This window comes from Brachypodium distachyon, chromosome 5 (genome assembly GCF_000005505.3).
Source record: "Brachypodium distachyon strain Bd21 chromosome 5, Brachypodium_distachyon_v3.0, whole genome shotgun sequence".
Taxonomy (NCBI): Eukaryota; Viridiplantae; Streptophyta; class Magnoliopsida; order Poales; family Poaceae; genus Brachypodium; species Brachypodium distachyon.
Window position 1 is genome coordinate 23,220,313 of NC_016135.3, and position 66,643 is coordinate 23,286,955.

At 45.2% G+C, this 66,643-nt stretch overlaps 10 protein-coding genes, 1 long non-coding RNA gene and 1 other non-coding gene across 13 annotated transcripts; 4 read left to right on the top strand and 8 right to left on the bottom strand.

Annotated features, from left to right (window-relative positions):
- Positions 1-5,589: 5,589 nt before the first annotated feature.
- LOC100834580 lies at positions 5,590-7,503 on the bottom strand. Its single transcript, XM_003581546.2, has 3 exons — positions 6,768-7,503; positions 5,784-6,578; positions 5,590-5,697 (listed from the first exon to the last, which is right to left on the bottom strand). The coding sequence occupies exons 1-3, from the start codon at positions 7,386-7,388 to the stop codon at positions 5,590-5,592; spliced, it is 1,524 nt and encodes a 507-aa protein (XP_003581594.1). The 5' UTR covers positions 7,389-7,503.
- Positions 7,504-12,635: 5,132 nt separating this feature from the next.
- On the bottom strand, positions 12,636-13,454 carry LOC100834884 (60S ribosomal protein L7-1-like). The gene is made up of 3 exons (XM_024456079.1): positions 13,425-13,454; positions 12,878-13,020; positions 12,636-12,777 (listed from the first exon to the last, which is right to left on the bottom strand). The coding sequence occupies exons 1-3, from the start codon at positions 13,452-13,454 to the stop codon at positions 12,636-12,638; spliced, it is 315 nt and encodes a 104-aa protein (XP_024311847.1).
- A 2,707-nt stretch (positions 13,455-16,161) lies between these two features.
- Positions 16,162-16,683, bottom strand: LOC100835191. The gene is made up of 2 exons (XR_002960973.1): positions 16,543-16,683; positions 16,162-16,443 (listed from the first exon to the last, which is right to left on the bottom strand). It is a non-coding gene; the product is annotated as an uncharacterized LOC100835191 (long non-coding RNA).
- LOC104585414 lies at positions 16,650-24,474 on the top strand. Its single transcript, XM_010242046.3, has 2 exons — positions 16,650-20,232; positions 24,133-24,474. The coding sequence occupies exon 1, from the start codon at positions 17,264-17,266 to the stop codon at positions 18,395-18,397; it is 1,134 nt and encodes a 377-aa protein (XP_010240348.2). The 5' UTR covers positions 16,650-17,263; the 3' UTR covers positions 18,398-20,232; positions 24,133-24,474.
- A 144-nt stretch (positions 24,475-24,618) lies between these two features.
- On the bottom strand, positions 24,619-25,639 carry LOC112268552. The gene has a single exon (XM_024455790.1). It carries the CDS (start codon positions 25,285-25,287, stop codon positions 24,643-24,645), a length of 645 nt encoding a protein of 214 aa, XP_024311558.1. The 5' UTR covers positions 25,288-25,639; the 3' UTR covers positions 24,619-24,642.
- A 1,425-nt stretch (positions 25,640-27,064) lies between these two features.
- LOC100835503 (vacuolar cation/proton exchanger 1b) lies at positions 27,065-31,549 on the bottom strand. Its single transcript, XM_003581548.4, has 11 exons — positions 30,956-31,549; positions 29,389-29,456; positions 29,260-29,288; positions 28,981-29,177; positions 28,672-28,893; positions 28,443-28,574; positions 28,203-28,319; positions 28,065-28,118; positions 27,863-27,979; positions 27,593-27,683; positions 27,065-27,495 (listed from the first exon to the last, which is right to left on the bottom strand). The coding sequence occupies exons 1-11, from the start codon at positions 31,232-31,234 to the stop codon at positions 27,455-27,457; spliced, it is 1,347 nt and encodes a 448-aa protein (XP_003581596.1). The 5' UTR covers positions 31,235-31,549; the 3' UTR covers positions 27,065-27,454.
- Positions 31,550-34,436: 2,887 nt separating this feature from the next.
- LOC100835812 (oligopeptide transporter 4) lies at positions 34,437-37,382 on the top strand. The gene is made up of 7 exons (XM_003581549.4): positions 34,437-34,678; positions 34,773-35,030; positions 35,156-35,253; positions 35,344-35,907; positions 36,022-36,274; positions 36,377-36,559; positions 36,688-37,382. The coding sequence occupies exons 1-7, from the start codon at positions 34,442-34,444 to the stop codon at positions 37,303-37,305; spliced, it is 2,211 nt and encodes a 736-aa protein (XP_003581597.1). The 5' UTR covers positions 34,437-34,441; the 3' UTR covers positions 37,306-37,382.
- Positions 37,383-38,273: 891 nt separating this feature from the next.
- On the bottom strand, positions 38,274-38,433 carry LOC112269620. Its single transcript, XR_002961514.1, has one exon. It is a non-coding gene; the product is annotated as a U1 spliceosomal RNA (small nuclear RNA).
- A 590-nt stretch (positions 38,434-39,023) lies between these two features.
- LOC104585415 (UV-B-induced protein At3g17800, chloroplastic) lies at positions 39,024-42,173 on the bottom strand. The gene is made up of 3 exons (XM_010242047.3): positions 41,864-42,173; positions 40,367-40,644; positions 39,024-40,153 (listed from the first exon to the last, which is right to left on the bottom strand). Exons 1-3 carry the CDS (start codon positions 41,960-41,962, stop codon positions 39,355-39,357), a joined length of 1,176 nt encoding a protein of 391 aa, XP_010240349.1. The 5' UTR covers positions 41,963-42,173; the 3' UTR covers positions 39,024-39,354.
- A 274-nt stretch (positions 42,174-42,447) lies between these two features.
- Positions 42,448-45,466, bottom strand: LOC100841395 (protein AE7). Its single transcript, XM_003580424.4, has 6 exons — positions 45,181-45,466; positions 44,065-44,230; positions 43,841-43,946; positions 43,644-43,743; positions 43,040-43,085; positions 42,448-42,947 (listed from the first exon to the last, which is right to left on the bottom strand). The coding sequence occupies exons 2-6, from the start codon at positions 44,186-44,188 to the stop codon at positions 42,847-42,849; spliced, it is 477 nt and encodes a 158-aa protein (XP_003580472.1). The 5' UTR covers positions 44,189-44,230; positions 45,181-45,466; the 3' UTR covers positions 42,448-42,846.
- A 116-nt stretch (positions 45,467-45,582) lies between these two features.
- On the top strand, positions 45,583-49,202 carry LOC100833650 (26S proteasome non-ATPase regulatory subunit 13 homolog B). Its single transcript, XM_010242048.2, has 6 exons — positions 45,583-45,842; positions 46,907-47,353; positions 47,435-47,515; positions 48,283-48,479; positions 48,593-48,692; positions 48,794-49,202. The coding sequence occupies exons 1-6, from the start codon at positions 45,690-45,692 to the stop codon at positions 48,977-48,979; spliced, it is 1,164 nt and encodes a 387-aa protein (XP_010240350.1). The 5' UTR covers positions 45,583-45,689; the 3' UTR covers positions 48,980-49,202.
- A 387-nt stretch (positions 49,203-49,589) lies between these two features.
- Positions 49,590-55,154, top strand: LOC100826934 (HBS1-like protein). Of its 2 annotated transcripts, none has more exons than XM_010242050.3 (11): positions 49,590-49,860; positions 50,206-50,429; positions 51,237-51,386; positions 51,501-51,641; positions 52,238-52,572; positions 52,693-52,803; positions 52,968-53,467; positions 53,683-53,851; positions 54,148-54,387; positions 54,467-54,598; positions 54,729-55,154. In XM_010242050.3, the coding sequence occupies exons 2-11, from the start codon at positions 50,300-50,302 to the stop codon at positions 54,861-54,863; spliced, it is 2,043 nt and encodes a 680-aa protein (XP_010240352.1). In that variant the 5' UTR covers positions 49,590-49,860; positions 50,206-50,299; the 3' UTR covers positions 54,864-55,154. The 2 variants fall into 2 exon arrangements, with proteins under 2 accessions (XP_010240352.1, XP_010240351.1); XM_010242049.3 differs by having other exon boundaries at positions 49,591-49,860; positions 50,296-50,429.
- Positions 55,155-66,643: the final 11,489 nt, after the last annotated feature.

Here is a 66,643-nt window from a genome sequence, read left to right on the forward strand (position 1 = left end):
GCATGCCCCGTGCCGAAGTGATCCGGCAACGGGCTTACGTTTTCGAGGCTCCGGCAGCCTTCTGCTCACAACCAAATATGGAAAGAGACTTCTGTGCACCTAGAGCAGAAGACAGAAGTGAAAGGAACATGCAAATAAAACAAGGCAACTAAACATTCAGGAAACGTCACTTATCTTTATTCACAGTAACTAGTGGTTTACACACGGGGGCTGCCCGGCTACACTAGTTCGAGAGGTATGCATCGACGGCATCACCTGAGGGTCGGCTCCGCCGCTTCACGGGTAGAACTTGCGCAAGTGGTCAATATTCCAGCTATTTGGCACCGGCAAGCCGTCTTTGGTTTCCAGCCGTCATTTCACAGTGATTGAGATTCCCTCCCACGTTTACTAACATAGCATGACTAAGCAAAACTAATCACGATGGCTATTGGTGGAGGATTCATGACAAAGGTAACCCTAGAGCTAGTAGGTCAATCATAACTAGCATAAGTACCAGTAATAATCCTATCAATGGCAAAGGAACAAAATAGTAGAAATCATTTTTATCGTATAATCAGAATTGGTCGGAGTTATGTTTCATTTTTGCTAATCAATGATGCTGCAACAAAATAGTCATATGCCCTAAAAATATGAGGTTTCTTGTGGAATGAAATTAAATTGGAGTATTAAAAATATCATTTGGTAGTATACACAACTGAATCTTTATTTTATGAAAAAAGTATTAGTAAGATTATATTATGTTGTATAAATCCATATTATTAATTAGTGGCATTTGGTAAATGAGGATTATTTTTACCTCAATCAACTTCCAGAAAATTCTATGAAATTAACTCAATCGAACAAAACAATCGAAGGATCCACTTAAGAAATAACTAAATAAATACTATATACCCCTTGTGGATATCCTTGAACTGAATATACGAAGAACATGTGCTAATAACAAAAAATGAAGAACCACAATGAAGAGTTGTATTCTACTTTGTGATAAAGAAGCAGCCCACCAGCTCTGTTACCGGCTGCTCAGGGGATGGACCCAAACCTGGAGCAATTGGTCACTGCTTGATGTTGTGTAAGCTCTGTAGCCTGCTTTGTGTTCCCCTAGGTTATCAAATGCATCCTTCTAGGCGATTCGTGGTGGTTGTGGGGTAGGAATGTACAATCCCAATGAGTTGTTCTTCCGTGGCTAGTTGCGCAGGCCCGTCGATGAGGGTGCGCGAGGTGCACGACTGCTCAGGGCCTCCAAAATCGTAGGGCCTCTAAATCTATCGGTAGTTGTTATGGTATTAATCGGGAAAAGTGGAAACAACGCCTAATCACGCACGGCGGTTGCTCAAGTCCCGCCTCCGTCGCCTCGACTTTGACTACCCTACATCGACGCCACGCCTCCCCGGCTGGCCAAGGCGATTGCCCAGTCTGCCCCCTGCAGTTCATCTCATAATCTCGCTGATCAGGCCCGTAGTTGATTCACTTGATTGGTGCGTGCATTCAGTCCATGCCCATCTTCCCTAATCCATCAGCCCTCGCCAGTTGGCTTGCTGCATCGTCTAGGCGTCGCTTATCTCCTGGGACGAAGCCCTCCGTCCGCAACTCAGCAGTTTTTCGCGTCCAAGTCCGGCCATCACGCCTCAACACCCAATCAGGTCTTCAGATTAATAATATAACACTATTCTTCATTGATTCATTAGGTCAATTCAATAGATTTCAATATATAGGACTAATCAATTGATCGGTTTTATAGTTGCAGTCAGCAGTACGCGGCATTGTTAGACCGTAGCTTGTCAAGCTATTGTCTGAGTGTGAGCGTTGTTGTTCTGCGTTTTGTCATAATTTCAGGTCTGGTCCGAGTCCGACCCTCTCTTCTATTTTATTAATAACCTATGGAGTAATTCATTCAGTTTATTGCTCCAACACTGGTATACTACTCTTTCCATTCCATATTAAGTGACTCAAATTTGTCCAAATATGGATGTATCTAAAATAAAAAAACGTCTAAATGCATGTAATATTTCGTCACTTAATATAAAACGGAGAGAGTATATTTCTAGAGGTTGTGTGAAATAAGACATATTGTACTTTTGAAGTTATATAAGTAAATGAAATTGTCCAAATTTTGGGACAAAATTTTCAATCTTGCTCCAGGGCCTCCAAGTCCTGGAGACGGCCCTGTAGTTGCGAGTGCTATAGGTGGTGACCCGATGAGGTTGTGGCGTGGGAATGTATAATCCCAGTGAGTTGTTTTTCAGTTTCTATTTGCGAGTGCTGGAAATCCTTCTTCCCAGCGAGTTGCTACTCGGTTGCTAGGCGCGTGAGCTGGGTCTGCTCATCGGTTGCAGCAACTGGTCTTGCTGGTCCAGATGTTGGTTCCATCAGTCAGTGCTCTTCCTTCTGAGGACGCACCTGTTAGCTGTTGGTGTAAGTTCAGAGTTGTGCTTCGTTTTCAAATGAAATTAGCCATCCTTTCGTGGAAGGGACCTTAATAACGCATCAAAAAGAAGAGCTATTCAAATGGCTGTGCAAGAGCAAAGCTGTAATGTGGTTTGTCTTCAAGAAACAAAAATCTGTCAATTCGACAGAACTTTGGTTGTCGAAACTTTGGGGCAGAGCTTTGGGGACAGCTTCATTTTCTTGCCTGCGGATGGAACAAAAGGGGGGGATTTTGCTGGCCTGTAATCGAGATTTTGAGATCACAACTGATCTGTTGGCAGCAGGGCAGCACTCTATCACTGGCACCTTGAGGGATAGATCAAGTAATGACAAATGGTCGATCACGGGGCTCTACGGACCGCAAGAATATGGTGACAAAATACTTTCATGCAGGAGCTCAGGAAGATTCACACTGTTGTGCAGCAAAGATGGTTGATCCTTGGCGACTTCAATCTGATCCGCCAGGTAAATGAGAAGAGTAGCAACAACATTAATCTGCGTATTGATGGGCCGGTTCAGAAGCACGATTGATGATTTAGAACTGCTCGAAATCCCTTTGCATGGAAGAAGATTTAGGTGGCAGCGAGAAGCAAAATACGGTTCACACTCTTATCGACAGAGTGCTGGTGTCCAGAGACTGGGAAGCCTTCTCCCCCCCAGTATCAGTTGCGGCCGGCCTCCACTGCGGTCTCTGACCATTGTCCTTTAATTCTGAAAAAGATGCAGACTCAGCACTTCAGAGGATTCCGGATGGAGCAGTTCTTGATTGACGTACAGGGGTTCGAGGATATTGTCCAAAATGCTTGGCTTAAGCCTGTCCTTACTCAAGATTGCATCAAAAGGCTCCACGTCAAGATTGCTAGGCCTTGCAGAGCCCAAAAAAAGTGGGGGAAAGAGTTAAAAAGGAAGAATGGATTGATGGCGGCGATTGTGAACTCGGAAGCACGGATACTGCACAAATCGGCCGTATCGGGGGCCGGATACGCCCGGATACTCGGGGATACGTGTCCTGTACGTATCCAGCATTTTCCCAATTAAAAAAAAAGAAAATAAACCAGGGATACCGATTGGACACCTATTGGGACACGGCAGTGCCCTAATGACTAAACGAGCCGCAACTGGGCATTCTATCCCGTCCTGACAGTGCTGCGCGCCGCCACCACCGCTGCTGCGTTGCCTCCGCGAGTTCATCGCCGGCACCGGCCGCCGCCACCTTTGCTGCTGCTGCTGCGCCTGGCTTTCTCCTTTCTGGCTTCCCCTTCTCTGTTCCTTCTTCTCTGTCTACTCTAATTCTTTGAATCTTGCTCCACTTCAAGATTGAATATGAGTTGGAAGCTCAGGCTCTGCTGGTGCTGGTGCTAGCACAGCAGGTAATGGAGTTGGAGGCTTTGTGACCGTGAGATGAATCCATGCTGATTTTGTGCTATAAATCCACGCCTTTATAGCTATAAATTCACTTCAGCACTAATTTATATATATTATTTATATTTATAATATATATATTCAAACGTATCCTCGTATCAGGGTTTTTGGAAAACCGCGGTATCGCGGTATCAGTATCCGTATCCCCGTGTCCGTGCAACCTAGATTGTGAATGAGTTGATTTTTCAATTAGATTTAGCTCAAGAGGAAAGGGAGTTATCAGAAACTGAGAAGGAGCTCAGAAAGCTTCTGAAGGCAAAGCTGCTTTGTTTTGCTGCAACTGATCGAATCAAATGGAGACAAAGATCCCGACTCACTTGGATTAGGGAAGGTGATGCGAATACGAAGCTGTTCCACTTGCGTGCTAACGGCCAGCAGAGAAAGAATCATGTCCCAGTTCTGCAAGGACAGCAAGGGCAAGTCTCGGCCCAGCAATAGAAATCTCAGATTTTGCTCGAACATTTTTTTTGGGTTGCTAGGCTGTAACCCCCAAGAAATATTAGTTTCAATTGGCAAGAATTGGGGATGCGGTCCTTTGATTTGGGGGCTCTCGATGCGCCCTTCACCATGGATGAGTTAGAAAGATCTGTAAGAGAACTCCACTCTGAGAAGGCCCTCGGGAATAATCTAATATACTCAAATTGCTCCGCATGGTACAATACTTGCTCGTGAATCTTCCCCCCAATTGTTTGGGGCTTTTCTAATCGTCAGTCAAACTAAACCGTACGAGCCGTCTGGCCGTAGCAAATCAGGAGCATCGGGCGCTTGGTCCTTGCGCTCCCATCCGTCACCATGGAAGATGTTTCCCGAATCTCCTCCCGAACGCGTGCTCGCGGACCACCGCGCCGAGCAGCCCCTGACACGTTCAGAGAAGCCTCCCGCCTCCGCCGACCATCGGGCGCGGCAGGCCCCGAGGCGGGCGCGGACTCCGGTGAAACGAGATAGTAGTGTACGCAAGGACGCCATGAAGACACCGGGCTGGGGTGGGGGAGGGGGCGAGCGGGGCGGGAGGGGGGGCGGGGGTGGAACCCTAGCGCCGGTGGAGTTGGCGACGATCGTTGGAGTGGAGGACGAGGCGCAGGTTGAGAGAGTGTATCATGTGCAATGCGCCCGTGCGTTTTGAGCCGTCGGATGGGAAAGTAAGGCCAGGATTAGATCATACATACCATTCGTATTTTTTCATTTAGACCCTTAAGTGTGTTGCAAATCAACCCCGCTCTCCACTCCTCTCTACTGTATTTTTTCATTCACACCCCTCACTTATGTTTAAATCCACCCCCAATACAACAAACACTGAAGAACAGAACTGAACTGAACGCGGCGTCAGCAAGCGCGGAGATCAGCATCGCCTTGCAGGCCTCGATCCTGAAGAACGCCCCGGGGAGCCTCCTCGATGCTCTTGTACAGCGCGTCCAGGGAACCCGCCTGGGACTGCTTGCCCAGGAGGCGCACGACGGTGCCGAGCGGCAGCGTGAGGAAGCCGAAGAGCATGTCGACAAGTCCTTAATCACTATGGCGCGTTGCTTGTAAGATTTGCAGTTAGCGGCATCCTGCCTGACATGCTACACGCTAAAATCGTGGTGAAACATTTTTCAGGGAGCTCAAACATAACATTGGTAATAGAATTATAACTTCCAAACTCAAGTTCAAGGAAGGGGAATTAGGATATGGAGTATAGAATAAGGTAAATACTCCTTGATGTTATTCTTCTGCAAGCATAGTTCAGGTGAGCAACAGTGGATGCTAATATAAGCCAGTGCTGTGGTGATGAAGTTTCTTATTCTTGCGAGGCAGTAGCACAGTGCTGAGAGCTTTACGAGTCACTAACGCAGCCTTCAGTAGCTCTATCATCTGTTAAAAAAAATGAGTAACACATAGAGTTAGCGAATCAGAGGCTCGATTTGCGTCGAAATGTATATTTTGGCAGAAATAACAACCTGGGATTTTGTGAGAGTGACTTCTTTCTCCACGAGGTCCTTCCTCTGAATCTTTGCTTCCCTAACAACTTGCAGAGTGCATGCCAAGGACAGAGGGAGAACACGCAGATCATCAGTTACCATAAAATTCTGAAGCCCCTGCTTTACATATCCTTCTACATCGTCACTTTCTTCTCCCTTTGGCGATTTCGGGTTAAACTCACAAAGGTTTGCTGTCTTCGGATCAACGAGGCAATTTAAATATTTCCAGCCATAATTCACATATTGTCGCTCATGGCAACGGGTAAGATTCGCGAAACCACCGATCTTGAAGCACTTGAAGCAGGCATTGATGGATTGCTTATTCGGAGACAATTCTTCAACTTGAAGTATCTTGCTCGCGCTGCAGCCAAAGAAGGGAGCTAGCTTCGGGGACAGCAGCAAGCCCTGGCACTCCGGTATCATGCATCCCTCAGCGCTACCATCTATGCTGCTGTACAGATTGTCGAAACATCCTTTCGACGCGCACTTGCCATATGCTTTCATGATGGATCCAAGTGGTATGCTCAGTAAACCAAACAGAAGATCCACAAAGTCGCCACCGACTTCAGCATACAACACCGAGGAGTTGTTCTTCGTCTGAAGAACCTTTATCTTGACACTGTTTAGCGTCTGTTCAGCATCATTTCCTTGTTCAGGATGCAAGTTCTGGGGGAGCAAATCTATGCCTGCATCATCAGGCTCGATGGCAACATCGAAATAGTGACCAGTTAAAGGGTTCTTGGAGATTAATGATCTCTTGAGCAGGCCAAGTATCTGTCAGATGGATCATAAGTCGAATACAAGAAAAGGTACTCCCTCTATCCAACAAAAGATGTCTCAAGTTTGCCAAAATTTGGATGTATCTAGACATAACTTAGTGTATAGCATTCAAATTTAGTCAAAGTTGAGACATACTTTGTTGAACCGAGGTAGTAACAGAGTTGGGAATTGAGATCGACAAACCTTGTCTGAACTAAGTTCCAGAGTCCTCTGTTCAAGACCTGAGGGATCATCCACTTTAAACTTGTCAAAAAGGGACAGCATGAGAGACGTCGACGCGGGCGCAACCTGGAGATCATCGGTGATGATGAACTCCACATCTCCTCTGACAAAAACTCTGTCCCCAGAACCAGAACCACCACCACCACCACTCTCCGGCCTCTCCCCGGCCATCTTCGCCATGGCTGTGCCGCATTTACAGACAGCGCCAGGAACGGAACTAAACTCGGCGTCAGCAAGCGCGGGGCAGCTCGTGTCACCGCAGACATAGACCACCCTGTGCTTGGTGTCGTCGACCCTGACCTTAAGACTACAGCACTTCTTCGCCGCGCCGTTGATGGGCGCGAGCAGCATCGCCTTGCAGGCGTCGGTCCGGAAGAACGCCGCGGGGAGCTCCTCGACGCTCTTGTAGAGCGCGTCCAGGCAGCCCGCCTGGGACTGCTTGCCCAGGAGGCGCACGACGGTGCCGAGCGGCAGCGTGAGGAAGCCGAAGAGCACGTCGACGAAGTCCTTGCCGGACTCCGCGAAGAGCACCTTGCTCTTGTCCTTGTCCACGAAAACTTTCACGTCGATCGTCGTCGCCATGGTGGGTCGAGAAGGTGGTCAGGCGTAGGGAGGAGACTGCGTGTTGTGGCTCGCGTGCAGAATGTTGTGCTGGGGGTTCTAAATATGTTGTGCAGCCCAAACGGCAAGCGTGGGACCGTGGGAGTCGAGGAGCCTGAAACGGCCGTCTAGCAGTTATATTCGGCTCTTCGTTTTCCAGACGAGTTTCCCTATTGGCCTATTTTACGTAGTGGAGTGATTTCATACGGGAACACCACGTCATAAACTTGCTGCGTGGCTTATTTTTATGACATGGCTACGATATGCATTGGGGTAACCTGCCAGTGGTTTTAAGTTCTGAAAAGTTTCAAAAAAAAAACTCCATAAACTTAAACTAATGTCAAAACTCACATACCTGCAGATTTTCGTTAAGAAATATAATCATTTTTTTTAATATTTTTTTTGAGGAAAAGGACGGTCGTTTCCGTCGTTCGATTAGAAAGAAGGGAAACTGTACAAAAGCGGGCTCCTAGGAGCCCAAGGAGAGGGGAGGGGAGAAAATAAAAGAGAGGAAAAAACCTCGGAGGGAGAAGAGGCTAACTATCTACGGACTCGGGGCTGGCGATCACACACAGGGAGAAGGAGGAGGCGATCCCCACCCACTTCGGAGCATGCCTTGGTACTGCGGTGCCCAGATCGGCGGGGCTCAATTGGCCGGAGTCGGGCTACGGCCCACATGATTTGAGCCACCTGGAGCGCCCCTTCTCCATGGAGGAGATCAAAGAGGCGGTTTTTGATCTCCCAGCCGTGAAGGCCCCCGGCCCCGACGGCTTCATCGGGAAATTCTTTCGTTGCTGCTGGGAGACTATTAAGGAGGATCTCAAGAAGGCGATCGACTTCCTCGCCAGCTTGGGCCATGCTTCTACTCTCGTCAATTCGGCCAACATCATCTTGCTGCCGAAGAAGGGGGATTCCGTCTCCATCCGTGACTACCGTCCGATAAGCCTCATACATAGCCTGGGGAAGATCTTCTCCAAGCTTATGTCCCTCCGGCTTGCGCCGGCCCTCCCGAGTTTGGTCTCTGCGAACCAATCGGCGTTCGTCAAGAAAAGATGCATACACGACAACTTCATTCTGGTGCAGGGCATAATCCGCGACTTGCACCGCAAAAAGGAGCCGGCGTGCTTCCTGAAGCTTGACATATCTAAGGCCTTCGACTCGATTTCGTGGCCTTTCCTCTTGGAGCTGTTGGAGGTCCTGGGTTTTGGCCCAATGTGGAGAAAATGGGTCGGGATGCTTCTCTCCTCAGCCTCCTCCCGGGTTCTCCTGAATGGTGTGCTGGGACCTCAAATTCCCCATGCCCGCGGCCTCCGACAGGGAGACCCTCTGTCGCCAATGCTCTTCATCCTGACGATAGACCCCCTCCACCACATCCTTCGCCGGGCTGCCGAAGAGGGGATCCTCAAGCCCTTTCAGGCGGCGCGGGTCCCGGTGCGGGTCTCTCTCTACGCCGATGACGTCGGAATTTTCTCCAGCCCCCTAGAGGCCGATCTGCGAGCAATCCACCAACTGATCACTCTCTTTGGTGACGCCTCGGGGATGCGCACGAACCTTGAAAAATCTGAGATTTTCACCATTGGATGCGATGACGCTCAGACCGCCGCGGCCCTCTCTGCCTTCCCGGCCAAGAGGGGCGCTTTCCCTTGCACGTATCTGGGGCTTCCACTCTGCCCTACCAGGCTCAAAGGAGCGGCTTTCCAACCGCTGTCGACAAGGTGGGGGCGAGACTTGCTGGGTGGAAGGGACGGCATTTTACCAGGGCGGGCCGGGTGGTTCTTGCCAGAGCCGTCCTCTCGGCTATGGTCACTTACCATCTCACCGCTTTCAAGATCCCGGCGGGCATCCTGCGACAGATCAACAAGCTTATTCGGGTCTTCATTTGGACGCGCTCCCGTCAGCCGAGTCAGGAGCCTTCCTCCCTCCCTCTGGTCAACTAGGCCACCGTTAGTCGCCCACATCAACTGGGGGGGGGGGGCGGGGGCTTAGCATTTTGGACTTGGTTCGGTTCAGTCGGGCCTTGCGACTCCGGTGGCCATGGCTCTCGTGGGCTGACCGCGACAGGCCCTGGCAGGGTCTCCCTTCCCCCTGCGGGCAGGTGGAGATGGACCTTTTCCGGGCCTCGACTCGGATTCTTCTAGGCGCCGAAGAGAAGGCTTTATTTTGGAACGATGCTTGGTTGCCGGATGGCTCCAAGCTCAAACTAAGGTGTCCCAGTCTCTTCGCCTTCGCCTTGAGGAAAAACCGAACGGTGCAGAAAGAACTCACCAACAAAAACTGGGTTCGTGCTCTGCTGCATATCGGCACCACCCAACAGATCGCCGACTTCGTCAGCCTTTGGGAGTGCCTCCAGACGATTCAACTTTCGGACGCGCAATACTCCATCTCTTGGAGATGGACACCTTTGGGCTCCTACTCTACGGCCTCTGCATACCGCATCCAATTCCAGGGTTCCACCCCACCTTTCGCATCGCAGAAGATCTGGAAAGCGAACACGACGCCACAGTGCAAATTCTTTGCCTGGACGGTCACACATGGCAAGATCCTCACAGTGGACAACTTGGCCATACGCGGGTGGCCGCACGGCCCCATCTGCAGCCTCTGCCACATACATGGGGAGACGATCATCCACCTATGCAGGGATTGCAGCTTCACCACAGAGGTTTGGCGTCTCATACAGTCTTGGAGCTCACAGACGATCACAACAACCTCGCCGACCGACAACATTAATGACCATTGGGACGCTATGATTCATGGCCTCCCAAAGAAGGAGAGGAAGGCACTAAGTGGGAGGCTTGTCGCCACTTGGTGGGGGATTTGGAAGGAACGGAACAGATGTGTTTTCCGTTCAACGGCGCTTACTGCCTTAGAGGTGGCCTACCTAGTTTGGGAGGAGGTTCAGGGCCGCGAAGTGGCAAGCTCCCTCGACCCGGAATATAATCATTTTACGAGCCGTGCCAAAAGAAAGAAAGAAATGAGCACCTCAACAAAAGGTTTGGGGTATACCAACTCTATTTCTTAATATTTTGTACATTTGGATTTTTCTAAGACAACTTTGACCAACTTCGTAGAAGAAAATACCAACATATGTAAAATCAAACAAATACAATATAAAAGTACTAGTGGGGTGCCCGTGCGTTGCTACGGATCGACAAACTCACATGCTTCACTGCGTACAACTCATCCTAGACTCCTAATAATTTGGTAAAAACATATAACATGTATCCTTTCCCAAGGAATTCTATTCAAACATTTCAGCATCACTTCTCAAGTTACAGAGTTTGCACTAAAACAGTTACAAATATTTAGGAACGGTATAATATAGCACATGCTAATTAGTAGCAATAAAATTTCAGCTCCAATGCAGAACATTGGCCATACTAAAATGAAAAATATCATCCTAATCTTACGTGCTCCTGACATTTTTGGATTTTCCAGGACATGGCATTTCATTGCCTTTTTAGTTGATCCGACCAAAAGTTAGAACAGAGATAATACCGTACAACACGGGTTGTTTCCTTTTCTCTGTGTGTTACTTTGCTAGGTCCATAATATTATCCTCTCCCATATCTTTCCGGACCAGAGGAATTAATCTCAAGTCGGAAAACTGCTATGTCATAGCAGCAAAAGGAAACACATGTCAGAAGTATTAATTAAAAGCCGTTGAATATTTGTTTCCACTAAAATTACAAGGGAAAGAGAAGTATAACTAAGCACATATACATTTAGTACTACAGTGGAGGGCTATGAATAAAGTCAGATTTGTAACTAACAAGCGGAACCTTAGATTATTATTATTTTTAATCAAAAAGGCTGACTAAAAATGACTCAAAATGGCCTATGTTAAATCAGTACATATACATAGCCGCATAACAGACCAAGTGCAAAACAAAATTTCTTAGCATGACCAATCCACTAAGTAATTCCTATAAGAAGAAACACTATGTAACTTCACTTATTTGTTTAGTCATATAACTACTTCAACACTAATGCTACACTATGTTCATGCAAGTTGCAGTTTGTTTAAGTGCTTAAGATGGTCTCTAAGAAATCAAAGCTAGAGGATATACCTCTAGCTTTTTCCAAGGTAAACTACTCCACGAGGGGAGGTTGGAGGCGGGCAGTTGAGGGTGCAGCGGCTCAACGTCCCTGCAGACGGGGAGCAAGAGGTCCGGGTGTGGACCCTCTCAAAGAGCAGGTTGAGGTACATCGAAACCTTTTTAAGCACTATGATGGTACATCGAAAGTTTTATTTAGCGTTACTCTCCAACAATGTTATATCTCAGGCCCCACAAGTAGTTTTTTGCATTCTAGGCCAAGAATTAATGGAGGATACCTGAAGATTTTTCTTTCCACGGTGTGATATAACTGGTGCATAGAGCCTCCTTGGATCTTCCAAAAATATCATCTTCAGGTATGTATGCCTCCTTCAAATATCATGTTATTTTACATACTTGCATTAGACCAAGACCGAGGACAGCACTCAATGCGAAAACAAAAATTTGCTAAGCTAAGAAAATACCTTGCTTCATGGAAAAGCCTACAGGAGCCAAGTCAAAATTGTCACTTTGCAAAGCCTGGAACCAGAGTAGTGCAGTCAGTTGCAAAAATCACATGGCTTAACCCAAATTGACCTGCAAATTTGATTCTCTATAGCATAGCAAACTTTCTGCATGTAATTCATCAGCAGCAGATGGCATAGATACTGAAAGCGCAAAAACTACAGCTCCATCTTATCCTCTGCATATGCAGACGCGGAGGCCTAAACTTGTCGGCTTGCCTTGCAAATGACTACTCCCATTCAGTAACCAAGTGCTTGGTATTCTACTGTAGCTCATCAACAATTGTCGGTCGTTGATGGTGATTTCTTTTCACTCCACCATCACCATAGAAGGCAAACAACCAGCAGCATCAGGTAAGTATTTCAGATTGAATACATTCATATAGAACTTCCTTTGCACTTCAGCATGTAATTAGCTTGGATCTGATTGTGCAAATCAAATATCTCTGATAACAAATACTTCCTCCGTCCCAAATTAAGTGACTTTTCATTACATGTATCCATACGCTTTTTAGGCATAGATACATCCATATTTGGGCAAACTTGAGTCACTTAATATGGGACAGAGAGAGTAAGAATGAAGACAACATAGTAGTTGCTAGCTACAAACTAACAAATGAAAAAGTATTTATTCGAGCAACACAACAGATAAGAATGTCTTTATTCAGTTATTACCTATATGTCACAAAGGGTACAACAGAAGCAAGCATCTTCAAATTCACCTCGGTGGTCTTGAGGAACACGCCGGTCACCATCTGGGTCAGCCGTAGCCTTGCCAAAATCTTCTTGATGTGCGGGTGCAATTCTTTAGTGCTGCAATCACAAAAAATTTAACAAATCAATCAATGTTAATCCATCACCAAGAGCCAAAGAATAACAAAAGTATCTGAAAAGCTTTCGATTATCTACCGACCCGGAGATGCAGATGGCGAAGAGGAGCTGGGCATCATCGTGGCTCTCAGCGGGACTGAGCTTGCAGGCCTTGAGGCCGGTGCGCATCCGCAGGAAGTCTAGCTCCTTGTCGCGGAACTTCCTGATGAACTCCTCGGGCCACTCCTTGTTTATACAGTGTTCAAAAGTACAGTGGTTAAAAGCTTATAAATATTCAGTGTTGTTGACTTCAGAAAAATTCACACTTATCTTCCACTGAATACCAAACATGTTGTTCTAAACTTTCAACTTCAGTTTGCTGGTCATGAATGATTAAAAGTATTCGTATGGGAAACAACCCAATTTATCTGCCAAACTAACCCAATAAAGAACCCTAACCCTTCACTGCTATAGCATGAGAAAATGACCAAGAAAGCAAGGAATCGGTGGAGGGTTCAGACCTGAACAATCTTGTGGCCCTTCCTCCTCCGCCCCGCTGGCTCCTCAGTTCCCTCATTGTCGAGGGAGGTGGGGTCGTGCACAGGCTAGGCGGCCAGCGGGAGCATCTGGGGCGGGCAAATCTCGCAGACCGCTCCATGTGTGTGGAAACCTATTGCCATATCCCATCGAGGGGTCCTTGAGGGAGTCCTTTCTTGAGATGGGAGGTTGGCGACGCAAGCCCACTCCGCCTGTGCCGGATTTGAAGGGGCGGCGGCGTCATCCGGCGGGACCACATCAGATCTTGGCGGCGGAGGAGGGGATGGCGGAGGCGCGCCGCGAGTGGATGAGAGGCGGCCAGAAGGGCTGGGAGGCGGCGATTTCGTTGGGGGTGGTGGTGAGGGGAGCGAGCGATCAATCGTGCATGAGTATGCAATCGTTTCGGGTGAGGAAGGGTATTCCGCGAATTGAGCGTGCGGTGGCAATCGGTGTAATTTTAATAAAATTGCGGACGGACGGACGGACGGACGTACGTACCAAACTCCAAATTAAATAGTAGTAAAGATATTTGATAATAGTCTTATCGTACTAATTTTATGTTCTGTATATTCTATGTTTTTTTATAAACTTGATCAAAGTTGACAAGTTTTGATTTAGGACAAAGCTAAATATAAAAGAAAGAGAATACCTCGCAATCAGGAGGCTGTGAATTGAGAAATCGGGTGGCCCGGAGAAAACAAGGGGTGAGATGAGAGGTAGTCTTTTCCTCTATAATTTTCTAGCACGAGTAGTGCCGGCTGGCCAATATGGTACGAATATTCTATAATACTTGTTTTAGAAAAAAAATTGTCGACAAATAAGTATTATTTACATATATGCAGTGCACATCTATATGTACTTGTGAATTTGTTTTCAAAATATCCGAAACTTTTCGGACACAATTTTTTTTTAAACCTGAAACTTCGCAACACAATTTTCGTTTTTGCAGGTGAGACCTGGGCTCATAGAAGCCCGGAATGCATTTCGGATTTGCCCATTTCTCGGAGGGAAGCTTAACTGAGGCCCAGAAGAAGTTTAGCTCACGGTCAAATTTATGCAGCCAAAGAATTAGCCCAGTACCTGACAGATTCTTTTTTCAGTTAATTTTACAATGTGCTAGTAGGCCCTAAAGAAAAATGCCAATAGGCTGAATTCACGGAGTGTTAAAAGAAGGCTGGCTCAGCTCTCGTGAAGATTTCTCAAAAAGAAAAGAAAACCTGTGGTTTCGGCAGGGCCGTTTAGGCAGAGCCAGCGATTTGGCAAAGCCTGGGCCCAGCACAAGTTAAACAAAAATTCCATATTTTACCAATCCCAAATAATGGTACATAGTACGAATTTAAGCGGTAACATTTTAACAAAGAAAATTCCACGACAATGCCAATTAAATCATATTAATAGTCATAAATGCAAAATGTGATAACAAAAAACCGCTAGCTAATAATCCACCATCAATTTGCAAATCGACAACAAAAGTCCAAAATTCAATGTCGAGCCGCACATCAACGAGGCCACGAGAGAAAAATCTAGAGAAAAAAAAGGGATTAGTAAATCATAGTATCCAAATATGAAAAATCAATACATTCGAATTGAGAAAATAAAACTTACCCATGAGATGCTAATTACGCCTTGGCAAATGTCCTCTACGAAACCTCATGGTTTGAAACCACTTAACGATAAGGTCATATCTAGTTGTTTGAAAATTTCTCGCTCGTTGTAACATATCATCAAATCATTGAACCACTCATCAGCAAACTTGTTGCGCAACTTAGACTTGATAATCTTTTTTTTGCGGGGATTAGACTTGATAATCTTCATAGCCGAGAAATCCCTTTCAACCGATGCCTAACACCGGCAATAACAAAGCCAACTCAATGAGTTTGTAGACCAATGGAAAAACCAAATGCTTCTCAGTTTCTACCATCTTTATAGCCAAACTTTTAAGATCAATCGATGAAGAGAATGCAACATGCCTTCTCACATGAAGAATGCAAGTGTCAAGTTGATCTCTGAGGTGCTGCCCGGCCTGAGCCGCCCGCCATCTGCCCTCGCCAGAGCCGGGAGCCCGATTTCTGAAGGTATTTATTTCCCTAGCAAAGTGGTGTGGCGATTTTTTATTTGGGAATTGGGGTTTTGGGAGAGGAAACGGCAGCCGAAGCGTGCGGAAACGAACAGACGGAGAAGCGGAGAACTTTTTGTTTTGAGAGTAGAGAAGGGAGACGACGCTGGGGGCAGAATGGCAGATCGATCGATTTCGATCGGCCTCACGCTCGCTCGGGCAGAGTTGGGACGACCAGGCCAAGCCCAAGTTGAACCAGGTCCAGAAAAACAAAGAGAGCAAGAAGGCCCAGTCGGAGGGAGGGAACGTAGAATATATGGAAGGAAATAACGGCCCAGAAAAACAGATCGAGGCTTAGTTCTCAGGGCACCGTCGATCCTGAGACGGCCGATCCATCATTGCCGCTCGTGGGAGCTCCGAGAGCCGGCGCCGGCGAGCCCGGGCAGGCGGGCACGTGCCCTAGGTGCCCTCACGGTGGCTCCGCCCAATTGTGGACTGTGCTTCTTTTACCGTGCAGCCAGGCAGTTTTCCCGCAGTGGCCGGGGATAAGGGAAAAGTACGGCTCAGACGTTGTCCGGCAAATCGGTGACGCAACGTGGTTATCAGATCGTAAATGCTGCTCTCTTCACCCTGGAGGCCTGGAGCAGCAGCTCTCAGCAAACTCATTTGATTGGTAAGCAACGGACTGAGCGGATTCGTCGCTGAATAATGATTCAGCGGTGATAGCTCGCTGCCGCATAGTAAGATCCTTGTGAGTTGTGACTACTTCGTTGATGTATGCACAATCGGAAATATATGGAAGGAACGGTAAAATTCCTTCGGAAATCGATAAGGATAGAGGTTTGGATCTCCGACATGATGATCCATGGCACAAGTCGCACAACAAAATAGAAGTAGTACAGTTGCAAACTGCAAACAGTGACAATGAAGACTGCTAGCAACATCTTCCCATCTTCAGGCTCTTCAGATCAGGGATGGATAACTCGATCTCAGGCAATGGTTCTACTTCTTTGAAGGCAGAAGCACGCTGCTGAGGGCTTTGCGCATCCCAAACGCTGCTGCAACCAGCTTCAGAACTGTAGGAGGAACAGCAAATAAAAACATAAAAAACATTTGTTATGCGATGCTCAGTATCCTCTGAAGAATGCTTGGTTGACCAGAATTGCAAAAGATACCTGGGTTTTGTTGAGCGTGAGTTCTTTTTCCACAAGCTTCTCCTTCGGAATCTTGGATGCACGCAGGAATTCAAGGGTGTTGGTCAACGAGAATGGAACGATGTGGAGTTCGTTGGTCACCATGAAGTTCATGGGGCCACCCTTGACATAGGCTCCATCAGTAGAAGATTTGGGATTCAACTCAGAACAAAAGCGAGATTCAACAAAGAGGCCTCGACAATCTTGTAGTACATTACTGCTGCACCCAAAGAAAGGCGCCAGCTTTGGTGATAGAAGTAAATCTTGTCGTCCCTGTTTTACACTTCCACCTACACTCTCGTAAATACTATCCATACATCCGTTCAGGGTCAATTGACTGAAAGTTTTCAATACGGTTCCAAGTGGGGTGCTAAGGAGCCCAAAGGCAAGATCAACAAAATCTTGCCCAACTTCAGCATACAGTATTGATGAATCATCCTTTCTGGACAAGCATTATCTTGATGGCATGGAACTTGGGATCAGTATCGGTTGCTTGTTTTGTGAACAGATTTTCAGGAATCTTGCACAGATCTGTAGGATTCGGGAAAAGCCTACAAACTGTAATTATACACGAGCTGGAGAAAGATGGCGCCGTCTCCAACCTCGTTAGGGTTTCCTCCCCTCGCTCGTCTCCTCTCGCCATGGCGCTTCCTGGCGAGGCCACGAGATGAGCATGGAGATAGAATTCAGAGGCGCTTCGTAGATGGGAGGCGGGAGCAGATTCCTTCGGTTTTTGCTGAAAGGGACACGGGGCAGAATTCGACTTGTGCTGACCTGGGGAGCCATGGTGGTGGGGGCGATACACCGGGTTCCAGCCTACAGGGCAATACGGATACGTGTTCGCATCCTAGCTGATCCCTGGAGTTCAACCATGGTGGTGAAGCCACGTTGGTTCGGGAGGTTCGTCCGCTGGCCCATCTCGACAGATTCCTTCAGCGTCAATGGTTGTTGCCAGTCGCAATCAGGGAACAGTACAGAGGTGGGTGGAGGGAGAGGGGAAACCCTAGTTCGACGGCGGTGGCGTGTGGGTGGCCACAACTTGGAGCGAGGAGGGGGCTTCCTTACAACGCTCCGCCAATATCCTTTGCTAGGGTTACGATGGCGGGCAGAGCAGGTGGTGGCGGCGATTGGCGGGGAGCTCGGCCTGGTTTTGCTGGCGGTGCCCAAGGATGGGATGGCGGCCAGGTTGCAGGTGGTTGGGACGGGCAAGGATGGCAAGGTCCTCCGCCTCCTTACAACGGCCCGCCGCCGCCGAACATGGCGTGTGGCTATCCTACCTTCAGAGAACAGGTACAGTTTGATGCTTTTGGCCCGATCGGAGAGGATATCTGTGGGATCCGAGAGGGGGATATGGTCAATTTCCTCAGTACCAAGGTGCTTTCCATGGTTTCGATGCTCGTCCGCCTGGATAGGGACCCCAATTTGGTCCTCAGATGGGGGGGGGACTGGTGGATTACAGAACCCTGGGGTTGGCCAGATCGCTCCTGTGGTTACTCAACAACTGGGTGGCAGCTCTGGTTTCCAGGGTGTTGGGATTGGTCAGGGTGGTGCTGATTCGGGTCCGCAGAAGGAAGGTGCTGTTGGATTTCCTCTTGCTAGAGTGAATCAGAATGGTTCTGGTACTGGTTCTGGTCCTGGGTTACCGGCGCCTGTGGGAGGGGGAGGGAATGTAAGACCTTCCATGCATGTCAACCCTCGCATGGTTGGTACTGGTAACAACAAGGAGCAACAACCTTCTGATTCATCAAGTAGTGCGCAGTTGCATGAACTAGGTCAGGGGATGTGTCTGATTCAAATAATTCTGGAACTCAGTTGGGTGGTGTTGAAAGAAGAGTGAATTACCCCAAAAAATCGAAGCAAGAGTTTGCCAATTGGTTTAGATGGATCCTTCGCGGTTGAGTCCAAAAAGAAAAAGAATATTGGCAGAAATTGACAAGGTACCATTTCCATTTCTTCTTCAAAAAAAGAGTTCCTTTTGATGCAAGAATTGCCTTTCCTTGATGAACATAATGCATAAGAGGATCCATAAAGAACCATAAGGTTTTCCGAAAAAATCCAGGGTCCATTATCCCAAAATGTTCCATCTTCCTAGAAAAGTGGATTCGTTCCGATCTGGTAGTGATTCTACTGCTGCTAGTGTGATTATCTGTTACAGATGCAATGGAGAAGGTCATACTCTCAAAGATTGTAAGACTGTGTTATTCTGTACTGTGTGGAAAGGATACCCATATGACCAGCAAGTGTGTGATACCAGCTCAACCAAAACCTACTGCTCAGTTGGTTAGGAGTGCTGCTGATGGCTTGCAAATGTTTGTTGCTACCATACCCAAGAAGGCTGATAAACCAAATGCTAAATCTGTTGTGGCTCTAGTGACTGTGCACTCTGGAATTGTGACAACTGAACAGCTTGTGGCTGCTTTTCAGAGAATGTTTCAGTGTGGATGGGAATGGTCTGCTAGTCAATTTGCTCCTAATAGCTTCTTAGTTAAATTTCCTTCTAGTCAGAAGATTACTGAAATGAATCGATACAATAACTTTGGTCTGTATGGGCTCAGGGCAGAGGTGATTGTATCTCAATGGTCCCCTGAAAATATGGCTCCTCATAAGCTCTCTTCAGTATGGGTAACAGCTGGTGGTGTGCCTGATGATCTTTTGAATTATTTTAGTTTCTGTATTGTTGGATCCCTTGTTGGTACTGTCCAGGCAATTGATATGGAGACCTTCAGAGCAAAGGATGTCATCAGAATCAGGGTGGGGGTCATGGACCACACTAAGGTGCCCAACATGGCTCTTCTGACTGTTGATCCTTACATATACAGAATTAGATTTGAACTGGAACAGGTGATTGAAATTGGTGGCCCTATGAGCGGTGGGATCTTATTTCCAAGAGCTCCTGATTTTGGGGAAGGTGGGGGGATTTTGTGAGCTGCCTAGGGATCCTAAGAGATTCAAAAGTGTGGATGCTGCTATGCAACCGGCTACTTCTGGAGGAAGTGATATGATGCTCTCAAGTCAACCTGAGGCTGAGAATCAGGGGGGAGGGGGTTATCAGGCTACTAATACTAAAAATCAGACTGTGTTTGCTATTGGACCTGTAGGGATTTCTGAGAATGGACTGCATAATGCTGGCACTGGTCAGGCTGCTCCTGTGATAGCTGCTGTTGCTGAACCTGTACCTCAGATGGCAGCTGTGCATGTGGGGGGGGGGGGGGGGGGGGGGGGATCAACGATTACAGAATGGACAAGTAAACAGTGTGAGGTTTGTTAGGGATGCTGAGATGATAGATCAACTGACAGGAGTTGATAATACAGATGTGGGTGAGGAAGAAGATTATGATGAGGAAGAATTTGCTAGAGGATGTGGTCTTAATACTCAACAGATTAAGGATCTGGACAATGTGGATCTGGAAGATGACAATGAGGGGGTTGTATCTATTGCTGAAACTCCTCTGACTGAAGCTCAAAATCCTATTAAGCCTACTTATAGTGCTGTCCTTATGAGTGCTCAAAAGATGGTTCCAATGGCTGGTGGAAAGGAGAATAGGGGGAAAGCTAGGGGTGTGATTGAGGAGAATGAAAGAAGAAGTGAACGCAACATCAGACTGGGGGAGCAAAATGTGGTGGATAGAGCGGTGGACAGGACAAAATACAAGAACTTGGAGACTGCTAAAGGTACTTCCTCTTTTTCTACTATTTTAAATATTTCTAATAGTTCCCTTATTGATATTGCTGCTAGATTAGGAGTAAGCTTAGGTAAATCTGCAGTAGAAGTAGAAGAGTATCTTGGTGTGATAAAAACATTAGAACAAGCTAGGAATGATATGTATTATGCTAGCATTAGAAAAAAGAATGTTGAGACTGTAGATTCCTTTAATGCTGAAAGTTTAAAAGAATTATTAGATTCTTCTGATGAGGGAGATTCTGATTCCATGATTGATCTTATTGATTCTCATATTAGAAATGCTAGTAATAGAAAGAACAAAAAGGTTAGCACTGGGTCTATCGGTGTTAAACCAAAGGTTAGAACTAGAAGACATAAAAATAATTTATGGCTGGACTATTCGGGAATGCTAGAGGTTTAGGGGATCCATCTAGGAAAACTTTCCTTAGGGAATGTATTAATGATTACAATTTAAGCTTTATTGGCATTCAAGAGACAAAAAAGAAGGATTTCTCTTCTGCTTGGCTTGAGTCTATTTCTGGTAGAAAGACATTCCACTGGAGCGGGGTTCCCTCTGTGGGACTGGCTGGTGGGATGCTTGTAGGAGTAGATGATGAGATATTTGAAGTAGGTGAGTGTAATAGAGATAAATTTTATATTCATATGTTAGTAAGGAATAGAGTTTCTGGTTTCAAGTGGAATTTAGTTAATGTATATGATGCTGCTCATGAGAAAGATAAGGAGGAATTTCTAGTGGAACTTTCTGAAGTTTTAGGAATAAATGCTCATCCTTTTGTAGTTGGTGGTGATTTTAATTTAATTAGAAAAATAGATGAGAGAAATAAACAAAAAGCTAGTAATAAATGGTCTTTTTTATTTAATGGTATTATTGAGAATTGGTATCTTAGAGATTTAGAAATGTCTGGTAGAAAGTTCACTTGGTCTAATAATCAGGAGAACCCTTTTTTTGAAAGACTAGATAGAGTACTAGTTAGTCCTGAATGGGAAAGACAATATCCTTTGGTCACTCTGCGTGCTCTTTGAAGAAATATTTCAGATCATGCTGGGCTTTTGCTTGTGTATGAGACTCCTGCACCTAGAAGTATTAAACCTTTTCGTTTTGAGCGTTGCTGGTTTATTAGGAAGGGTTTAGATGAAATAGTGATTAAAGCTTGGAATTCGGTCAGACATGCTGCGGATGAACTAGATTTCTGGCAGGATGTTTTTAAGGAACTTAGAAAAACTTTGAAAGGTTGGCATTTTAATATAGAAGGGCACAATAAGAGACTCAAAAAAGATCTCCAGGAGCAGATTGATGTATTAGACATTGCTAGTGAGACTTTTGGGTTATCTGCTGAGAATAGAAACTTAAAACATAATTTAGAACTTCAACTTCATCAATTAGATAGAGAAGAGGAAATTAAATGGTCCCAAAGGTCTAAAGAACTAGAGTTGTTAGAAGGGGATAGTAACACCTCTTATTTCATGACTAGAGCTAATGGGAGAAGAAGAAAAACTAGAATTTTTTCTTTACAATCTGAGGAGGGGATGGTAGAAGGTGACAAGAATTTGTTAAATCATGCAACTCAGTTCTATAAAAATCTTTTTGGTCCTAATGAGACTATTAATATTTCTCTTAATATCCCTGTACCTAAGGTGCTAAATGATACGGATAGGACTATGTTAAGTGCTGCCTTTTCCTTAGATGAAATTAGAACTGCTGTCTTTCAAATGGAACAAAATAAATCTCCTGGACCTGATGGATTCCCTGTGGAGTTCTTTCAGAAATTCTGGGGCCTGATTAAATATGATTTAGTTAGATTATTCCAAGCTTTTTATGATAGGAAGGTAAATCTTGCTAGAATTAATTATGGGATGATCACCCTTTTGCCCAAGTGCAGGGGGCAGATAGATTGCAACTTTATAGACCCATTTGTCTTTCTAACACTTTATTTAAGTTTTTTACTAAAGTTGCCAACAATAGAACTATGGCTGTAGCAGATAAAGTAGTGGATAGAGTTCAATCTGCTTTTATAAAAGGACGTTTTATTTTAGATGATGTAGTTATTTTACATGAGACTATGCACGAAATTAATAGAAGTAAGAGAACAGCTGTTTTTCTAAAGGTTGATTTTGAGAAGGCATACGATAAAGTAAATTGGACTTTTTTATACCAAATTTTAGGCATGAAGGGCTTCCCTGATAATTACAGAGACTGGGTAATGCACTTTGTTACTAGTGGTAGTGTAGGAATTATTGTAAATGATACACTAGGACCTTTCTTTAGAACTCATAAAGGATTAAGACAAGGAGACCCTTTCTCTCCTTTGTTATTTAATCTTGTAGCTGACTCACTTACTATCCTGATTAAGAGAGCTCATGAGCAGGGTTTGGTTAAGGGTGTTGTACCTGAGCTAGTGTCAGGTGGTCTTAGTATGCTTCAATATGCTGATGATACCATATTTTTGTTTGATGGTGATATAGAGGGTGCTAGGAATTTAAAATTTATTCTGTCTTTTTGAACATTTAACTGGCTTAAAGATTAATTTCCATAAGAGTGAGGTTTACTGCTTTGGACAAGCTGTAGAGAGACAACTAGATTATGATGAAATTTTCACTTGTAGAATTGGTAGCCTACCTTTTAAATATCTAGGTATGCCAATGCATTGTAGAAAGTTGAGCAACTCTGATTGGAAACCTACAGAAGAGAATGTAGAAAATAAATCGAGTAGCTGGAAAGGAAGATTTCTTTCACTAGGTGGTCGTTTGGTGTTGTTAAATTCTTGTTTAAGTAATGTACCTGCTTATATGCTGTCTCTTTTTCCTATACCTAGAGGGGTTCTTAAAAGAATTGACTTTTTTAGAGCTAGACTTTTATGGCAAGAGGAAGAAAATGTTAAGTATCATCTTGTTAATTGGCCTGTTATCTGTCAGCCAAGAGACCAAGGTGGGCTTGGGGTGACAGATATCAGTATTAAAAATATTTGTGTACTTTGCAAGTGGTTGTGGAAGTTAGAAACTAGTGATGGTATTTGGCAACAATTGATTAGAAATAAATATCTTAGAACTAAGTCTATTCATGAATTTAATGTTAAAGCTGCTAAGTCTCAATTCTGGGCTGGTCTAATTCATATTAGAGAGATATTTTACAGATATTGTAGAAAAGAAGTTAGGAATGGAAAAAATACCTGTTTATGGGAAGATTGGTGGGTAGGTGACTCCCCTTTAAAAGTTACATACAGCAGGTTGTACAACTTAACTGATAGGAATTTTATCACTGTTGAGACTGTTAGGAAATAAGGGTGGGGCTGCTTTAAATTCAGGAGATACCTGTGGGGTGACACTTTACAGCTTTTTATGGAAATGGTTAGGATCTGTGATGGGATTCCCATTAGTCAGGATAGTGATAAATGTGTGTGGCTTCTTGACAAGGGTGTCTTCACAGTTAAATCTTTATACAATGCTTTGGTTGCTAATCAGATTGCTGTACCTTTTAAGAATATTTGAAAAATTAAGATACCTTTTAAAGATTAGGATTTTTATGTGGCTGATAGCTAAGAAAAGTATACTTACTAGAGACAAATCTTTTACATAATGGTTGGAAAGGTCCTAGTACATGTCTATTCTGTAGTTTAGATGAATCTATTGATCACTTATTCTTACACTGTCCAGTAGCTAAGTTCTTATGGGGTATTGTTGGTTGTGCTACTGGTATCAAGTCATTACCTTCTACTATGGATAAAATTAGTGACTGGATTTACAGTTTTCCTTACATCCACCGTAAGATCTTGTTTATTGGGGTGGCGGCTCTTTGTTAGACAATTTGGAAAACAAGGAATGAGGCTTGTTTTGAAAGTAAATTCCCAAAAGATCCTGCTAATGTGGTTGTTTTGTTGTGTTATTGGTTAAAGTACTGGGCGGGTCTGCAGAAGGGTAGCTTGAAGGAGAAGCTGATGATGGGGGCGCAGTTACTTCAGCTGGTGGCGACCGATGTGCTGCATCCTCGACATGGCCGGAGTCTCTGTCAGAGAAGAATTCTGGGATCCTGAGAAGTACAAAGTTTTGGCAATGAGATTGTTTTGATGCTGGCCTGGAGCCATGCTGCTGTTTGTAAACTGTGAAGTTCAGTCAGGCTGGAGGCTTGGCTGGTTTTTATGTTCCTGTCTTTACTTTTGCTGAGGATGGAAGACTTGGACCTTGTAGTCTGATTTCATTAATGAAATCGGGAGCATGTTCCTTTCTCTAAAAAAAAATCTGTAGGATTCGGTGCAATTCAATTATAGTCCAGTGAGAGGTTGCTTCGTCAGCAACGCTCTCCTAAGGAGGCTAGTAATCTGGAAGAAGTGCAATTCAATTATAAGTATCATCAGGCAATACAACTACTGAGTACTAGTAATATCAGGGTACTAAATAGAAATAAGTTAGCAGCGCAATGTGCACAGGTAGAGGCAAACCTTTTCAGAATTGAGTTGGAGCACCTTCTCTTCGATATCCCCCTTTTCCGGTATCCCGAATTTGGTCATCAGGGAAAACATGACTCTTGTGGAAGCAGGAGCAACTTGGAGATCATCAGTTATAATGAACTTAGGGACACTAATAGCAAACACCCCGTCCTCCTTACACTCTCCAACGATAGGAGGATTTGGCGATTGCTTATTGTACTGAACGTAATTTCCACATGGGCAAATAGCATCAGGGACCGAGCTAAATAATGAATAACCGCAACTTGTGTTTTTGCAGCGATACACAGTATTGCTGTCGTGCACTTTCACTTTAAGCCCATCGCAATGGATCGCAGCAGCATTGACGGGACTAAGAAGCATCGCCTTGCATGCCTTGGTTTGGAAGAGATCTTCGCTAAGACCCTCCACGCTCCTGTACAGTTCGTCGAGGCATCCTACCTGAGACTGCTTGCCGAGAAGACGAACGATGGTGCCAAGAGGAAGGGTTAGGAAACTGAAGAGGACGTCGACGAAGTCCTTATCAGATTCCGCAAACAGCACCCGTTTCTTCTCCTTGTCGATGAACAGCTTGACAGCAACTGTCGGCCCGTCATCGCTCGACATGGTCGATGAAGAGAGTCAAGAGACGAAGTATGTTGGGTGGTGAGCAAGATGATTTCTGGTCCTGCATATGCAGGCCCTTAAATATCCTCCATAGCCAGAGTATTCGGTGCGTTGCGTTATGGAGGAGTCCTCCCGTATTGGTAACAGGAGAATTAAAGGGCTGGTGGAATTCGAAGGGGCTAAATGCTTCACTCGAAGAGTCTCCTGTTGAGAAAGGCCGGTCTACATGCAGACTTTACATTTCCCAACAGGAAGATGATGCGCTTCGTAGCGGCCATAATCACAGAATTTAAAACGAGCGAGAGGAGAATTTGAAGTGACCTGCTCTCTGAAGTCTGAACTTGTCAACTTGATACGCAACGCTTCCTCGAAAACAAAAATGTATGCAGCGTCACGGCCCACCAAACTGCCATTTCTAACGAGAATTTATGGGTAAGCCCACAGTTGCATTTTGGACGGGCTGCCAGCCCAACAACTTCAAAACCAGATCTCAAAAAAAGAAAAACTAAGATCTGCATCCTCTAAAAAAAATCTAAGATCTGCAATAACTCTAAAAAATATATCTAAGATCTGCAATATATGCCCTCCTTTTAGGAAAAAAAGACTTGCGATATGCTTGGGCATATGTTGTTCCTTTGATCGAGCCTTTCACTAAGGACTACTCCATCAACATGTGACTTATATGATACAAATCATGACCATAAACAAGTAATTTTGAATACGAATGCAACGATATCAATTTTATTTCACAAAAAATATATACTAATAGACTAATTCTTGGTCAAAGGCTCAATGAAAAGAAACAATATATGGTTTAATTTAAGAAACAATGGGAGTAGGTTTTAAATAAAAAAACATTTTTGATGCATAACGCATCTTCTAAGACAATTGTATATAATGTGTGGTTCCCTTAACGGAGTAGTATCTTTCGAGACATAAAAAAAAGGCGCATCAACTCCCTAGCCATCCGGCGCGATGGGTAAAGTTGCCACCACTGAAGTTGTCATCCCTAGAGAACTAAAGTTGTCACCCTAACAAAACTAAAGTTGCCACTCTGCAGAGCAAGTTGTCACAAAACAGGAGGTGCGATCGTATCCACTCTTCCCGATCGGCGAACAACAAAGTGTTCGCTCCAAGAGAATAAGGAGTGAACGCCACCGTCCAAACAAATGCGGCACTAAACCTAACCCTAGACCTTAACACACTTCACGTGAAAATCCAGGGTTCTCCCCCACCTCCCACCACCGGAGGCGCAAACGTATGGAAGGGAGGGAAATCAAAGAGTTTCTAGAAGAGAGATTGTGGTCCGCGGATAAAAAAGATGTGGCTTTCTTGTTTCGCAGAAGAACTGCTATTAAATTTTACTCCTTCTGATCCATAATAAGTGTCGGGAAGTGAGTAGTCTACACAATACCCTTCAAGAAAACAACAAACGTATTCACACACAAAAAAAACAGCTAAAACACAACGACCTTTTAAAACTGGGACAAAAACTCTCCAAAGTGGCATTGTAGGTGGTTTTGCTACCGTGTATGGTAATGTGTCATTATACAGACTGTTGTCTGTTGCGTGCTATAACGCAACAGCTAACGACGAGATCTTTATTGCATTTTCGTAACGTAAGCACGAATTCCCCCGGTGGGATGACGTTAGAAACGGTGGGAGACGTCGATGCATTGTTCGTTCTCCGCTCCTTCACATGGCGCATTTTTCTCTTTTTTTGTACAGCTTCACATGGTGTAGATAAATGCCTTTTGTTTTACGGCGGCTGGAAGTATAATCACTTAATCAGTAATCCTCCCTTATCGATATAGCTAGGTACATCTTCAATATATGTGTCGCCTGTTGATCAATGCAACAGATGCTCCCTAAAGTATATTGTCAACTACTCCGTACATCTTTTATCGAGGTTGTGTTGTGGATCTACTTTTCTTCACTAGCTTAGCTTTTTAGCTGTACTATAACGGACACAGTAAACTCAACTCACCTGATTAATCAGAAGTACTAGTCTTAATTTACATTTTTTTGCACGCAAGCGCTGCTTGGCTTGGCTGCGCAACATGCGCGCTTCATCTGCCTAGGGAGGTGCTGTCCTGAACTCTCTTCACTTCACAATCTGCAACTCGATTACCGTCCGGTTTGGAGGAACCTTTCGGCGAACCGCCGACTAAGCCGATCTGCTGAGCACATTCAGATTGTTGCCGTCAGCTGTCATCAGAAAAATGAAAATGGCATAAGTGTGTCAAAGTCTGTCAGACAGATATTTGTAGATAAGTTAGGCAAAAATGGGTCCACGAATCCTTACATGAACGCCGTCTCAGGACGAAAAAGCATACGCCGACCACAGCGTAGCAAAGGAGAAGAAGCAATCCCTTCAAATAATGCGATGATCCGTCCTGCAGAGCACACAAACTATTCATTCTGCAATCCTTTTACAACAGTGAGAGGTGGTAGATTTTCAGATAGACAATTCTCATAACATCTAACGAACATGGTAAAAGAGAATTTCAGTAACTGGTATTTAGATTCTATGCTACTCAGGTTGATTTGTGTGGGGATGTGTAAAAAAATTTACCTGCAGGGTGAAGCTTGTCACTAATATTGCCAGAAACAAAGAACCAGTCTCTAGCAAGTTGAAATCAAGGTCCATTGGAACCCCCATGATCCATGCTACAATGACACTCAGTGGAACCTAGCACAGTTCAGTTCCATCAGGAAAGAGAACAAGGCAAATACCAAACGAAATTAACAGCATCTAGAGGTTAGCTATTACATACCACAAACATGGAAATCTGCGTAGCTGACCCCAATGATACTCCAAGGGTGATGTCCTGCCACAACAAAAAAATGGATTTGTTGTCGGTGAATGCTCCCTCAACATTACAAGTTCATGAATGGGCTCTGATGCTGCTTACCAGCTTGTTCTTAAAGGCAAATATGACTGCACCAGCATGCTCTGCTGCATTCCCAACAATTGGAATCAAGATGATGCTAATGAAGCTCACGGATAGTTCCCAGGATTTTGAGGCCGCCTGTAGGTTAGCTCGGAGTACATTTATTGAGTAAATTTCCTCAGTATACCCATTGAAAGTAACCAATATTTTTTTTTTGCGGGGAGAAAGTAACCAATATTCATATAGCATGATGCTGCATACCTCAATTGTGCTTACAACGTACTCCGAAAGTATAGCGGTTATCAGCGTCATGACTGCTAGCCAAACCATAGCACTTGAAAATCCCAGTACAGCCTCATCTTCAGAGCCCAAATCATCATCCTCATCTTCAACCTAATCATTTTGTTGGATGCCATAAATTTTATTAACCAACTAGTCAAATGCCAGCTCTTTCTGGTTTCTGGTCAGCAATCTAGCATGTATTACAGACCTCCTGGGGCTCAAAAAGCTGGCGATGGGTCTTGAGCTGGAAGTAAAGGTAGGCTGCATAGGCCAGGATCATGACTATGCTGCATGCTCGGGATAGCACCAACCCTGAATCCCCAGAGGTGACTGCATGCTCCCCGGCGCCTACTGCATACCTCAGCATCAGTGGCATTGATTGGCATAACACACCAAGAATCAGAAGCCCTGTGCTGACATCTGCTTGCTTCTGTACAAACGAAAACCATATTGTTATTCATACACCAGCATAAATCCAATCAATAAAAGACACAGACTAAATAGCTGAGTTGGTTACTCTGTCAAATAGCTGCTCGGTGCCGAGGTTGGCTAGGCCACCAAAGAAAAGGGAGGTACCAAGGACAAGCAACAAGTTGGACAAGATGGAGCCGAGCAGGGAGCATTTCACCACCGTTATCTTGCCTTCCCTCAGGGCAAAGAGCGCGATGATAACTTCTGTCACGTTGCCGAATGTTGCATTCAACAGTCCACCCACTACAGCACGTAGGTAACAATGTGATGTCTAAGTTGTAGGGTGGATCGGTAGATTTGAAATTTTGAGATCAACAATTCTTACCAGTAGGACCGGTGTAAAATGCAATCTGCCTGTAATCAAGTGACACGGGAAACATAGAACTATGTTTTAGCAACACAAAGAAAGCAATGCCAACAGAACATGCTATGATGATGAACAGAAGAAACTTACTCCGTCAGGAAACTGAGTCGTTCGGCAAGTGGAATGAGGCCAATTAAGCTAAGCACAAAGAGCCACACCTGTTGGAATTCAGAATTAGGAAAACATGTACTCCGTATGTTTCAACTTTCAAAAGACCAGATGGGGAGAAGTTATAAACAATCCAGGAGTATCAGTCTGTTCAATAAGATACTACTCCCTCCGATCCTAAATTGTTGTGAAATATTACATGTATCTAGACGTTTTTAAAAAATAGATACATCAATATTTGGACAAATTTGAGTCAAGAATTTAGGATTTTTTTAACTGATATTTAAACAGATATCTCAATATACACCTTGGAAAATAATTATTGTTGAGATGAAAATAAAACAAATCAGCCAAGCTTGTCCTTGCTGTATGCGTCACGTGTTTTCGATGGCACCGACACGACAGCGAGAAGACGTAGGAGTCACATGCCGAACTGAAGAGTGGTAAAAAAAGACAAGAGAAGACACTGCAACAAAGCATCTCTGTCTTGGGCGGAGGAATACTACTGTGAGCCCGTGTTGAGCTGAGCTCTGCACAAGTACAGTGGGGACTATCTGCCTAGGTACGGGTTACATGAAATACCTGGTGACCACAATTAGCTCCTAGCTAAGTTAACGCGAATCTTGTCATCGACGTTGCCTGCCATGGTGGCCGGATGAATGAATAATTGTACTGGCAGGGCAGCTGTGATTAGGAGGAGGAGGTGAATGTGAGGCGTAGAAATGGATGGGACTCACATCGGCGACATGGCTAGTGGTGGAGAGCAAGTATGAGTATGAATGGGATGCATGTGATTGGCACTTGGCAGAGCAGGGGAATATTAGCTTCTGCTTATTCCATCCCATGATTCAATCTGTCCGTGTTAATTTTAATTGCTCACTAGGGTATGCCCACATGTTCCGGTCACATGCATGCAATGCAAGAGCTTAATGTAAATCTAATAACCACCATTCCAGTCTCCCTCATAAAAGTCCTACTAAATGGTATGGATCCTTCCGAAAATATTTTTTATACGTTTACTTTTTGACCGCGCGAATGAGCTGGTCTGTGCAACGCTCACTTGCATTGATCCACGAACTAATTAGCTAAGTACTTGTAGTAAATGCGAAATTCTAGTAAATGCCTCTTCCATTTTATTTTATTTAAAAATATATATATACTTCTCAAAATGGCAGAGGAGAACGAGGGATCAATTTACTGGAAATGGCACTGGATGCAATCTTGTTTTGCACCTATATGTTGGTGAATTCGCGATCTTCTTTTCTGACGCGGACAAGGCACATGCACGTCCGTACAGAGCGCGCGAGAAGCAATTGATCGTCTCTACGTACAACCCAATTGCGGTGGAGAAAGCCAGAAAGGCAGGAATTCGTATCGGCGAAGATCGAGCGAGCAGAACAGAACAGCAAACAGAACAACAGTACCTAGCTTAGCTAGCAGATCAATACAGAGGTGGGGAACTGAACACTGTAGTAACAAAAAATCAGGCTGGAGCAAGGCGAGACGAAGGATCGAGGTGGTAGTAAGATTACTAGAACATGTAACGCACCTGGCCGAAGCGCAAGTATCTGGCGAGGACGGCGAGGAGGACGGCGGGGAAGAGGACGAAGAGCTTGGTCCCGAGCAGCACCTCCTGGACGTTGGCGAGGAAAGCCCTGAGCGCGGCGCAGGGCACCTTGCGGAGGAGCGAGGCGTCCGACTTCTTCCGGAGCGAAGACGAGGAGAGGTTGTGCGCCGTGCGGCCGCCCAGGTGCCGCATCTCCTTCCCGCCGCCCGCCTCCAGCAGCGGCACCGCCGCCCCCGCCGCCGCAGAGGAAGAATCCGTCATTTCCGCCGCCCACCACAGCCGCGCACAACAACAGAGATACCCCAGCCGAAGAAACGGAAGAGAGGAACAAAATCCCTCTGGCTCTCCTTCTGCTTTTGTTTTTGGTCACTTGGGATTGGAATCGGGTGTCTGTCAGTTGGCTTTCGTGCGTCTCACCATGGGGGAGCGGGCAGCGGGCAGCGGGCACATGGACACGCTGCGTTGCTGCGTCCCGATGCGATGGGGAAAGCAAAAGGAAAGCAAAACAGAGGGCAGGCAACGTGGCGTGCGGCACCCTCTGCTCTGTGGTCTGGGTCTGGCTGGGTATCCGGTATCGCCTTTGTGTTTCGTTTGTGTGGCACCGCCGCCCCGGGCGCAGAATGGGGGGACGAGAAGGGAGAGTGGAAATCTGGGCCGACGACGTGGATAGGGCAACCAACGAACGACCTCTCGGTTCGTCGTTTGTTTCTCTCTCGGCTCCGCTGCCCTGCCATGCGATCCAAACCAACCACCGCGTATACGGCGCAAAGCACACAGCAAGGCGAAAGCGGTGGCCAGGTGAGGAGGGACCAAGAAACTTTCAAGGACCCCCGGAACCTTCCCGGCTTACCGATCCGAGGCCTTTGGATTTTCCGTGATTTGGGTTTTCCCGGCGTGTGCAACGTGAGCGTGCGTGCCGTCGACATTACAGGCCACTGGCGGACTCTGCCTCTTTTTTTCGCTCGGCCTCTGCCCCCGGCCGCAGCTACTCCGAGAGGAAAAAAAGTTTACCGTGCCAATGGTTTAGATGTGTCAAGAGAACAGTTTCTTTTCTCTGGATCCATTTTGCCGACTCTGCTCGTCGTACGTAGTAAGTACGTCCTTGTTCGTGGGTTCTTCGTTCCATGTTACGATGTGTCAAGAAGAAAGAAACGCTCCACTTTGCAGTTTGCACCAGGGCCGCCCTACCCCGTTCAGCCAATTCCCAGCTCATACACATGTCCGATTCTCGTTGGTTCTTTTTTGGTAAATATGTTATCTGCCTTTGCACGCGTGTAGCATATACTTGGAATCAGAACCAAAAAAAAACACTTGTGATATGCATGAGAATTTCGAGTTGAAACTTCTCTCTCTTTTCCGTGGGAGGATTGGAACTTCTTTTAATTAAATCGTAGAAAAAACTTTTATTCTTTCTTTTTTTTCTTGAAAAGGAGAGATCACCCTCTGATTTCTATTATTAGAAACCAAACAATTGCTAAAAAAACATTGTTCTGCCACTTGATTAGAGTCAGGACAAATCATATGCAAACAAATAACATAAAAGATCGGTGCGGCATAACGGGTAATGTCGGAACAACATCCGACACGGGCCTAACAGGGACATCACCCAAGTCTAGGAAGAAGGGGTAAGCCCTCCATGCTATCTCCTCCAGGATCTCCGACACGAGGCTAGGAGGGACGTCACCCAAGTCTTGGAAGAAGGCGTAAGCCCTCCATGCTATCTCCTCCGGGATCAAGTAAGCCACCTCAAGAGGCAGCAAAATATAAGGAGGGTTCGCCAATTTCTCTCCTTTTAGATCCCTAACATGGTGTGGATCATGCAGTCCCTTTTGTATTTTCTTCTTTCCTTAGGAATTACTAGTATTTGCAACGTCATGCGTCGATGTGGCAAAGAAATCAACCATCAGTCTACCGTGTCGGGTCAAAGCCATGTTTAACCATTTTAAACTGACATGAGGATGAATTTTACACGCTATTAAAAGTTTGGAGGACGAAGTTCGCACAAAAAAATAGATAAGGGACAAAGTTTGTAATTTCACAATACCTAAGACCCGAAAAAAAATATACTTATCTCGTTTTCTTAAGTCACATGGCGTTTTTAGGAGAAAAAGGAGGCATGACTCCATCATCAAGAGCTTCACTTTAATAGGAAAAAAGGAACCTGTGAATAAAAGTTCCTCTTTGCAAGTTTTACTTTTCCTTCTCTCCGTACACGACACTTATTGGCATAGGACTATTGTACACTGGGGCGGATCTGTTCAGGCCTACCCTGATGCACCTGCATCAGGATAAAAGAAAAGTTCCATGCTAATTATGGGTTTAAGAAGACTAATGCATCAGGTTAACTAGGAAATGTGCCTCATGTAGCCATAATTCTAACTTGCAAAGCTGCAAACCTAAATAAAACTTGTGCAATCTTCAAAAGATGCATCAGGGAGACATCTGTTGCCGCTCCGCCCCTGATTGTACATGGTGTCCGTTTAAATACATAATTTGTTTTGTGTGGCCGATAAGATGCGTTGTCTCCTATGTTGTTTTTGACGAGCAGGTTTCGCGCGCTATGCTCGGATGGAGCTAGACTGAGAATAACTATACCTAGGCAAACCTTGGGCCGGACCGGGCTTCATAAAAGCCCGACATTCAAACCTGAAGCCCGAGCCCGGCCCGAAACCCCAAAAATATGCCATTTAAGCATTAAAATAATTATTTTCAGAATAAATAAATAATTTTTTATACCTATTTTTCCTAAAAATACCCTTTTTGATCATTTCGGGCTTTCGGGCCGGGCTTGGGACTGGAAACTGAGGCGGCTTCAGGCCGGGCTAGGCCACCCATGCCCAGGTATAAGAATAATGAAGGTAGAGCTCTTTAAATGTTACACTTTAGGTCGCGAGGTGTATTTACATGGATTAGGAGGAAGGGGGGTATGGGCCATGCAATTGTCTTAGTTTCCGCCAATTTCTATGCGAAGACTGAAGAGACAAAAATGTTGTGACTCCTTAGCTACATCTACAGGATGACGGCCCGCATGACGATGTCCTCCACCTCAGCCCTGTCATGTGCCTGCGTGGATCACCAGAGCGCATATTTACGTGGCCGATCTGATGGCTGGGCCCTAGTCTCACGGCTGCAACTGTTTGATCATGCCTTAAAACCTAGGACTACTATGTTGCTAAATTTAGGATCAATGTTTTTCAGCCTATATTTCAATCTGGAAAAAAATAGAGTCAAACAATCGACCAGTCAATAAGAAAACCGAACACAAAAGAGTCCCATGCAGAGTGCAGAGAGCGCGCCCATCGCGCCAGGGCCGGACTTCTCTCAAGTTGAGATTCTTTGTTGAGATCCACAAAACTACCTCCCTGATTCTGAATCTTACCCCGGATATATATATATATATATATATATATATATATATCCAACGCCGCCATTACTCCCAGTTAACATCTACAAACTCTAGAGAGGCCAATGGAGATCGAACGAACCGGCGGCCATGGCCACCCCGCCGCGGTGGACGAGGACGACGACGTGTCTCCGGTGGAGCAGGTCCGGCTGACGGTGCCGGTGACCGACGACCCGACGCTTCCGCTATGGACGTTCCGGATGTGGACCATCGGCTTCGTCTCCTGCGCGCTCCTCTCCTTCTTCAACCAGTTCTTCGCCTACCGCACCGAGCCCATCATCATCAGCCAGATCACGATCCAGGTCAGTAATACGTACCACAAGGCCGGAGTTTCATATATGCATGGATTGATTCTGGCGATCCAATCCAATGGCTTTTGTCCTTTTGAATCTGCAGGTGGCGGCGTTGCCGATAGGGCACTTCATGGCGCGAGTGCTGCCGGAGAGGAAGTTGAGGGTGTTCGGGCACGAGTGCTCGCTGAATCCGGGGCCCTTCAACGTGAAGGAGCACGTGCTGATATCCATCTTCGCCAACGCCGGCGCCGCCTTCGGCAGCGGCAGCGCTTACGCCGTCGGCATCGTCAACATCGTCAAGGCCTTCTACAAGCGCAACATCTCATTCTTCACCAGCCTGCTCCTCATCATCACCACCCAGGTGATCGAGACTAAAACTCATTAAATCAGATCGATCCATTCTTAATTGTTCAACCGGCCGCTGGCCCATTGTTCCATATATACTTCAATTGTATATGAATCGGCGTCATGCATGTATGTATGTAGGTGTTGGGATACGGATGGGCAGGGTTGCTGAGGAAGTACGTGGTGGAACCGGCGCACATGTGGTGGCCGCAGAGTCTAGTGCAGGTTTCCCTCATGAGGTACGTTAATTCCTTGTCCCTGATCGATGCCGGAAACAGAGTAAATTCAGATCATTTTCTGGCACATGAACGTATCCAATTTCGATGCAGAGCGATGCATGAGAAGGAGAATCGACGGATGACGCGGGGCAAGTTCTTCCTGATCGCGCTCATCTGCAGCTTCGCGTGGTACACGGTCCCGGGGTACCTGTTCCCGACGCTGACGGCTATCTCGTGGGTGTGCTGGGTGTTCCCGAGCTCGATCACGATGCAGCAGATCGGGTCCGGCATGAACGGGCTCGGCGTCGGCGCCGTCACCCTCGACTGGTCCATGGTGGCCTCCTTCCTCAGCAGCCCGCTCGTGTCGCCCTTCTTCGCCACCGCCAACGTCTTCGCCGGCTACGTGCTCTTCGTCTACATCATGCTGCCCGTCTCCTACTGGGTGCTCAACCTCTATAACGCCAGCACCTACCCTCTCTTCTCCAACGACCTCTTCACGGGGTCGGGCCAGCTCTACAACATCTCCGCCATCGTCAACGACAGGTTCGCCATCGACTTGGACGCCTACGGGAAGCAAGGGAAGATCCACCTCAGCCTCTTCTTCGCCGTCAGCTACGGACTCGGCTTCGCCACCATCGCCGCCACCTTGTCCCACGTCGTCCTCTTCTATGGAAAGTACGTCATCGTCGTAAATGGGTGCCACGGACTGATCGATCATGAGCGGGCTGTTTGATCTGGTGTTCGTTGTTAACATTAATTGACTGTTTTGATTTGTTTGTGCGTATGCAGGGAGATGTACCAGAGGTTCCGGGAGTCGTACAAGGGCAAGACGGACGTGCACACGAGGCTGATGAGGAAGTACGAGGACATTCCAAACTGGTGGTTCTACCTCCTGCTCACGGTGTCCATGGTGTTGTCGATGGTGCTCTGCACCGTGTTCAAGGAGGAGGTCCAGCTGCCGTGGTGGGGCCTCCTCTTGGCCTGTGTCGTGGCCTTCGTCTTCACGCTCCCCATCAGTGTCATCACCGCAACCACAAACACGGTACCCTGATTCACTGGCATGGCATATATATGCATGATGGAAATTAAGTTCTGAATATCATCACAGACCGTCAGACTAAATAGTGGTGTTGGATTATTGCAGACTCCAGGGTTGAATATCATCACAGAGTACTGCTTGGGGCTGATCATGCCGGGGAAGCCGATTGCCAACGTGTGCTTCAAGGTCTACGGCTACATGAGCATGAACCAGGCCGTCTCCTTCCTTACCGACTTCAAGCTCGGCCACTACATGAAGATTCCCCCAAAATCCATGTTCCTAGTTCAGGTAATTGACTGCATGCACACACATTAAACACCAGCGTAGTATCGTTCTTCTTAATTTAACCGAGATCACACGTCCAAATTAAAACAATATGATGGTATCTGTATGCAAATGCAATGATGTTCCACCAGTTCATCGGGACGCTCATCGCGTCGACGGTGAACATGATAGTGGCGTGGTGGCTGCTGACGACGGTGCCGCACATCTGCGAGAAGGACATGCTCCCGGAGGGCAGCCCGTGGACGTGCCCGGGCGACCACGTCTTCTTCGACGCGTCGGTGATCTGGGGCCTCGTCGGCCCGCGCCGCATCTTCGGGCCCCTGGGCTACTACAACGCGCTCAACTGGTTCTTCCTCGTCGGGCTATTCGGCCCCGTGGTGGTGTGGCTGGCGGCGAGGGCGGTGCCCCGGCACGCCGGCTGGATCAGCCTCGTCAACATGCCCGTGATCCTGGGCGCCACGGCCAACATGCCGCCCGCGTCGGCGCTCAACTACACGTCGTGGTGCCTCGTCGGCACCGTGTTCAACTTCTTCGTGTTCCGGTACCGCAAGGGGTGGTGGAAGCGGTACAACTACGTGCTTTCCGCGGCCATGGACGCCGGGGTGGCCATCATGGGGGTGCTCATCTTCTTCGCACTCACCAGCTCCGGGAGGCAGCTCGACTGGTGGGGTTCCAGGGGCGAGCACTGCGACCTCGCCGCCTGCCCCACCGCCAAGGGCGTCGTGGTGGACGGCTGCCCCGTCCTCTGATAATATAATCCATTCGACACGCTAGCAAGATTTTTAGCTGCTCTTTGTCAATTAATTGGAGATCCATTTATTAGAGCATTGGAACGTATTTGTTCAGTTCGCAAGTCTGTGCTAGAGTTGCCGTTGTTTATATTGGAGGACGTCTGGGGGGGTTTGCTTCTGGTTTAGTAGCGTCGTGTAAAGATTTGAGAAATATCTGTTTGAACTCGTTTCTGCATTCCGAACACATGTTTGGAACACGACCTCTTTCTTTAGTCCAAGGTACACATTCTTTTCCCATTGAGGATCGCTGACATCATCAGGTGCCGATTTAACCTATTGAGTAAGTAGAGGAGTACTTGAATTAGAAACTCCTTAGTTATTTCACGTGAATAACTCTATGATATATACTCCCTCTGTCCCATGACGTCAAATTGTATAAGAATCTATACAAATTCACGTCACTTATTTCGGTACGGAGGGAGTATATACTTTCTGTGCGGCCAAAAAAATCATGTAATGCATGGTAATTGGATTGATGCCATCTTCGATCAAACTTGTACATATGTATCATACACTTATTCGACACAAGCTTTCCACATGAAGGCGTAGGATACGTTATATAATTCAACACAAGCTTACCGGTTGTGGGTATAAGGAGGATAGGTGTTATTTAGTAAGTTCAACTATGCATAACCATGACTCTAATTATGTAAGAAACCTAAATTCTAAGTTGACACTGTTTTATATATTATAAATTTGTAGTTCATTTGGCAGGGCCGTGGATTTGTGTCCAACGGTACATAACCATGACTCAAATATGAACAAATTTAAATTCATCTTAACATTGTTTCTCAAAATTATTAAATTTATAATTCATTTGGCAAGGGCCCTGTATATGTGCCCAACAAAACATAAATTCCAATTTAACACTGTTTTATAAATTTTGAACACTATTTTATAAATTATAAAATTTACAATTCATTTGGCAAGGGCCGCGCGAACGCGTACCCCCTCTACCACAAATTACGACGTCCACTCTCCCGCTCGGGAAGATGGTAAGCCAATGCTCCTCCCAAGTGCAATGGAGGCCACTAGCCTAGGCCATAGGTCTTCATGATCACCCATAGACCCCGTCCAGGTAAGTGAGTTTCTCGGTGTTCCTCCGTCTGTATTTATATCCTCACGCTTAATTCCCCTCTCTTGTCTCCAGGCGATGTGGTACTATTTTCTGTTGCTAATTTTGTCGAGCGCGGGGTCTCCGCTAGGCTACCAGTCGTAATACTCCGGGCCGAGAGTTTGAATCGTAGGAGTCTCGGCCTCTCAGGTTTTTTTTTGCGCGTGTTGGCAGTCCAAATCCAAGCTAGGCAAAGGCTTTGCAGCCCAGATTCTCAGGCCTGCGATGCACCAGACCGCAAGGCCTCTGGGGCTGCGTGCGTGCCGCAGACAAGGACACTCCAGACGGGAATCCAGCGCAATCGACCAAGAGAGACGTGGTTGGGGTCCGTCCGGAGCCCCTGCTCTGCCCAACGCGTGGTGTAGCAGGACGCAGAGTGCTGTAGCGTGTCTGCAGCTCATCCTAGCTGGTAATTCCACGGAAAAATGATGGCCAACCCGCGAGCGCCAAGTTTGAAACGGAAGCGCAGAGAAAGCTGGAGAAAGGCACAATGGCACATCGTTTTGCAAGGTGGACTGGTACTGGAAGTTGTACTGGAAGTACAGTACTTCATCATCAAGCATGACGCAAAACAAGCTGTGTGTTAGAGCTAGTTCATGAGAGCTAGCCTCTGAGTTAAATTTACAGACTGGTATAATGAGTATCAAGGAGGAGAAAGCAATCGTCAAGTTACAACAAAACCTCTGGCAACTTGTAGAAAGCTTTTCATTGGCTTGACAATTTAACTTGGACGCCTCCTTTTGATGAGCACCGCAAAACTGCGAGGGGGTCTTTAGTAACCAAAAAAAAATGATTACTTGATTTATATTAAAAGGGCGTTACCGAAAAGCATATCAAGGGTGAGTACTTATCTATCAAATGCAGGGACCATTTCCAAATGAACAAATGTACAATCAACTGTTAACAAAATGGTATTTAGATTCTATATGACTCTCGGCTTCCCACAGGAAGGCTCCAAAACCAGCTGCCTCCAAAACAAGGTTTGTGAGCTCTGTGAACGTGATTGTTACGATTTTACCATCTTTTGCATTAACAGAGCCATCGTCCAACACTTTAATATCTGGCCGACCAAACAGAGCCTGTGTTTGCTTCTCTATAAGTGAAACTGATTCCTTGGATCTAATAGTAGCATATTTTTGCAACGTATCAGCGTCCAAGCGCGAAACATAAGACCTCAACTTGTTTGGATTTGATTCCTCATCATCCAAATCAACCTCTTCCCCATCAGGTGAAATCTGCACCAAGGATTCCATATCCCAGAATGGATTCGGCTTCAGGTCTCTTTCCATTACTATCTGTTCCTTGGGGCTTGGTGGGAGTGTCTTCATAGTTTTCTCGAGTTGGAACCGCTCATCCACCCTCTTAAGGAAGTAGCCATACATGATGGATGCTGCATAGAGCTTTCCAAGATTTAAGTTGCTGATTTCGACAACAGTATCTAGGGGTGCTGCTGCCTGTTCTCCCATGATAAGATTAAGATGGTTCTGTATCATCTCAAGGGCATCTTGGGAGTGTATGCTTTGCAGCTTATACTCTTGGTTAGGTAACGAGATGTCACGCACAGGGCCACTTGATGATGATAATGAAGGTGTCATTGATATGTCATTTTCCACGAACTTAAACAAAATCCAGCAGTAGATGATCTCTTCCAAGGTTGTCTGCCTTTCCTTCTCTTTGACTTCTGCAATTCTCCTGTAGCACAATCAGTATAACTCATCAACCAATGCAATGATAATTGATGTGAATATAACCAAACTTACAAATTTCAACAGAAGATCCAATATATTGTCCTTTTTATACCATACGGCATTACCACATCAGGATATTTTATACTCCTAGCAGATATGTCAGGACTACCTGTTGCTGACTTGGGGAAAACAATTCCTACAAATTATTGGTACTCACTTGTACAGGAGGTCCTGGGGAACTTTTGCGGCTTCTTCATTTTGGGCATCTTTCTCTGATTGCAGGTTCTCAAGTTGCTGGTCAACTGTTACAGGGATTAAGTGAGGGTGTGATTGCAGTATCTGAACCAGAAGTTGGCCACTTGGAGTTTCAAATTTAAGCGGAGCAAGTTGTGTCTCGCCATCACCAGAATCCATTTTTGCTTTAACCTTTAAGATGCTTGTTCGGTAATTACTAATCTGGAATCCCGCTTTGGAACGACTGGTACATGGGAAGCCCTGTAGATGACAGTATTTCTCATATAACTAAGATTATCATAACATAAACATTGGAATGTAGCACCAGCAAATTAAGAATTAGACACTGAATATATGACTTGAGCACAACAGTTTGAGAGCAAGAGTGAAGACGAAAAGCTTCACTTCACTTAAAATACTGAGTAAAAGTTAGGCACAATTTCGCTCAATTTTGGGCACAATCAAATTTCTGCAAACGCATCAGAAGTGAGCATAACTAATCACCAAAACAGACGATCTGAAATCTGACAAAAAAATTGTAAATAAACACACAAAAGAACTGTAGTTGTTTCATAGACATCACGAACAATTAGAATCTTGACAACATGTCATATTGCTTGGCACCTTATGCAGTTTTCTTAGCAAATTCTGTACATTTGTCAAGAACAATTTTTTTTAACGCGTGCTTATTGTTCAAATTTCCAATTCACATAGGTAAACTTTGCACTAGATTAAGTCAAATTCTAGATGAAAATGAATTTAAACTGCACATATGATTTGTTAAGATGAACAATTTCTTTCTTGTTCCTGGAAACTACACCCAGCATACATGTCGACACCTTAAAAAGCCACGACTATTATGCTTGAGCAAGCACGTCAGCCAAGTCGTAACGCGCCATCAAACTAGATGCATGAAAAGAATTGGTGTTGCGTTTATAAGTATCATGAACAATTAACCGACACTTGACAGCATATCATATCAAATGCCATGGCACTTTAGTCAGTTGAGTAACAATTCTGTACGTTTTTCAAGAAAAAATAAATAAATAAATCAAGGTGTGCTTATTTTCGATATCTCCACCTCTTATAGGTACAATTTCCACCAGATTAAGTCGAACTCTAGATGAAAATGAATTGAACTGTATGTACACATGATTTCTTAATACGAACAATTTCTTTCTTGCCATGGAAAGCACACCACCAAGTCCCCAACATGCATGACGACACCCTAAACGCCACAGACAGGTAGTAGTGTGCATGAGCAAGCACGTTAGCCGAGTCGTTATGCGCCATACATCACGCTGGACGCAACAACGCACCTCCAACACCACCAACAGTGCACAAACCTTGGCGCACAGATCGGCGATTCCAGGCTTCCAGTTCCAGCGCACAAAAAGGAGCTGAGCGAATGCACACGAGATATAGGAGCAAAAGCAATCAATCGAGCATCAGGCCGCCATCAGCGGATGACGACTAGTACCTTGCAGAGGCGGCTGGAGCGCGGCCTGACGAGGGAGCGGGAGGAGGCCGGGGATGGGGAGGCGAGGAGGAGCGCCGCGTCGGCGGCCCACGCCGACATCGTGGCGCCGGAGAGGGGACGGGGGCGGAGGATGCTGGGGCAGAGACCCTCTCTCTGGATACTTGGACTCCGGAGAGAGGAGGGAGGGAGCTTTGGGAGTGATTCCGTCCGCTGTTTGGGCTCCGGAGATTTTGTTCGCGAATGTGGACAGGTCACACGGAGTGCTGAAGACTGAGCAGGGAGAGAGATACCGAAAGAGAGATCTTTTTTATCTGCAGCGCGTGCTCTGCGTCCCGCGGTGGCTGGGTGCGCTTCCTTCCCGTTTTTTGCCTCCAAGCGAAGCTCCCGTCTGGAGCTGGCTGCCGTAAGCGTGCGGGACTGTTCGTCTCTTTGTACGCCACAGAAGTCAGGTCGTTAGGTATGGGCCGCTGTTTATGCGTGACCTCGGGATTGGGCTGCTTATGGGCCAGCGCTATTACATCTGATGATCTGAAGCAGGACTAAAAACAAACACACAATGCATCTATGTAAACTTTTCTCTGGTCAAAAAAACAATTCTCTGTTAACACGAGGCACCTTACAAAGAGGACGTGCGATTTGTGACCCAAGGACAAGAGTCCCAAACATCTTTCAAGAGATCACACGTATGACGTATCACCGCACCATGTCTGTGTATACAATCAGAAAGTACAGGAAAGAAAACAGCACCCAGTTCCTCCAAGAAAAGAACAGCACCCGAGAACCTACAGGCCAGGATACAAGGGATGGTTGGAAGCCTGAAAGGACAGCAGTATGCTTACGGAGAGCCTCAGAGCACCAAAATTCATGCACAGGTAACCACCCATGGTATTTGAAATACAAGTCTTATGCCCATGACGTAGGGTAATCTGGTGTAGTTTTTTGGGAATATATAGACACTGGATCCTAGTTGTATTCAGGAGGTTTCAATCAAACGTTGGTGCCAAGCACTCCTCAACAATGTCAAGAAGGTTTGGATTTTCCAATGCAGCTGCAACACGTTCTTTGTCATTCAGTTGCTTGTTCACTGCAAACAAACGGAAAATAAATGAGATACTGTTCCAGACAAGAAAATGTGGTAACTGTATGGCATAAAGCTGTAGCTTGTGAAATAAATACCTGCAGTTTCAGTTGCATGTGATCCAGGCGCCACCCTTATGTCCACCTACACAAGTCAGAAATTATTTTATTACACTTTCTAATCTTTTTGAAGACTCTATGAGCCATAAGCAACACAAAAAATAATAAGTCACCACCACGCCGTTGAAAGAGAATAGAAGTAAATTCCACCCAATGTAATGATTCTTCAATTTGATTATGGAATACCCAGCACATATGTTCACGAGCTACCAGTGTTTCTAACCATTAGTGATGTTACATTTACACCACACATATGTGAAATAATAAAATGCACTTATTATTCAGCCATACATACCGCCTCCAAAGTGTGTGTGTGTGTGTGCGTGCAATATCTTCTGGAAACAAAAGCAATAACTTGTTTGATGATAACAGTGAGCAAGCCAAGTGGTCGACAGAAATGGCATGTCTGCTCAATTTCTAGGACATCTTGGATTGTATATAACACCAACATATCATTACAATCTCATGGCTTTGGCAATATATTAAGGCAGCTCGTGATATTTCTTTTTACTGTTAAAAAGTTCATAATGGTGTGTGAACGTAGAATAGCAGGCTTCGTCTGTAATCCGCAAAAACGGCATACCTTGTAACGAGGAGGTAGACTCCGGATGAGCTTCACACGTACGCAAAGGCCAATAACAGTTGCCATACTGCAATGCTCCACAGTTGGGGTGAAAGTAACTCTGAAACCAAAGCAATTAGGAATCCTCAAGATTTAATTTCATTAAAAATCCTGAATTTTAGCATCCAAAGTTCCAATAGATAGATGTCAAAACTTACCTGACATGACTAAGTTTATCATTGATTTCAACTGACTCTTCAGTTACCACATTAAGTTCTTCCAATGAGTATGGATGCTCCGGGTCCTTTATGTCTCTAATGTGATGTAAGAATGTTAAGGAGAGTACAAAATTATTATGCCAGCAGGACCCCAGATTAATAAAATATACCCCGGAAAGCAAGCTACACCTACATACATGCAGAAAAAACAAGAAAGAGGATATCAAATATTTCTAGCTGGTCTATAGGCTCTGCTGCATTTTCATCTGTATTTTCTGGTGCCAGCCGGATGCGCCTCTCTTTTTTCTCATGAACCACAGGGTTAGCATTTGACAACTCCATGACCATTTTCCTCTGCAAGACACTAATTTGGATAGGACAGAAAAAATCCTGCAAGTTAAAGACACAAGAATTGTCAAATGGTAATTCCTGGTTGCAAATTGTGTCGAGTGGGAACTTACACTACTTACAGGTTACAGCAAGATAAATATATTCGGCCCTCAAACCAGTACATGAAAATGATGAAATACCCATTTTTGCTCCCCACCTCCAGGAGCTTCCCTATCCTGTCCAAACTAGAACACGGTGTTCCCTATGTTTCTCTCTATATCTCACTTGCTCTCTTGCAAAAATATTACTCCCTCCGATCCAGGAGCTTCCCTATCCTGTCCAAACTAGAACACGGTGTTCCCTATGTTTCTCTCTATATCTCACTTGCTCTCTTGCAAAAATATTACTCCCTCCGTCCAACAAAAGATGTCTCAAGTTTGTCAAAATTTGGATGTATCTAGACATCCTTTGTTGGACGGAGGAATACTTCAATTTCCACGCAATAATTATTTATTCTAACTAAATGGATCGGCCCTTCCACTTTAGACCCAACACTGGATTCTCAGTTTCTCATAATACAACATTATAATAAAGAATCTTCCGCAATACATAAGTTACCTACTTCCTCCAATCCATAAAAAGTGTCGCCCATTTTGTACTAAGTTAGTACAAATTTTGTACTAAGTGGGCGGCACTTTTTATGGATCGGAGGGAGTAACATATACTACTACATATTTCAACATAACAATTGACAATTCACAATCGAAGTACTTCATACAATCTCCATCTCCTCCTCCACCCCACTCAATTGAAACAGAATTCCATATAACGAAACAAGGGTTCAAAGAATTTTCGCATGTCAAATCTAAGGTTGCACAAAGAGAATCGATCCCCCTCTACTAAAAAAGAATTCCATCTACAGAACCTAGGGTTAAAGGACAAGAAAAAATTCACGCCTCAAACCTAAGGTTCACAAAGATAAGAACAGGGGGAAGGCAGGAGAGCCTTACCTGCGTCGCTTGCCGCCGCCGCCTAGATGTCAGAGGTCGTCGCCGACCGGGTTCCTTGGTGCGGCGCTGCCTGCGTCGGCCGAACAGAGATGCAGCGGGTGTTGAGCGAACAGCGAGGGAGGGAAGCGTCTAGCGAACGGAACAGAGAGATGGAGCGAGGTTCCCGGGCCGGCGAAGGACGGCGGCGGGCGGCGGGCGGCGGTTCTCCTCGATTGCTGGATTGCACACGTCGGGGAAATCCGGTGGGTTTCCTTTCCTCGAGTTTATTTTTTCCGTGCGGTGTTCTAAACCAAGTTCTCCTTTTGTTTCATCAGCTGGGCCGGGCCGTGATGGGCCGTTCCGCTTTCCATTTCGAGTTTTTTTTTTCTTTCCCTAGAAGGCTAGTTGGCGGCGTCTTGGTGCGAGTCCGACCGCACCGCGACCGAAACAGATCCAGCTCCTGCGCTTCCTCGTCGCGTCTTCTTGGCCGGGAAGAAAGAAGGAAGCGGGGGGAGGCTAGGCTAGAGGCGATGGCGGCGGCGCTGGAGTTCCTGGAGGCGCAAGGCGCGACGCGGCCGGAGCTGGCGGAGTGGTACACCGCCCTCGCCGATCTCTACCAGCGGAAGCTGTGGCACCAGCTCACCCTCAAGCTCGACCAATTCCTCGCCCTCGCCGTCGTGCAGGTCCGGTTGACTCGATCCATCCCTCCCTGTTACCCCTCCTAGTAGTTGGTATCATGTAGCGGTGTTTGATCTGCTTTTAGTCTTAAAGGAGCCGCCCCTTTGGCTAGCTGTTAGGCTGATGCTGAACATGGGGCAGACGCCCTTGATCTCCTAGAAAATATTGCTACCCAAATTAAGAATACTTGTTCCTGAAAATTGAAACCAGAAGGATTAGTTCCCTGTGTTCAATAGTAGATACACTGCTGCCAAGTTGCCAACACTGCCGCTTCAGAATTTCATGCACAATACTAGTTTGCTTGCTTCAGAGCAGCGTCGTAATTTCTCTGTGTTGATTTGTTCATTCTTTATGTTCAGACCTGTAATTCATTTTGTACTGCAACCTATAATTTTCTGATCGACTGATGAAGATACTGAGCATCGTTCACAAGTAGTGTTACTATAATCCCTAGGAAAACCGTGTATTCAAAGATATCCAAACCCCAGCATGTTCTTTTTCTTTCGGCAATTTGATCATTACATTAGCTATACACACAAACTCTCAAGTCTTGTCTGGCAGGAGTGTGTTTTTATCCCCAAGTGGATTGGGTATTTGAGGGGATTGGGTGTTCACCCAATACTCTGAAATCCCCTTCCACCCCACAACAATAGTATGGTGGATTGTTTTTAATTGCACAAAAATAAGGTGTTTTGTAGGGAATATCTTGGGATTATCCCTTGTAATCCAGGCCTACCAAACGGCTCATTCAGGGTTTTTATAGTGTTTCTGGATTTGGAGGGGATAATACTCTACAAACTTGAATACTTTTCTACCAAACATGGCCTAATAGGTTACAGACTAATCCTAACAATTTTCTTCTTTCGTATTAATGCATGTCATATTGCAACATGTTCTCATATTTTCTGGGGATCTATTTTTGTGCTGTGAAACCCAAATTTACTCATTATATGTTGATTCATCCTGATTTGTTAGATACTTCTATTATTTTGATAATCTATTTTGGTTGCTTTCTTGACATTGCATTCCATGCCACTGGGCTTATCTTTCTTGTTGTTACAACTCACAGGCGGGCGATGCTCTGATTCAGCTGTATAATCACTTCATCTCTGATTTTGAGACAAAGATCAATCTTCTTAAGTTTGCTCACTTCACAGTTGTAGTTTCACGGCAGTATTCAGATAAAGATGCTGGTATAAACTATCTGGAAGGCGTAATTTCAAAGCTGCATGAGACTCGGGAATCGCGTGTTGAAGAGCCCATTCTCTATGTGAAGATGCAGATTGCCAATTTTCTTCTTGAGAAAGGGGATCAAAAGGAGTGCAAGAAACTGCTAGATGAGGGCAAAAACACTTTGGATAGCATGGTCGATGTTGATCCTTCGGTACATGCGACCTATTACTGGATATGTTCTCAGTACCACAAAGTCTGTCAAGACTACTCCGAGTTTTACAAAAGTGCTCTTCTCTATCTTGCATACACAACAGTGGAGTCACTTTCAGAACCATTCAAACAGGTATTACTGCTTACCTACTCATTTGACCCGAAAACGTTGGGTTAGTGGTTGATGTATCTGATTTTCAGTTACTTCCTGCAGAACCTGGCATTTGACCTCTCACTTGCTGCTTTATTGGGTGACAACATATACAACTTCGGGGAGTTGCTTGCCCATCCAATTGTATGTTCATATTTCATATGTGCCTTTAATCTTTATTGTTTACTTGCCATCTACATTACCACTCTCTAGTGTCTTGTGATACCTATGAATCTATGATTATCCTGTTAAGTAGCTAACTGAATGTAGGTTTTGTGATACTGGGTGACACATTCTTGTATAGATATTGTTAATTGCCGATTGCTGATCACAAGAGGTGGGACAGTACGAATTTTATTAAAATTAATCTTCAATTCATATTTGAACAAAAGGTGGACGAGCTGTTATACTTAGCTCCGGACAATCACTCTGGTATATCACAAACAAGTATTATGTTTAGTTTCTTTTGAGAAAACCATGTTTGTGTTTCCGTTTTTGGTCATCTCATGGGAGCTCCATTCCTGTCTTCTTTGAGGTTATATTCAACTGATGTGATCATTCATAGTAATTTTACTGTTTTCTTTCTTATTTCTTGCCATTAGCATACATGTGTCGACTTAAAAAATTGGGGATTAAAAATATTATATTAAAATATCTGGTGCTTATATTGTTAAAACAAAGTTAGTGGTCATATTTACCTTGCGCAGCTCAATTCCTTCACTAAAAGTTCGAAGCTCATGGTGGCATTATCTTTAGTAGTGTCAGTCTGTTAGCTGTGAATTAATTGGCTGGACTGGCCTCGGTATATTTTTCATATGTATAGTGTCTTTTTGTGATTCTGGATCACCACAATCTGCATAATTGGGTTCTATCAGCATGCCCTTCTAATTCCTCTTCTGAATATCATGTAGATCCATAGCCTTGTTGGAACAGCTGTGGAGTGGATTTATCATATGCTACAAGCATTCAACTCTGGCAATCTAGCGTTGTATCAGGAGCTCTGCAAAGTTCACATCACCGCTTTGACTGCACAACCTGCTTTGGTACAGAAGGAGAGGGAGCTACTTGAAAAGATCAATATCCTATGCTTGATGGAAATCATTTTCAGGTAATTCACACGGGGGTATAAATGCAGTTTCAAGTTAAGATGTTGATTGATGTTAGCCATCTGCTGCTATTCATAGCAAAGCTTTGTCCCCTGAATTTCTTCATACATTGCAGCCGAGCATCTGAAGACCGTACAATCCCACTGAGCACTATAGCTGAACAGACCAGACTCTCAGTCGAGGATGTGGAGTATCTTCTAATGAAGAGCCTCTCTGTAAGTCTCACACTCCGGGCGCACTCGTGTTTCCCCTTCTCTTTTTGTGGCTTGTACCTTCTTAGAACGGAAATGGTGACACAATTTTTGCTCTCTTGCAGGCTCATCTTATTGAAGGCATAATTGATCAGGTTGACGGGACTGTCCATGTTTCGTGGGTGCAACCAAGGGTCCTTGGTGTCGACCAAGTAAAATCCCTACGTGACCGGCTGGATACTTGGGTCGGAAAGGTGCACACAACCTTGTTATCTGTTGAAGCCGAGACACCGGACTTGATATCTTCGTGATCTTCTTCGGGTCCTCGTCGAAGGACGGCTGTAACCTTACACAAAACGAATTGAGGAATTTGAATTTGTATTGATTCTTTAGCTTGCAAGGTCGCAAAACCTAGAAAGATTTGTAAACATGTTGGCTCTTATTTTTATCTGGATGTGGAACCCGCTGTATGAGAAATGGATTGTTTGCCATCTCTTTCCAGATGCTTACTACTATGGTCTAGTTTGATTTGAATCCCTGAACTAGTGTCCTAGCAAACAATGTCAGACAGCTCACCATCCGTGCGTCGACAGTTTTGTCCGATCTTCAGTCCCCATCTTATACGAATTACGAAGGATCGATCAGCAGACGTGGAGCTCGATTGGCGGCGCAACGCAGCAGGCAGTAGCGGCGACGGAACACTTGCATTTCTGCTGTACTGTTGTTTGATGTTAGGATGCTTCCTCTGTTGGAGTGAATCTCAAATGCTTCCTCGTCCATCACGCATCCTTTCTTTGTTGGAGTTGTTTTGAGTTTGAGGGACCCCATCACGAATGACGTATCATGTTCTTAGCTTCTCTTTTTTCTTTCAGACGGGGTTCCGGTCGGACTCGGGCAGCCCAAGCCTACAATAGAAGGCCAGAGGACCTGCCTAGCCCATCAAGCAACAGTCGCCAGTCCGGACTCCGGAGTAAACCGTGGCCAAAGAGAGACGGCCTGCCGCCGCCTGGCCACCCCCGCCGGAGTTCTTCCACGAGCTTCCGCCCGCCTCTGCCGGGCTACACGCGGCTCCGCCAAGCCTCCCCGCACGGCCCCGCTCCCGCTCTCCGCCAGTGGCTAGGTCGCCGACTCGCCGTCTCCCACAAATAGGTCTCCCTGTCTCAGCGATTTCTTCGGCCTGCAGCCCCCAACGGTAGTCTCCACTCCAACCCCGCCTCCCCCCCCCCCCCCCCCCGCCTAAACCCCCTAAATTCCTACCTTCATTTGTGCTGTACTGTTGTTTGATGTTATTCCCCTCAGTTCCCACTGATTTCAATGCTCGTATTTGTAGTTTGGTGTACAGATCAAATGAATGTATGATGAATTGATGAGTCGATTCCAAGTATATGCTCAAATTATACTGTAGTTTGGAACATTGAATATTGATGCCAACAACGCATATGAATTTGCTAAACCATTGAATTTAGTGTTCAAATTATTAGGAATTATTTATATAAGATTTACTGCTCATATGGCTTGCACATGGGGGAATTTTCAGCCCAAACTCTTTTTGGGGGTGCTTTGGGTAAGCAAGTCCTGGCTCCACCGCCTGACGCCCTCCTCCGTGCTGGAATATCTTGTTTGCCAGGAAAATGCCTCGCAAGATTTTCTCCGGTCCCGATTGTGATGATGAGTACGATGATTATGATGAGTATGAGGATGATTATTATGATTCTGATGAGGCTGGACAGGGTGACATTCAGCCACCTGTGAAGGAGAAAGGTATGTGTTCAAGCTACTAGACCTTTTATCCACTGGTTTCACTACATCAACTACAAGGAGGATATTTATTTAAGTTCAATAGCTTTATATCTGATATTGTTGTCAATTACAGCATTGTAGGTTGTTTGGCGATTGTATATCTGTAGTGTTCATGTTACACGTTTGTTTCCCTTATGCTTGATACCACATTCCATAGACTCAGTATGACCAATAAAAATATCACATACAGTATATAAGCCTCTCCAATGCCATTGTTTCTGTGTAAACAAATTTTGATGACATTATAGCTTATCACTAATGATGCCCTGGTCTTGCATCGATTTCCGCTGCTATTTAGCCCATCAATTGCTAATAATTTCAACTGATTGGTGTTGATTGCAAGTGCATGTTTCCATTTGTATCGTCGAGATGCATCCGTGAAATAATGGCCTCTTACCTGTGAAGTGGCCATCTTCTTCTAGAATGTTGTGGATTTTTTAAGGATTGTTTGTGCGTATGCATTTTGTAAGTGAAATATCCTCTATCCATCCAGCAAACCAGTCAAAAATTACTTGGGAAAATTACCACGAATTTAAGATGGCTCGAATTAGTTAGAACGTGAAACTTTGCAGGCTACCTGTTGGAATTAGCCATTTTTCTCGCTGTCGCTTATGGACATACAGCTTTGGATGTTCTGCACCTTTATGGAATACATGTAGAAGTTTGTCACCTTTATGGAATGTTTTACATTGTTAATTCTGTTTATTAGTTTATCCGCCTTCAGTTTGTCACCTTGTTGTCTTATATTACTCCGCTACTCTTTTGTAGAGTCATTGAAGAATTCATCAAATAAAGTGCCTGTTCTTTGGAAGTGCTCCATGTGCACATTTGACAATCATGAAACTATGGTATATTGTGAGATGTGTGGGGTTTTCCGGGAATCTTTCGTCAAATCTGCCAAGGATGGTTTGATAAAAGGTATCCGGTCTGACATGTTTCTACCATTCTGATTATTCTTGAATTTTAATCGGCGTATGCATCAGAAATTGCAAATTGCAATGTAATCTTATTTGCTATTGCTGTAACCATTAGGTTCCATCAATGGAGTATCAAGTGATTCTGGGACATACGCAGTGTCAAGCTCTGATTCTGCCAAGATTCCAGCGAAGACTGGTACGACAAACTTTCATGGTGATTCCGAGAAAAAGTGTGCTATCACATCCAATGATAAAGGTATTATTGGTGTGCATTGCCATTGGTTTCATGAATCTATATTTATTCTAACTAAGAACCCTGCTCTTTTGTACCTTGAAGCTTCTCCTTCGTTATCACACCAATAAATATGAAAAATAGGAAATAAGGGGAAAATGGTAATCTACATTTACAATAGAACCAATCATATTTTCTTATGTTATGTCTTGGAAACATACCTTTGGTTCTTTTTTCCCTCTATGCACCAATATTTCCCTCTTCTAGTGCCTTTACGAACTATATGCTTTCTTTGCTCATTCTAAAGCACTCTTTGGTCCAATAATTTGCTTTGCTTATTTGTTTAGCAGCATTAGACCTTCTGTAAATAAAGTTTGGATGAAAACGTTGTCAACTCATACATTTTAAATCTGATTCAAATCGCTTGTTTCGATACTTTGTCATTTCTGGTCGATATCTTGTTTGCCTTCTGAATCAAGTTTTTCTGGGGTGAAGTTGCAATGCTGCTCTTACCATTACCAGTTTTTAATATGTTGGTTAATTAGCTTAACGGTTGAAAATAAAGGCTTTAGCTTTGTTTTTCATTCCTCCTTATTTCAATTATTTGTGCATTTGAACAGTTAATTCCACACAGCTAGCATCTGTTGGTAGCTCATCAGGCACCGGAAGAAAGAAGCAACCCATTATACGACCTGAAGAAGACGTGCCTGTCGAGAGGACAAGTCAATTGATTGCCGATCATTTTCAACCCATGGGGGACCAGAGTAGTAGGGCTAGCAGCTCGGCACAGAATAAGGATTCGATGCAGACACTTTCTTCGAGCATAAGTGAGTTAAGTATAGAAAAGAATAATATAAATGTCACAAAACCTTATTTACTAGAAGACTATAAGGCTGAGGAATGGATGCTAGCTGATCAAGCGTCCGGGATGCTGAGCCAACTAAACCTTGCAATAGTAGGTTACTATTCTTTTGTTGTGACCTGTCAACTCAGTATCTACTCTTTTCATATTTGTTCATCTAGAAGTGCTTTCGCTTTGTCTAAAGTTGTACTTATCTCTAAACAATTTGGTTAGGTGGGTCATGTTGATTCTGGCAAGTCAACACTCTCTGGGAGATTGCTGCACCTATTAGGAAGGATATCGAAAAAAGAGATGCACAAAAATGAGAAGGAGGCCAAGGAGAAAGTAAGTTACTCCTGCCTTTGTGTCAGCCCCTCTTCTTCACCTTTGATATACCACTCACATCTTACTGTCTTTGTGCTGTTATTCATTTATCCAGGGCTCCTCTTCTTCACCTTTGATGTACCACTCATATCTTACTGTGTTTGTGCTGTTGTTCATTTATCCAGGGAAAGGGGTCATTTGCTTATGCATGGGCCATGGATGAGAGCACTGAAGAAAGAGAAAGAGGTGTCACAATGACAGTGGCTGTGGCTTATTTCGAGACCAAGAAGTACCGTGTAGTTTTGCTCGACTCTCCCGGCCACAAAGATTTTGTGCCAAATATGATATCTGGTGCAACACAAGCTGATGCAGCTATTCTTGTGGTTGATGCTTCAACTGGTTCTTTTGAAGCTGGCATGAATGGTGCAGGAGGGATAAGTATTGGGCAGACAAAGGAGCATGCTCAGCTTATTAGAAGCTTTGGTGTTGAACAGCTTATTGTTGCAGTCAACAAGATGGATGCCATTGGGTACTCCAAAGAAAGATTGGAGTTCATCAAGGTACAACTTGGAAGTTTTCTGCGGTCATGCAACTTCAAAGATTCATCTGTCACCTGGATTCCTCTAAGTGCTGTAGAAAATCAAAATTTGATTCAACCTCCTTCGGATGCTCGTTTTACCTCCTGGTAAGCTCTGTTTCTGGTGGACATTTCCCCCCCTTTTTATTTTTTAAATACAACATTATGTGAGTTCTTCCAGTGCAGCAGATGTTGTATCATTTGTAATTAAATGTTTGGTTTCAGGTGCTAAATTTGATTCTTTTATTTAACATATGCGATCTTAACAAAGTCCCTATGTTTATCTCCACAACTTGAATCTTAAAATGGAGATATCTTTTCAGGTATCGAGGGTCCTGTCTCTTGGATGCTATAGACTCATTGCAGCTTCCTTCTCGGGATGTTACAAAACCCCTCGTTCTTCCTATATGTGATGTTATCAAGTCTCAGTTGACAGGACAGCTTGCAGCTTTTGGAAAATTAGAAGCTGGGGCTATTCGAAATGGTTCAAAGGTAGATCCCTCTCTTTTTTTTTTCTCTTCAGAAGCTATCAATATACATGTATTGCATCAAGGCCAATTGCAACAATGAGGGTAGATTGATTCAAGTCTATTCCTATCGATCCTTGCTTGTGGCATGCCAGCAACTGCATGATGTAAAAATATGTTCTGGGAATGTCATTTCCATTTGTCTTGCTTGATACTTCAATTGAATGTTTATGTACTACAATGATCCTTACATCACTTTGGAAATAAAAGCTCTGGACATTTATATTTTTCCTGACGCTTGTATTTTTTTTCCTTGTGCAGGTTTTAGTTTTACCCTGTGGGCAAGAAGCAACAGTGAAAACCATCGAACGAGACTCTAGTTCATGCAGCATAGCGAGGGCTGGTGACAATGTATCAGTTTGTTTACAGGGTGTTGATGGTAACCGAATAATACCTGGTGGGGTTCTTTGCCACCCTGGTTTCCCGGTTCTTGTAGCCGACTACCTGGAGCTAAAGATTCGTGTATTGGACATCACTGTTCCCATTCTTATTGGTTATCAGGTAAAGATATGTCTTATAACCAAAACTCTGTTTGATTAGCTCCTTTTCCAGTGTAATAATAGCAATGTTATTGACATAGGTGGAGTTTCACATACATCATGTAAAGGAAGCTGCAAAAATAACAAAAATCATGGCATTACTTGACAAGACAGGCAAGCCAAGTAAAACAGCACCACGATTTCTTAAATCAAAGCAGAGTGCTGTCGTACAGGTAAAAAGCGAGCAGTGATCCTTCTAAACATCTAGGTTTTATTTATGTGTACACCATGAGATCACATCATTGTGGTGGAAACAATGCAGTACACCAATTGCAATCTTGTAAAGCCCTTGCTTTTTATCAGGTCAAGCTAGATGGAGCTGTCTGTGTTCAGGAATTCTCCAAGTGCCGAGCTCTTGGGAGGGCATTCTTAAGGTCGTCTGGAAGCACAATCGCTGTTGGTATCATAAATAAGATTTTGGGGCAATATCAGAACTAAAAGACCTGTTCCTATGTTGTCAAAAACCTGGACGTAGCTGCCTCGCAAGATCTGTACCTCAGTTGACTCACTTCTACTAGCAGGCCATTCCAAAAGCATGGCGATGCCAATTTTGTTTTATTTTTGCTCCTCGCCATAGCTGTTGTGCGTTATACTGCTGAGATATGCCTTGTAAAAATATCTACACCCGTGGGTTATTTGTCTTAAATTCTGAGTTTCTTTTGGTTAAGCTGGTAAACGTAACTATACCTTCGGCCTGTGGGTTGTGACTAACGTTCACATTTTTTTATACTTCCTAAGGGCTTCAATTTGTCAAAAAATGAACATACTTATATACCTCCTCCGTCCAACAGAGGATGTCTCAACTTTGACTAAATTTGAATGCATCTATACACTAAGTCATGTATAGATACATTTAATTTTGACAAACTTGAGACATCTTTTGTTGGACGAAGGGAGTACTAAAATTTGTCTAGATACATTACGGAGCTGACTAGTGTGACACTTGATCTGAGGTTGAGACATCTCCTGAACAATCTATCCCCGTACAACATTCTAAACACAATAAAAACCAATGGGTCGGTTCCTGAACAAATCTAATGAACTACCAGAATACGAGGTGTTTCTCATGAATGGTGATGATGGAATGCGTGTACTTCGGGAGTTTTTTGGGGTAGTTTAAGAGCGCAAGGTGTTCACTGATCACACGTAAGGCCCCCGTAGCCGGTAGGGGTGCAAAACGCAGGAACAGGGACAAAAATACAGTGATATGATAGAATTGTAGTCATAAGATTAGAAAACAGGGGGGAGATTCCTAAAAGGCCTGTTTAGCACTAGAATTTTTTAAAGGTGTGTGGTGTTTTTCTCTGGCCCAGCCGACAACACTGGAAAGTGGCATTGGCTGTTTGTCAGTTGTCTCGCTGGACGAAAACCCCACGTAGCCCGAAAAACACGTCCTCTCTCTAAAAAAAAGCCCTGAAAAACATGTCAAGTCTGGGAAAATCTGAGAGTATAGATGGCCAACGGGCTGGCTCTTTTGGCAAAGCCCGAAAGCCCACCGGGATTGGACCGTTAGCTCCCGGCCTGGCACGAAAATAATCGGGCCGGGCCGGCCTAAGGCCCCGCGGCTGTGCCAAGCCTGGGCTTCAACCTCAGGCCCGTATATTTTTTTTCTCTTTTTTAGTTTTCCTATATATGGGCCATAAATCCTCACATTTTTGGCCCGGCTCAACACTTTTGGCCCATTTTCTGTCCATTTTTAGCCTATTCTGCTTTTTTTAATTTTTTTCTTAACTGGGCCTTGTTCGTTGGTGGGCTTTCCTCGGGCCTGGCCTGGCCCATATATTCCCAGGCTTCACCAGGCCATGCCCTGGACAGGCCCATTTAGCAGATAACGGGCTGGCCCGAGAGCGAGGTGAACTCGCGTTTCTCTCGCCTCTGCGTCGCTCGCCCGCCTCCGCGATGTCCCCCTCCGCGCCACACCCCCTCCGCGCCACAGACGCTTGCCTCCTCCCGTCCGCAAGGCCATCGACCTCCACCCCTCTCCCTTCATGAGCGGCGTTCGACCTCCGTTGCCGGCCGCAACGGCAGTGACCTTGACCGCCATCACACACCCCTCTCTCTTCTAGTCTACTCTACGTCGCCTTTGACTTTGTCTCTATAACCCAGTCAAAAGCAGAGCAGAGGATAACTTCATGTTTTGTGTTTTCAGTATGTTTGAACAGAGAGTTTTAATAGTGTGCCATGAGGATAACTTCATGTTTTGTGGTCAGGTTCTATGAGCATTATTGTCATACTGGAACAAATATTCTTTTCTCAGCAGTACCTACTACCCGGTAGTATATATGTTGTATTTCTAACGATAATGTGCACAAGAAAAGTTCCCATGACCAGTTGTTTGTACTTTATCGATTAGTACTCGTCATTAGTGTGTCTAAGCTTAATTACATCCTAGTACCTTTGGACTTGGTGGTTCTCTATACAGTAAGTAGCTTTTACTGTGACTTTGATTAAGGCTTATAGTTCACTATAGCACGGTACAAGTTCGAAACGCTTAGCTTAATCTCCACTGGAAGTTTCTGCTTCGGTGGGTGGATGGGCCGGGTACGTTTGAACTCGAGCAAAGCCTTGCTTGATAAGGGCAGTCGTTTGGCAACACTTAAAATCTCTAGTTTTGCTAGGTGATATTGTCAGCAACTGCAACAAAAACCTTGCCGTCAAAGGAGAGCCAAATTGGCTCTCTGCACGGCGAGCCCACGTCTTTCTCTCAGACCAACACCAAAATCAAGGTTCAACCGTAACGAGCTAGCTAACCAGATGACTAGGGTTGCTTTGCTGGGACATGCGGCGCCACCACGTCTTCCACAGCGGCTAGTAGGCATGGCAGGAGACGGAACCAAACACACTGTAATCAGGGTCCACTACCTGAAAGAAAGGAGAAGAGATGATAATCAATGGAGCACTGTTGGAGTCACGAGGATTAACAGCAGTAGACGAGCTCTCCAAGTCACTTTCAGATGGTTCCGGCCATGCTGCCAGTTCAGATTTGCCGTTAAAAACATAACAGTCCGTTGGCAACCAATAATTCATCTCATTTAGTAGAAATGAAATGAAATCCAATTTTTGATAGGATGTCATTTGGTTGAATTTGAATTTCAGGTTCAAAAAATCATGCTTGTCTACCACATAAAATTATAGAGTGAGAGACAATTTCCATAGAAATGATGACTTTTAAATAGAAATTGGTATTAGTTATGATTAGTTATAGTGATTCTAGAAATTTTAGATTGAATTCATGTGTCCAATTCCATGTCACCCAAACAAATTATAAGAGTTAAGAAAAATGGAACATGCGGTACGGGACCTGTCGCAGTCTCGCCTCCCCGACTCCCCGTCCCAGCTCCGCATGCCACATTAAGCAACGCAGCCACACGATCCGCGAGTCAAGAGCCCTAACGCTTCACGTGTTGCCCCTGGCGTGTCGCTGCACGCCATGAACCTGCAGGCTGCAGCCGGGCAGCCGGCGTGCGTTAATTAAACGTCGAGACAATTGTAAAACGACTGTAAACCTTTACTGCCTCTAGGAGTCTAGGCAGCTTATCCTTTCTATAAACGATGATACGACGTATTCTAGGAAAAAAAAACGTCGAGACAAAATTTGCCGGCGTAATCGCCGTCATCTGAGGCTGAGTGCACGATTAGGCGGCAGGCCGGCAGCAACAACGCCATAACGTTGTGCTGTGTATGTGCGTTTGTTTTGTTTCACCCTGCAGCCGTCTCGTGATTCATGGGCCCCAGCGTCGCCGTGCACCAACCGCTCGATCGACCAGAGAGAGTGTACCGTACCACACGTGCATGCGTTGATGCTGGATGCGTCCCCATGGAGTCGACCGTGGTGGGGACGAGGCAGAAAGCTGGGTGTATTTGGTTTGCTATAAAAAATACCAAACCAATTTTTTTGTCATTAACCAAAATTTGGAGTGTGTTTGGATGGTAACCAAATATTTGGCTAGCCAATGTTTCTTTGTTAACTTTTGTTTAACTTTGGTCAAGATTGGTTAACTCATGTGCTACCAAAGGCATAACCAATTATTTGACTAATCAAATTTTTGGTAAGATAACTTAACGCTCAAATCAAACAGCCCCGAAGCATCCGTGCCAAAATGCCCGCCACTCTGCTCCGGATCTCGAACGTGCGGGCATTTCCGCATAAATCTACCCGGCCAGCAGTCGCCGACGAGAGGGCGGCCGGTTCACGGTCCACGGGCCCGAAATCGAACACGTTGAACGTAACGGTCTGTTCGCGGGGCCGTAACGGAGATGCGCCCGCCGTAAACGACCCCGTTAAAGGCGTGAAACGTAATGGCCTTTGCGTGCCGTGACGGATCGAGCGTGGCGGCAAACGCTGAAACGCACGGGGCGGCAGCGAGTCAATGTGGCAGGAGCAGAATGCACCGCCCTCGATCAAGCCCATCGCGCTCCCGTGAGACCCGTATGCCGTATATAAACACACGGCTACGGTAGCCTTGGCAAGCTACCAGTCTACCACCTGTGGTCTATCACGCGCGTTCCCGGGACCCAACCGCACTCAGCTTCAATAAACCAGCCTCCCTTTTCGCCACTCGGCACGCTCAAAAAAGAAAGCACGGACGCCATTCGGGGAACCAAAAACACGATGGCCGGCAACTACCGCCGCACCATCTCGTTCCCGACCCCGAAGACCTCCGCCAATGGCAAGCTGGCGACCGCCTACCGCGTCCGCTCGGCCAGCCTCCTTCCGCTTCCACCCGCTCGTCCTGCAGCTCGACGACGACGTCGCCGCGTTGCGCCTCGTGATCGGCCACCATCTTCCTTCCTCCTCTTCCACGGCCGCGTCATCATCGGCATCGTCCGTCTCGGCCGCTGCCTCGCAGGTGGTGTGCGTGTGCATACTGGCATCGCTCTCGGAGCTCCTCCACCATCCACTAGCGCGGGAGCCCCTGCGCCGCCTGGGGGCGTCCTCGTCCCCGTTCGCCGAGCGTCTCCTGGACGACTACCTCCGCCTGGCCGACGCGCACCGGAGCTTCCGCGAGTCCCTGGTCGCGCTCGCCGCGCTCCAGGCCGAGACGCGCGCTGCCTCCCGCGTCTCGCCGCCGCCGCGCGCGTCGTCCACTTCCAGGAGCAGCCCCAAGACCCCAATACCCGAATTACGGGTACGGATACGCGCCCGAGCCGCCGCTCGCGTTAGCCTACCCGGCGGCGGCCCCCGCGAGCACGCTGCAGTTCCACGGGAGCGATTTTTCTACCCACGTGTAGGTGGGTGCCTCGCGGTCACATGTTTTCTGGGCATATGTGTTAGGCAGATACTCCCGGTGGATCCCATGCTGGTCTGACAATGGGCCATACTGGTTAGAAACGGGCTTAGACGTTAAATAAATCTGGTGGTATTTAGCAACTAAAACGTAAACGGGTAATTATGTGAAGCCGTATCCTTAATGTGGTGGTTTTTTATAATTTACTCAATCTAGGGGCATACAGAGGCACCTAAGAGCAGTGGCGGATCTAAGGGGTGGCCAGGGTGGTCCCTGAACCATCCTGGGATTTTGGGCGCCTTCACGATCATATGAATAGCACTCACAAAATAAAAAAATAATAATTTTGATGATTAATACTTCCTCCGTCCCATATTAAGTACATTTCTATTACATGTATCTAAACGCTTTTTAGGTATACATACATCCATATTTGATTAAATTTGAGTAACTTAATATGAGACGGAGAGAGTATTACCGTTGGACCATCCTGGATTTCTTGGTTAGGTCCGCCACTGGCTAGGAGGAGAGACTCTTGCGTTTAGCGAAGGCAAGGGATGTTCGGGGAGTCGTACCCGGAGTTGTCTCCTTGCACGTTTTGGCAGCGGGTTACGGTCGCTTGACCATCTTTCCCCGTGATCGCCATGGAGTTGACGTGGATCCCAGTGCAGCTGCACTGCTGCAGCTCTCGCTGCAGTCAAACGCCACGGCCGTTTTCTTGCTCGAAATCCCATTCAGGTTGGTGTGCCTGGCCGCCGAGCCTTACCGGGTCTTATTTAATCGGGCCGGTGCGGGCCCTGTGGTTGAGGCCCCGGCGCAGCACAGGCTGGGCGTCGGGCCGGCCCGATTAACTATGCCGGCCCGCACAATCGGGTCAGCCCAGGCCCGTTGGCCTTCTGTAGCTCCAGGTCCAGCCGTCCAGGAGGCGCTATTGTTGGTAGAAATTACCCACGCTACCGGTTCGCCACGGCCGAAAAAGAAAAAATCCCCGCTCCCCTTCGTCCCGACAGAACTTGAGGCAATGGCGGGCAAACCCTACCGCCGCCGCCCCACCTCTGCCACATCGTTGCGGCCAAACCACCTCCGCCAACTCCTTCTAGTTCTCCTCCACCCTGAGGGTCCTCAGCTCCGTCCGTCGAACCCTAGACGTTGGTCGATGCCGACTCTGCCTTTGGTCGCCGCGACCTACGCTGTTGGTCGGCCGCCTACTCACCATTTCCGCCACCGACCGCAACTCTAAGGACCGCGTCATCGTCAAGTGCATCTACACCCAAGGTGCGCTCCCTCCTGCAGCTCCGGCATGTCAGTTCTGAAGTTTGTTCCTGTCCGCCAAATTGAACTGAACCGATTCACCTCCGCTGTAAAAAAAGTTCCTCTGCTTGATTCTGAAGTGAGGAATCTGAAGTTTATTACCGTCTGGTTCCATCTTTCTTGGCACTTTTTAAGATGAGTGTCACCTAAGTAGACGAAAAATAACAAGGTTTAGGTGTTTAACCAGGTAATAAAATTTAGGAATTGAGAGATGGAAACGAATTGGATGTTGTACTTCCCATTTCCTCCAAAGATTTTTCCTCACTCCAGTTGTGATCGAATACTTGCAAGTAGTACAAAATTTTCTCCAAGCTACTATACTGTGCTAAGCCTCCCTCTGCTTGATGATCTGCTTCCGAACATAATACTGTTGCTGTACAGCGGTTCAAGCTGCACACTAGCAGTTAGTTTCCAGCATACACAAGTTCAGTAGCCACAACTAGCACGCAGCAGCTAGCATGCTTTCAGAATCGGGAGTTAGCAACCAAACAGGTTTGAAACTGGATGCGGCTGCTTGCTGCTTGTACTGCTACTACCCGCTAACCGCCTCCTTTGAATGATTTTGGTGATAGATAATTTCAACCAGTTGTTCTAGCAGGGACCAGATGCCGCCGTCTTCGCCCTCGTTGCTGCTCTTCGTCGTCCGTCTGCCTAGTGACCCGGTCGGCAGCCCTGGCCCTGATCCCGCCTGCTCACCTTTTCTGCCACCGACTGTAGCTTTGAGGATCGCGTCATCGTCAAGCGCATCTACAACCAAGGCGCGCTCCCTCCCACAGCTCTGGTATGTCAGTTCTAAAGTTTGTTCCTTTCCGCCAAATTGAACTGAACTGCTTCACCTTCGCTGTAAAAAAAGTTCCTCTGCTTGATTCTGAAGTGAGGAATCTGAAGTTATTGGTGTTCGATTCCATCTTTCTTGGCACTTTTTAAGATGAGTGTCACCTATGTAGATGAAAAATAACAAGGTTTAGGCGTTTAACTAGGTAATACAATTTAGGATTTGAGAGATGAAAACGAATAAGATGTTGTACTTCCCATTTCCTCTCAAGATTTTTCCTCACTCCAGTTGTGATCGAATACTAGCAAGTAGTACAAAATTTTCTCCAAGCAACTATGTTGTGCTAAGCCTCCCTCTGCTTGATGATCTGCTTCTGAACATAATACTGTTGTTGTACACTAGCGGTTCAAGCTGTACACTAGCAGTTAATTTCCAGCATACACAAGTTCAGTAGCCACAACTAGCATGCTTTCAGAATCAGGAGTTAGCAACCAAACAGGTTTGAAACTGGATGTGGCTGCTTGCTACTTGTACTGCTACTACCCACTAACTGCCTCCACTGAATGATTTTGGTGATACATAATTTCAACCAGTTTTTTTAGCAGGGACCGGATGCCACCTTCTTCGCCCTTGCTCCCGCTCTCCGTCAGCCGTCTGCCTAGTGACCCGGTCAGCGGCCTTGACCCCGATCCCGTCTGCTCACCTTTTCCGCCACCGACCGTAGCTTTGAGGATCGTGTCATCGGCAATCGCATCTACACCCAAGGCGCGCTCCCTCCCGCAGCTCTGGTATGTCAGTTCTGAAGTTTGTTCCTGTCCACCAAATTGAACTGAACTGATTCACCTCCGCTGTAAAAAAAGTTCCTCTGCTTGATTCTGAAGTGAGGAATCTGAAGTTTATTGGTGTCCGACCGATTTCATCTTTCTTGGCACTTTTTAAGATGAGTGTCACCTACGTAGATGAAAAGTAACAAAGTTTAAGCGTTTAACGAGGTAATAAAATTTAGGATTTGAGAGATGGAAACGAATTGGATGTTGTACTTCCCAATTCCTCTCAAGATTTTTCCTCACTCCAGTTGTGATCGAATACTAGCAAGTAGTACAAAATTTTCTGCAAGCTACTATGCTGTGCTAAGCCTCCCTCTGCTTGATGATCTGCTTCTGAACATAATACTGTTGCTGTACACTAGCGGTTCAAGCTGTACACTAGCGGTTAGTTTCCAGCATACATAAGTTCAGTAGCCACAACTAACATGCCACAACTAGCATGCTTTCAGAATCAGGAGTTAGCAACCAAACAGGTTTGAAACTGGATGTGGTTGCTTGCTGCTTGTACTGCTACTACCCGCTAACTGCCTCCTTTGAATGATTTTGGTGATAGATAATTTCAACCTGTTTGTTTTAGCAGGGACCGGATGCTGCCGTCTTCACCCTCGCTCCCACTCTCCGTCGGCCGTCTGCCTAGTGACCCGGTCGGCGTCCCTGACGCCTATTCTGCCAAGATGTACTTGATAGACGATAAGTGTGTCGAGTTCATTGGCGAATTTGGGCTCAGCGACCAGGTGCTCATCGACCGGGTTGTCGCGGATTCAGATCTGGTTTTACCCAAGCCATCAAGAACATTTGAAGATGCTCGGAGTATTCTACTCCTCTTCTTTTGCAACGGGGTACTTCTAAATATGTGTGCACTACAAGTGGACGGGGCTGCAGGGAAGGAGCTCTCCAGGGATGGCAATGGCAGTACAGACGACGACGACGAGGATGATGATGATGATGGTGGTGGTGGTGGTGGTGGTGAGAAGGAAGAGGAGAAAAAAAGGGATGAATCAGATGAGGAGGAGGAGGAATGGGATGAATCATCGGAGGAGGAGCAGGACGAATGAGATGATGATGATAATGATGATGATGATGATGAGTCCGAATCCGATAAATCGGAAGAAGATGAAGATACTGATTACGTCCTTAAGTTAAGGGTGTGGCCCACATATAACCGGGTGAACATAGTTCTGTTTGGTAAGTACTTCCTCCTTTATTTGTATGAACCAAAGCTTCCTGTCTTACTTTTGGTATATCCTAGCTATCGACAAAAGCTTCATGTCTTATTTTTGGTATATGCTTCCTCCTTACCAATTGTACTTGTCAAAATAGATGGTAAATCCTGGCTAGCAACAAAATCGTATAGTCTGTATTGGGTTCCAAAGATAGATATTCAGGCCTTCTTAGAAAGAATATCTGAAGAATTACAAGATGATGTACCACTTGTTGAAATAAGTGTAAGTATCATTATTAATTCATGAAATTTAGTATTTATTCTTTTGCCTAATTTTTTATTACTATTTGATATTTTTTTACAGCTTAATTGCGATGGAATAAACACTGCATGGTCCGCATTTCTAAATATATAACCCAGAACTGAACCCAAATAGATCTATTATTTTGGTACATCATGGGGATCCTTGTTGCCCCTCAAAATAAACTAGTATGGCAGCATAACAACAACATCACATCATTTTGGCAAATATTAAATAGCAGCAGCACATAATATTTGACACGAATACATGCAGTACCGCGGTAGAATAGCAGGTGTAGAAAATTACTGAAACTAACTAGTAAATAGTTCCCTTCAAAATAAACTAGTATGGCAGCACAGCAATAACATCACATCATTTTGGCAAATATTAAATAGAAGCAGCACATAATATTTGACACGAATGCATGCAGTACTGCAGCAGAATAGCAGATGTAGCAAATTACTGAAACTAACTAGTAAATAGTTCACAATCGACCACCTCACATGCTGAAACTAACTACTCCTTCTATTTCTAAATAGTTCAGAATAGTACACTGCAAGCACTTTGATTAGAGATCCATACACGGCACGTCTGCATCTTTGCCTTGTCTGCATCCATCATCCATGCATCTAAATCCATACACTGCATCCATCCATCCATGACAACTAAGGGAGGACAGAGCCTCAGTTAGGATATACATGTGTCTAGTTTTAATACTAACAAAGTTGATATCAGGTAAAGGAGTATCCTGTAATGTTCGCATGTGCACTGATAGATGTGATAATATCAAATATGCTATAAAGATCATCAAGATAGCTGCACATCAAGCTGAGAAAGAGCTGAGGTTAAACACTTTTCATCTTAATAGCTTTAATTCATTTAAGCATATCTGTTAAACTTTTCTATCTTTTTATATTTGCAGGGAGGTAACTATTTTTTCAAGTCTTCAAAATCATCGCATTGTAAAATTTTACCAGGTAAACTTGCTGAGTGACACTTCCCTCTATTTCTTTATTTAATACTTATCGTTTATTTAAGGTTAGAAAGCAATATTTGTGCTATAAAATTTAACCAGGTAAACTTTCTAACTGACACTTCCCTCTATTTCTTTATTTAATACTTATCATTTATTTTAGGCTTGGGTAGAAAGCAATATTTGTGTAAACTATGAGGAGTGCTCAAGCTCGTCATCATATAGCGAAGAAAGTTCTATGGATTCCAAATACATCTTGATTCAAATGGAGTTGTGTGCAAGGTATAGTTAGTTACTTAACTCTCACCCTCAGTCTTTTTATAGTTAACCGAGGCCAGAAACCGAGTTAACTGAACAAACTTTGGTTCTTTGAGTGTGCTGACCGAAGTTTTAAACGGTTCCTCGGTTCCAGTCCAATTGGCTCTGGTTACTGGTTCTTCGGTCACCGTTTTCGGTTCTCCGGCTTTTATGCCCACCTTGACTACCAGCTGGGCGTCTTGGAGTTCATCATGGCGCTTTGATATGAGTCAACGGTGTTTATAATAAAGAGTACCTTCTGAAAAAACTGGGCAAGAACCACATCTTTGGATGCATCTACTAGTGCAAGTTGCAACCTATTTCATGTCCTTTGCTGCTACAACATTTTTTTCATGGCCTGGTTGATTCATCAAGGCTTGACATTCTGTGACTGCATTATTATACTCCACCTCTTGCTAAGATACTACCGCATGTTTAAACCGTTAATGTTTATTCTGAAATCTGAAACAGGTCCTTGAAGGAATACCTGGACAATGTATCAAGCAAGTCAATCATATTTGATGCTGACAAATCATTGCGGTTTTTTGAGGAGATTGTGCTTGGTTTGAAATATATCCATGATGCTTGTGTTATCCACCGGGACATAAAACCAGGAAATATCTTTATGGGCCAAGACAATAGTATTATGATTGGAGATTTCGGTCAGTCCTGTTTGTGCCCCAGCAATTTCAGTCCAATCAATGGAACACCAGATCAGGGCACACCTTTTTATACTGCACCAGAGCTTTTAGCGAACAAATCGATTTCAGTAAAGGTACGGAATAATGAGAAGTGCTATAGTTAAGTAATCTTGTCTCTTCCATATATACTAATGGTTATCTTTTATGTATTAGGTTGACATTTACTCGCTCGGTGCTATACTAATATATTATCTTTTATTATTTTTCAGTCGACGAGGGTACCTGGCTGAGAATCCATCGATCTCGATCTCTTATCGTTTTTTTTAGCAGATCGATCTCCTCTCACTAGTTTCTCGTGGTTACTCCCTTTGGGCTGGCCCAACTCATGGATCTAGGCTTTTGTTTGTTGTGTATGTCTAGCCATGTCCACTAATGAAAAAAAGGCACACCATAGTTACAGCCACAATTATTTTTTCTAGTTGAAAATGGAATTTTCTGGTTGCGCCCGTAATTTTTCCATTCATGGGATTGCGACTGTAATTTTTTCAGTTGCACCCCTAATTTTCCCAGTACATGCCGTTGTGACTGTAATTTTTTTAATAGCATTCATAATTTTTTCTTTTGCATGAGGTTGTGACCGTAATTTTTCAGTTGCGACTGCAATTTTTTAGTTGCACCCATAATTTGTGATTCCGTAACTCTT

What these genes read in the sequence shown, in the direction of transcription:
- LOC100835503 (XM_003581548.4), bottom strand. Translation starts at nt 31,234, where the DNA reads ATGACGGATTCTTCCTCTGCGGCGGCGGGGGCGGCGGTGCCGCTGCTG. An exon ending in GATACTTGCGCTTCGGCCAG is followed by an intron (nt 29,457 to 30,955) that starts GTGCGTTACATG and finishes GAATTCCAACAG; the next exon opens with GTGTGGCTCTTTGTGCTTAG. An exon ending in ATTTTACACCGGTCCTACTG is followed by an intron (nt 29,178 to 29,259) that starts GTAAGAATTGTT and finishes TACGTGCTGTAG; the next exon opens with TGGGTGGACTGTTGAATGCA.
- LOC104585414 (XM_010242046.3), top strand. Translation starts at nt 17,264, where the DNA reads ATGGGAGGCGGGAGCAGATTCCTTCGGTTTTTGCTGAAAGGGACACGG.
- LOC104585415 (XM_010242047.3), bottom strand. Translation starts at nt 41,962, where the DNA reads ATGTCGGCGTGGGCCGCCGACGCGGCGCTCCTCCTCGCCTCCCCATCC. An exon ending in GCTCCAGCCGCCTCTGCAAG is followed by an intron (nt 40,645 to 41,863) that starts GTACTAGTCGTC and finishes TGTCATCTACAG; the next exon opens with GGCTTCCCATGTACCAGTCG. An exon ending in CCCCAGGACCTCCTGTACAA is followed by an intron (nt 40,154 to 40,366) that starts GTGAGTACCAAT and finishes ATTGTGCTACAG; the next exon opens with GAGAATTGCAGAAGTCAAAG.
- LOC100841395 (XM_003580424.4), bottom strand. Translation starts at nt 44,188, where the DNA reads ATGGTCATGGAGTTGTCAAATGCTAACCCTGTGGTTCATGAGAAAAAA. An exon ending in AGACCAGCTAGAAATATTTG is followed by an intron (nt 43,947 to 44,064) that starts ATATCCTCTTTC and finishes TAACATTCTTAC; the next exon opens with ATCACATTAGAGACATAAAG. An exon ending in GATAAACTTAGTCATGTCAG is followed by an intron (nt 43,744 to 43,840) that starts GTAAGTTTTGAC and finishes CTTTGGTTTCAG; the next exon opens with AGTTACTTTCACCCCAACTG.
- LOC100826934 (XM_010242050.3), top strand. Translation starts at nt 50,300, where the DNA reads ATGCCTCGCAAGATTTTCTCCGGTCCCGATTGTGATGATGAGTACGAT. An exon ending in CAAGGATGGTTTGATAAAAG is followed by an intron (nt 51,387 to 51,500) that starts GTATCCGGTCTG and finishes TGTAACCATTAG; the next exon opens with GTTCCATCAATGGAGTATCA. An exon ending in AGCAGAGTGCTGTCGTACAG is followed by an intron (nt 54,599 to 54,728) that starts GTAAAAAGCGAG and finishes GCTTTTTATCAG; the next exon opens with GTCAAGCTAGATGGAGCTGT.
- LOC100834580 (XM_003581546.2), bottom strand. Translation starts at nt 7,388, where the DNA reads ATGGCGACGACGATCGACGTGAAAGTTTTCGTGGACAAGGACAAGAGC. An exon ending in TGGAACTTAGTTCAGACAAG is followed by an intron (nt 6,579 to 6,767) that starts GTTTGTCGATCT and finishes TCCATCTGACAG; the next exon opens with ATACTTGGCCTGCTCAAGAG. An exon ending in TCACTCTCACAAAATCCCAG is followed by an intron (nt 5,698 to 5,783) that starts GTTGTTATTTCT and finishes TTTTTTTAACAG; the next exon opens with ATGATAGAGCTACTGAAGGC.
- LOC100833650 (XM_010242048.2), top strand. Translation starts at nt 45,690, where the DNA reads ATGGCGGCGGCGCTGGAGTTCCTGGAGGCGCAAGGCGCGACGCGGCCG. An exon ending in TCGCCCTCGCCGTCGTGCAG is followed by an intron (nt 45,843 to 46,906) that starts GTCCGGTTGACT and finishes TACAACTCACAG; the next exon opens with GCGGGCGATGCTCTGATTCA. An exon ending in AGTTGCTTGCCCATCCAATT is followed by an intron (nt 47,516 to 48,282) that starts GTATGTTCATAT and finishes AATATCATGTAG; the next exon opens with ATCCATAGCCTTGTTGGAAC.
- LOC112268552 (XM_024455790.1), bottom strand. Translation starts at nt 25,287, where the DNA reads ATGTCGAGCGATGACGGGCCGACAGTTGCTGTCAAGCTGTTCATCGAC.
- LOC100835812 (XM_003581549.4), top strand. Translation starts at nt 34,442, where the DNA reads ATGGAGATCGAACGAACCGGCGGCCATGGCCACCCCGCCGCGGTGGAC. An exon ending in TCCTCATCATCACCACCCAG is followed by an intron (nt 35,031 to 35,155) that starts GTGATCGAGACT and finishes GTATGTATGTAG; the next exon opens with GTGTTGGGATACGGATGGGC. An exon ending in TCACCGCAACCACAAACACG is followed by an intron (nt 36,275 to 36,376) that starts GTACCCTGATTC and finishes GGATTATTGCAG; the next exon opens with ACTCCAGGGTTGAATATCAT.
- LOC100834884 (XM_024456079.1), bottom strand. Translation starts at nt 13,454, where the DNA reads ATGGCAATAGGTTTCCACACACATGGAGCG. An exon ending in GTTTCCACACACATGGAGCG is followed by an intron (nt 13,021 to 13,424) that starts GTCTGCGAGATT and finishes TGTATAAACAAG; the next exon opens with GAGTGGCCCGAGGAGTTCAT. An exon ending in TTCGCCATCTGCATCTCCGG is followed by an intron (nt 12,778 to 12,877) that starts GTCGGTAGATAA and finishes TTGTGATTGCAG; the next exon opens with CACTAAAGAATTGCACCCGC.